Raw genomic sequence first — 72,089 nt, forward strand, 5'->3', positions numbered from 1 at the left:
TAGAATTGTTCAGGTAAGCATTGTTGTTGAAATTATTATTTTTAATGAAGTTTACATCAACATGTTCTTCTTGTGCAACCAATGAAGCTAATGGAACATTATTAGGATCAATATTAGTCCTATCATTCACAAGCATAGACATAATAGCATCAATCTTATCACTCAAGGAAGAGGTTTCTTCGACAGAATTTACCTTCTTACCTTGTGGAGCTCTCTCCGTGTGCCATTCAGAGTAGTTGATCATCATATTATCAAGAAGCTTTGTTGCTTCACCAAGAGTGATGGACATAAAGGTACCTCCAGCAGCTGAATCCAATAAATTCCGTGAAGAAAAATTTAGTCCTGCATAGAAGGTTTGGATGATCATCCAAGTAGTCAGTCCATGGGTTGGGCAATTTTTAACCAGAGATTTCATTCTTTCCCAAGCTTGAGCAACATGTTCAGTATCTAATTGTTTAAAATTCATTATGCTACTCCTCAAAGATATAATTTTAGCAGGGGGATAATATCTACCAATAAAAGCATCCTTGCATTTAGTCCATGAATCAATACTATTCTTAGGCAGAGATAGCAACCAATCTTTAGCTCTTCCTCTTAATGAGAAAGGGAACAATTTTAGTTTAATAATATCACCATCTACATCTTTATATTTTTGCATTTCACATAGTTCAACAAAATTATTAAGATGGGCAGCAGCATCATCGAACTAATTCCAGAAAATTGATCTTTCATGACAAGATTCAGTAAAGCAGGTTTAATTTCAAAGAATTCTGCTGTAGTAGCAGGTGGAGCAATAGGTGTGCATAAGAAATCATTATTATTTGTGGTTGTGAAGTCACACAACTTAGTATTTTCAGCGTTGGCCATTTTAGCAACAGTAAATAAAGCAAACTAGATAAAGTAAATGCAAGTAACTAATTTTTTTGTGTTTTCGATATAGCAAACAAGATAACAAATAAAGTAAAACTAGCAACTAATTTTTTTGTATTTTGATTTAGTGCAGCAAACAAAGTAGTAAATAAAACTAAGCAAGACAAAAACAAAGTAAAAAGATTGAGAAGTGGAGACTCCCCTTGCAGCGTGTCTTGATCTCCCGAGCAACGGCGCCGGGAAAAAGAGCTTGATGGCGTGTATTTCACACGTTCGTTGGGCAACCCCAAGAGGAAGGTATGATGCGCACAGCAGCAAGTTTTCCCTCAGAAAGAAACCAAGGTTTATCGAACCAGGAGGAGCCAAGAAGCACGTTGAAGGTTGATGGCGGCGAGATGTAGTGCGGCGCAACACCAGGGATTCCGGCGCCAACGTGGAACCTGCACAACACAACCAAAGTACTTTGCCCCAACGAAACAGTGAGGTTGTCAATCTCACCGGCTTGCTGTAACAAAGAGTTAACCGTATTGTGTGGAAAATGATTGTTTGCAGAAAACAGTAGAACAAGTATTGCAGAGATTGTATTTCAAGAAAGAGAATTGGACCGGGTCCACAGTTCACTAGAGGTGTCTCTCCCATAAGACGAACAGCATGTTGGGTGAACAAATTACAGTTGGGCAATTGACAAATAAAGAGAGCATGACAATGCACATACATATCATGATGAGTATAGTGAGATTTAATTGGGCATTACGACAAAGTACATAGACCGCCATCCAACTGCATCTATGCCTAAAAAGTCCACCTTCAGGTTATCATCCGAACCCCTCCAGGTATTAAGTTGCAAGCAACAGACAATTGCATTAAGTATGGTGCGTAATGTAATCAACAACTACATCCTTAGACATAGCATCAATGTTTTATCCCTAGTGGCAACAAGACAACACAACCTTAGAACTTTCACACATCGTCCCAGGTGTCAATGCAGGCATGAACCCACTATCGAGCATAAGTACTCCCTCTTGGAGTTACAAGCATCTACTTGGCCAGAGCATCTACTAGTAACGGAGAGCATGCAAGATCATAAACAACACATAAGCATAACTTTGATAATCAACATAACAAGTATTCTCTATTCATCGGATCCCAACAAACGCAACATATAGAATTACAGATAGATGATCTTGATCATGTTAGGCAGCTCACAAGATCCGACAATGATAGCACAATGGGGAGAAGACAACCATCTAGCTACTGCTATGGACCCATAGTCCAGGGGTAGACTACTCACACATCACACCGGAGGCGACCATGGCGGCGTAGAGTCCTCCGGGAGATGATTCCCCTCTCCGGCAGGGTGCCGGAGGCGATCTCCTGGATCCCCCGAGATGGGATCGGCGGCGGCGGCGTCTCTGGAAGGTTTTCCGTATCGTGGTTCTCGGTCCTGGGGTTTTCGTCACGGAGGCTATTTGTAGGCGGAAGGGCAGAGTCGGGGGCCAGACGAGGGGGCCACACCATAGGGCGGCGCAGGCCCCCCCTGGGCCGCGCCGCCACGTGGTGTCGCCACCTCGTGGCCCCACTTCGTGTGTTCTTCGGTCTTCTGGAAGCTCCGTGGAAAAATAGGCCCCTGGGCTTTGATTTCATCCAATTCCGAGAATATTTCCTTACTAGGATTTCTGAAACCAAAAACAGCAGAAAACAGCAACTGGCACTTCGGCATCTTGTTAATAGGTTAGTTCCAGAAAATGCACGAATATGACATAAAGTGTGCATAAAACATGTAGATAACATCAATAATGTGGCATGGAACATAAGAAATTATCGATACGTCGGAGACGTATCAATGTAACTAGTAACTACATCCTTGAACATAGCACTAATGTTTTATCCCTAGTGGCAACAGCACATCCACAACCTTAGAACTTTCTGTCACTGTCCCAGATATCAATGGAGGCATGAACCCACTATCGAGCATAAATACTCCCTCTTGGAGTTACAAGCATCTACTTGGCCAGAGCATCTACTAGTAACGGAGAGCATGCAAGATCATAAACAACACATAGACATAACTTTGATAATCAACATAACAAGTATTCTCTATTCATCGGATGCCAACAAACGCAACATATAGAATTACAGATAGATGATCTTGATCATGTTAGGCAGCTCACAAGATCCGACAATGATAGCACAATGGGGAGAAGACAACCATCTAGCTACTGCTATGGACCCATAGTCCAGGGGTAGACTACTCACACATCACTCCGGAGGCGACCATGGCGGTGAAGAGTCCTCCGGGAGATGAATCCCCTCTCCGGCAGGGTGCCGGAGGCGATCTCCTGGATCCCCCGAGATGAGATCGGCGCCGGCGGCGTCTCAGTAAGGTTTTCCGTATCGTGGCTCTCGGTACTGGGGGTTTCGCGACGGAGGCTTTAAGTAGGCGGAAGGGCAAGCCAGGAGGGGGCACGAGGGCCCCACACCCTAGGTCGGCGCGGCCAGGGCCTGGGCCGCGCCGCCCTATGGTGTGGCCCCCTCGTGGCCCCACTTCGTCTCCTCTTCGGTCTTCTGGAAGCTTCGTGGCAAAATAGGACCCTGGGCGTTGATTTCGTCCAATTCCAAGAATATTTCGTTACTAGGATTTCTGAAACCAAAAACAGCAGAAAACAAGAATCGGCACTTCGGCATCTTGTTAATAGGTTAGTTCCAGAAAATGCACGAATATGACATAAAGTGTGCATAAAACATGTAGATAACATCAATAATGTGGCATGGAACATAAGAAATTATCGATACGTCGGAGACGTATCAGCATCCCCAAGCTTAGTTCTGCTCGTCCCGAGCAGGTAAAACGATAACACGAGATAATTTACGGAGTGACATGCCATCATAACCTTGATCATACTATTTGTAAAGCATATGTAGCGAATGCAGCGATCAAAACAATGTATATGACATGAGTAAACAAGTGAATCATAAAGCAAAGACTTTTCATGAATAGCACTTCAAGACAAGCATCAATAAGTCTTGCATAAGAGTTAACTCATAAAGCAATAATTCAAAGTAAAGGTGTTGAAGCAACACAAAGGAAGATTAAGTTTTAGTGGTTGCTTTCAACTTGTAACATGTATATCTCATGGATATTGTCAACATAGAGTAATATAATAAGTGCAATAAGCAAATATGTAGGAATCAATGCACAGTTCACACAAGTGTTTGCTTCTTGAGGTGGAGAGAAATAGATGAACTGACTCAACATTGAAAGTAAAAGAATGGTCCTCCATAGAGGAAAAGCATCGATTGCTATATTTGTGCTAGAGCTTTGATTTTGAAAACATGAAACAATTTTGTCAACGGTAGTAATAAAGCATATGTATCATGTAAATTATATCTTACAAGTTGCAAGCCTCATGCATAGTGTACTAATAGTGCCCGCACCTTGTCCTAATTAGCTTGGACTACCGGACCATCACAATGCACATGTTTTAACCAAGTGTCACAAAGGGGTACCTCTATGCCGCCTGTACAAAGGTCTAAGGAGAAAGCTCGCATTGGATTTCTCGCTATTGATTATTCTCAACTTAGACATCCATACCGGGACAACATAGACAACAGATAATGGACTCCTCTTTTATGCATAAGCATGTAACAACAATTAATAATTTTCTCATATGAGATTGAGGATATATGTCCAAAACTGAAACTTCCACCATGGATCATGGCTTTAGTTAGCGGCCCAATGTTCTTCTCTAACAATATGCATGCTTAACCATAAGGTGATAGATCGCTCTTACTTCAAACAAGACGGACATGCATAGCAACTCACATGATATTCAACAAAGAATAGTTGATGGCGTCCCCAGAAACATGGTTATCGCACAACAAGCAACTTAATAAGAGATAAAGTGCATAAGTACATATTCAATACCACAATAGTTTTTAAGCTATTTGTCCCATGAGCTATATATTGCAAAGGTGAAGAATGGAATTTTAAAGGTAGCACTCAAGCAATTTACTTTGGAATGGCGGAGAAATACCATGTAGTAGGTAGGTATGGTGGACACAAATGGCATAGTGGTTGGCTCAAGTATTTTGGATGCATGAGAAGTATTCCCTCTCGATACAAGGTTTAGGCTAGCAAGGTTATTTGAAACAAACACAAGGATGAACCGGTGCAGCAAAACTCACATAAAAGACATATTGTAAACATTATAAGACTCTACACCGTCTTCCTTGTTGTTCAAACTCAATACTAGAAATTATCTAGACCTTAGAGAAACCAAATATGCAAACCAAATTTTAGCATGCTCTATGTATTTCTTCATTAATGGGTGCAAAGCATATGATGCAAGAGCTTAAACATGAGCACAACAATTGCCAAGTATCACATTACCCAAGACATTTATAGCAATTACTACATGTATCATTTTCCAATTCCAACCATATAACAATTTAACGAAGAAGAAACTTCGCCATGAATACTATGAGTAGAAACTAAGGACATACTTATCCATATGCTACAGCGGAGCGTGTCTCTCTCCCATAAAGTGAATGCTAGGATCCATTTTATTCAAACAAAACAAAAAACAAAAACAAAAACAAACCGACGCTCCAAGCAAAGCACATGAGATGTGATGGAATAAAAATATAGTTTCAGGGGAGGAACCTGATAATGTTGTCGATGAAGAAGGGGATGCCTTGGGCATCCCCAAGCTTAGACGCTTGAGTCTTCTTAGAATATGCAGGGGTGAACCACCGGGGCATCCCCAAGCTTAGAGCTTTCACTCTCCTTGATCATGTTGCATCATACTCCTCTCTTGATCCTTGAAAACTTCCTCCACACCAAACTTAGAACAACTCATTAGAGGGTTAGCGACAATAAAAATTAACATGTTCAGAGGTGACACAATCATTCTTAACATTTCTGGACATTGCATAAAGCTACTGGACATTAATGGATCAAAGAAATTCATCCAACATAGCAAAAGAGGCAATGCGGAATAAAAGGCAGAATCTGTCAAAACAGAACAGTTTGTATTGACGAATTTTATCGGGGCACCAGACTTTCTCAAATGAAAATGCTCAAATTGAATGAAAGTTGCGTACATATCTGAGGATCACGCACGTAAATTGGCATAATTTTCTGAGCTACCTACAGGGAGGCAGGTCGAAATTCGTGACAGCAAAGAAATCTGAAACTGCGCAGTAATCCAAATCTAGTATGAACTTTTCTATCAACGACTTTACTTGGCACAACAAAACACTAAACTAAGATAAGGAGATGTTGCTACAGTAGTAAACAACTTCCAAGACACAAAATAAAAACAAAATACTGTAGGTAAAAACATGGGTTGTCTCCCATAAGCGCTTTTCTTTAACGCCTTTCAGCTAGGCGCAGAAAGTGTGTATCAAGTATTATCAAGAGGTGAGGCATTGATATCATAAGCTCCCCCATCTGTAGTGGTACTAAGGGCTTTGTCAATTTTAGGCCTATAGTAATATTTCTTTGGTTTGGGCACTTTAGAGACATACATAAACTTTTGCTCCTTACCCACATAAGCTTTTTCTCTAAACTTTATAGATGAAAAGGTTGAACCCGAGGTCCCCATAGCTTTTTCAAGCTCACCAATCCTATTGATTTGATCATCATAGGCAGCACAAGTTCCTAGGACACTAATTCTTTCATCAATTTCTCCTAAGGATTTATCAAGTTCATCAGTTTTATCAAATAACATCTCCAATTTAGTTTCTACACTCGGAAATTTTTTCTCTATGGTTTCCAATTTTTTCATAACATCCTCAAGAGAGATTTCAATTTTAGTTTCATTAATAGGTGGTGTTCCAAATAAACTCTCAATAATGCAACTAGCTTCTAAGGCGGGAGCGCCTAGGAAGTTACCTCCCGCGAGACAATCAAGAACATATCTATTCCAACTAGAGATACCTACATAAAAATTCCTGAGCAGGATAGTGGTGGAGTGTTTCTTAGTGCACCTACTATGAGCATCACTAATTCTATACCAAGCATCTTTTAAACATTCTCCCCCTTGTTGCTTAAACGAACGAACTTCAACTTCAGGATTACTCATTTTAGCAGTAGTAAATAAAGCAAACTAGATAAAGTAAATGCAAGTAACTAATTTTTTTTTGTGTTTTTGATATAGCAAACAAGATAGAAAATAAAGTAAAACTAGCAACTAATTTTTTTGTATTTTGATTTAGTGCAGCAAACAAAGTAGTAAATAAAACTAAGCAAGACAAAAACAAAGTAAAGAGATTGAGAAGTGGAGACTCCCCTTGCAGCGTGTCTTGATCTCCCCGGCAACGGCGCCAGAAATTTGCTTGATGCGTGTGGTTGACACGTCCGTTGGGAATCCCAAGAGGAAGGTGTGATGCGCACAGCGGCAAGTTTCCTCGAAGAAACCAAGGTTTAATCGAACCAGTAGGGAGTCAAGAAGCACGTTGAAGGTTGATGGCGGCGGGATGTAGTGCGGCGCAACACCAGAGATTCCGGCGCCAACGTGGAACCTGCACAACACAACCAAAGTACTTTGCCCCAACGAAACAGTGAGGTTGTCAATCTCACCGGCTTGATGTAACAAAGGATTAACCGTATTGTGTGGAAGATGATTGTTTGCAGAAAACAGTAGAACAAGTATTGCAGTAGATTGTATTTCAGTATAGAAAATTGGACCGGGGTCCACAGTTCACTAGAGGTGCCTCTCCCATAAGATAAACAGCATGTTGGGTGAACAAATTACAGTTGGGCAATTGACAAATAAAGAGGGCATGACCATGCACATACATATTATGATGAGTATAGTGAGATTTAATTGGGCATTATGACAAAGTACATAGACCGCCATCCAACTGCATCTATGCCTAAAAAGTCCACCTTCAGGTTATCATCCGAACCCCCTCCAGTATTAAGTTGCTAACAACAGACAATTGCATTAAGTATTGCGCGTAATGTTAGTAACTACATCCTTGAACATAGCACTAATGTTTTATCCCTAGTGGCAACAGCACATCCACAACCTTAGAACTTTCTGTCACTGTCCCAGATATCAATGGAGGCATGAACCCACTATTGAGCATAAATACTCCCTCTTGGAGTTACAAGCATCTACTTGGCCAGAGCATCTACTAGTAACGAAGAGCATGCAAGATCATAAACAACACATAGACATAACTTTGATAATCAACATAACAAGTATTCTCTATTCATCGGATGCCAACAAATGCAACATATAGAATTACAGATAGATGATCTTGATCATGTTAGGCAGCTCACAAGATCCGACAATGATAGCACAATGGGGAGAAGACAACCATCTAGCTACTGCTATGGACCCATAGTCCAGGGGTAGACTACTCACACATCACTCCGGAGGCGACCATGGCGGTGAAGAGTCCTCCGGGAGATGAATCCCCTCTCCGGCAGGGTGCCGGAGGCGATCTCCTGGATCCCCCGAGATGGGATCGGCGGCGGCGGCGTCTCAGTAAGGTTTTCCGTATCGTGGCTCTCGGTACTGGGGGTTTCGCGACAGAGGCTTTAAGTAGGCGGAAGGGCAAGTCAGGAGGGGGCACGAGGGCCCCACACCCTAGGTCGGCGCGGCCAGGGCCTGGGCCGCGCCGCCCTATGGTGTGGCCCCCTCGTGGCCCCACTTCGTCTCCCCTTCGGTCTTCTGGAAGCTTCGTGGCAAAATAGGACCCTGGGCGTTGATTTCGTCCAATTCCGAGAATATTTCGTTACTAGGATTTCTGAAACCAAAAACAGCAGAAAATAGCAACTGGCACGTCGGCATCTTGTTAATAGGTTAGTTCCAGAAAATGCACGAATATGACATAAAGTGTGCATAAAACATGTAGATAACATCAATAATGTGGCATGGAACATAAGAAATTATCGATACGTCGGAGACGTATCAGGCCCCTCTGATGCCGCCCTTCCGCCTACTTAAGGCCTCCGTCGTGAAAACCCTACCTGGATTGACGAAACCCGAGAAAACCTTCCAGAGTCGCCGCCATCGCGAAACTCCAATTCGGGGGACAGAAGTCTCTGTTCCGGCACCCTGCCGGGACGGGGAATTGCCCCCGGAGTCATCTCCACCGCCATCTCCACCGCCATCTTCACCGCCATCGCTGTCTCCATGATGAGGAGGGAGTAATTCACCCCTGGGGCTGAGGGCTCCGCTGTAGCTATGTGGTTCATCTCTCTCTCTCTCTTAGTGATCTAGTTGAATATCATCTATGTGCTACTCTAGTGATGTTATTAAAGTAGCCTATTCCTCCTCCATGATGTAATTGTGACAGTGTGTATCATGAAGTACTTGGTATATGCTATGATTGTGATCACTTGTAGATTATGAAGTTAACTATTACTATGATGGTATTAATGTGATCTATTCCCCCTTTCATAGCTTGTCGGTGACAGTGTGCATGCTATGTTAGTACTCGGTATAATTGTGTTGATCTATCATGCACTCTAAGGTTATTTAAATATGAATATCGAATGTTGTGGAGCTTGTTAACTCCGGCATTGAGGTGCTCTTGTAGCCCTACACAAATAGCGGTGTTCATCATCCAACAAGAGAGTGTAGAGTGGTTTTATTATGTGATCAATATTGAGAGTGTCCACTAGTGAAAGTAGGATCCCTAGGCCTTGTTTCCAAACATCGAATCTCCGTTTGTTTACTGTTCCGTTGCATGTTTACTCGCTACCATATTTCATTCAGATTGCTATTGCTACTCATATTCATCCATATCATTTGCATCTCACTATCTCTTCGCCGAACTAGTGCACCTATACATCTGACAAGTGTATTGGGTGTGTTGGGGACACAAGAGACTTTTTGCATTGTGATCGCAGGGTTGCTTGAGAGGGATATCCTTGACCTCTTCCCCCCTGAGTTCGATAAACCTTGGGTGATCCACTTAAGGGAAAACTTGCTGCTGTTCTACAAACCTCTGCTCTTGGAGGCCCAACACTGTCTACAAGAATAGAAGCGAGCGTAGACATCAAGCGTGGCCGTGTCCGTGAGTCTCTTGAGATGACAATGCAGCGTTTTCTGAATGGTTTGAAGTATGATATTAAAGGCATTGTTCGTCACTACAACTACACCAATATGAATCAATTGTTACATCATGCAAGAGAAGCTGAATCACAGTTGGCTGACAAAGCAAAGGTTAAAGGTCGAGCTTCAGGAGCTGGGCGTTTCACACCCCGCGCGGCCCCATCTACGGCGCCGGTGCCTTCGACACGCTCTGCCCCTTACTCTACTCCGCCTAGTAAGTCGGTCTCCAATGTGTCTCACACAAAGAAGTCCGAATCTGCTGCAAGTACGAGTGGCTCTAATGTGTCTACTGCGCGTAACCGTGATATGGCTTGTCACACATGTGGTGGCAAAGGTCACTTCAAGCGAGATCGTCCTAACCGTAAAGTTATGATTATCAATGAGGACAATGAGTATGAGACTGGAGATGATGTTGATCCTAATGCTCCAGAAGATGATGACTATGACACTGATAGTGAAGATGCATATCCGTCTGATGCTCGCACCATTGTTGTGTCGCAGCGTGCTCTTAATGTGTTGCCTAGTGCATCTACTCAGCGCTGCAATTTGTTCCAAACAAAAGCTTTAGTTGGTTCTGACAAGGCTTGCAAGGTCATTATTGATGGCGGGAGTTGCCGCAATTTAGCAAGCAAGGAGTTGTGTACCAAGCTGAAGTTGAAGTATCTACCGCACCCGCATCCATACTATATTCAGTGGTTGAGCGACAATGGTGAGATGAAGATAAACCACATGGTGCGTGTTGAATTTGCTATTGGACCATATAAGGATTACATTGATTTTGATGTGGTTCCTATGACGGTGTGTCATTTACTATTGGGTCGGCCTTGGCTCTATGACCGTTCTGTGCAACACAATGGCCGTGCCAATACATATCACTTGGAGTTCAAGGGCAAGAAAATCAACTTACAGCCTATGACACCACAGCAAATTGTCAATGAATCTCATCAGAAAGTTGAAGTGAACTTGGAGGATGCTTCTTTAGATAGGCGAGAGAATTGTAATGTTGTGAGTAATATAACGAAAAGTGAGAGAGTGAATTCCTTAGTCTCATTAGCCACCAAAGAAGACATGAGAGAATTTAGTGAGGATCCTACAGCCATGCCTCTTGTGCTCTTGTACAGGGGTACGGTTTTGGTTTCTAACGACATGACCCCTCTTCCTCTTGGTGTTTCTAATGTTTTGCAGGAATTTGGCGACGTGTTTCCGGATGAGGTACCCGCAGGACTTCCACCATTGCGAGGTATTGAGCATCAAATCGACTTGATTCCCGGAGCTTCGCTACCCAATCGGGAACCATATAGAACGAACCCCGAAGAAACGAAGGAGATACAGAAGCAAGTACAAGCGCTACTCAACAAAGGTTATATCCGCATAAGCCTTAGTCCTTGTGTTGTTCCTGTTATTCTAGTTCCTAAGAAAGATGGTACATGGCGTATGTGCGTAGATTGTAGAGCTATAAACAATATCACTATTCGATATCGTCACCCTATTCCCCGTTTAGAGGATATGCTAGATGAATTGAGTGGTGCTGTTGTGTTCTCTAAAATTGATTTGCGTAGTGGTTATCATCAAATTAGGATGAAAGAAGGAAATGAGTCGAAAACTGCCTTTAAAACAAAATTTGGTTTATATGAGTGGTTAGTAATGCCTTTTGGTCTAACTAATGCACCTAGCACTTTCATGAGACTGATGAACCATGTTTTGCGTGAATTTATTGGCAAGTTTGTGGTTGTCTACTTTGATGACATATTAATCTACAGCCGCAATGAATCTGATCATACTATACATATTCGACATGTTTTGCAAGTGTTGCGTGATAATAAACTCTATGGTAATCTTGAGAAGTGCACATTTTGCAAAGATAAGGTCATATTTCTGGGTTATGTTGTCTCTCAGCATGGAGTAGAAGTAGATGTGTCTAAAATTGAAGCTATTCAAAATTGGCCTACTCCCATGAATGTGAGTCAAGTTAGAAGTTTTCATGGTCTTGCTGGGTTTTATAGAAGATTTGTGCCCAACTTCAGTACTATTGCTGCACCTTTGAATGACTTGACTAAAAAGGGTGTTGTTTTTGAGTGGGGCGCAGCCCAAGATCATGTTTTTGATGAACTTAAGAGATTGTTAACTTCTGCACCGTTGCTTGCACTTCCTGATTTCAATAAGCAATTTGAGATTGAATGTGATGCTAGTGGTATTGGAATTGGTGGTGTTTTGATGCAAGAGGGTCGCCCAATTGCATATTTTTCTGAGAAACTTTCTGGTGCTAAGTTGAACTATCCTATATATGATAAAGAATTGTATGCTTTAATTAGAGTTCTTGAGGTTTGGCAACATTATTTGTGGCCAAAAGAATTTATCATACATTCTGATCATGAAGCTTTAAAATACCTGAAAGCTCAGTCTACTTTGCATAAGCGTCTTGCTAAGTGGGTTGAGTTCATCGAGTCTTTTCCATACATTATTAACCATAAGAAGGGAAAAGATAATATTGTTGCTGATGCTCTATCTAGGAAGAATATGCTATTAACTCAACTTGATGTTAAAATTCCTGGATTAGAAATACTATGTGATTTATATGCTACTGATCATGATTTTGCTGAACCATATCGCTTATGTGTTCTTGGTAAAGCATGGGAAAAATATCACATACATGATGGATTCTTGTTTAGAGCTAACAAATTATGTGTTTCATAATCGTCTGTGCGTTTGCTCTTATTGCAGGAATCACATGCTGGAGGTTTGATGGGTCACTTTGGGCGTGAGAAGATGCTCCTCATGCTAGCTGACCACTTTTATTGGCCAAAGATGAGGCGGGACGTGGACAGGTATGTGAAGAGGTGCATTACTTGCAACAAGTCCAAGTCCAAGCTGAAGCCTCACGGTTTGTATACACCTTTACCGGCACCTACTACACCTTGGGAAGATATTAGTATGGATTTTGTGTTGGGTTTGCCGCGTACTAAAAGAGGCCATGATTCTATATTTGTGGTAGTGGACATATTTTCTGAAATGTCACACTTTATTGCCTACCACAAAAGCGACGATGCGTCGCATATTGCTAACCTGTTTTTCAGGGAGATTGTTCGATTACATGGAGTTCCGAAGACTATTGTTTCTGATCGTGATGTGAAGTTCATGAGCTACTTCTGGAAGACACTTTGGGGAAAGCTGGGGACAAAGCTACTGTTCAGTACTACTTGTCATCCCCAAACTGATGGTCAAACTGAGGTGGTGAATCGAACCTTGTCACAACTGTTGAGATCCATGATCAAGAAGAACCTGAAGGAGTGGGAAGAGTGTTTGCCGCATGAGGAGTTTGCTTACAACAGGGCGGTACACTCTACCACGGAGCTGTGTCCTTTTGAGGTGGTGTATGGTTTCAAACCCATTACTCCACTTGACTTGTTGCCTTTGCCCATACATGAGAGAGTTAATATGGAGGCATCCAAGAGGGCAGATTTTGTGCGAAAGATCCATGTGAAGACTAAAGAGTTGATAGAGAAGAAAGGCAAGAGCAATGCTGCAAGGATGAACAAGAAGCGTAAGGAGATGTTGTTCAAGCCTGGTGATTTGGTCTGGGTACATTTTCGCAAGGATAGGTTCCCGAAGCTGCGGAAGTCTAAGTTGAAGCCTCGTGGTGCTGGTCCTTACAAAGTGCTTGCCAAGATCAATGATAATGCATACTCGATAGATCTTCCAGTTGATGAGTTTGGTGTCAGTAATTCTTTCAATGTTGCTGATTTGACACCATATGATGGAGAAGACCTTGGAGCGTCGAGGTCGACGCCTTTTGAAGGGGGGGGGAGATGATGAGGACATCCCTACTACACCACTACCTCCGTCATTGATAGATGAAGATGAACCTGTTGTGAAGCTCAAGTCCAATGAAGTTCGGATTGGACCAATTACAAGGGCTCGTGCGAAGCTACTTAAACAACAGGTGAATTTGTTTCTAAACGATATTTTGATTGATGAGAACTTTATACTGCCTAAGTCCTATTACTTATGTATCATCAGGTATCAAGAGGAGACGAGCATCACACGAGGAGTAGAGGAGCAGCTGGACATGAAGACGGACGTCAAGATGGACGTGAAGCTGGACATGGAGCTGGACATGAAGACATCCCATGGACGCGCGAGGGAGGAGCGGGAGGCATGCGCGAGAAGGGAAGCTGAAGTTCAGGCCGGTCCCAGGCCCGGTCTGACCGGATTTTGCGCCGGCTCATCCGGTCATAGACCCGGTCCGACCGGATTCTGCGCCAGGTCAGCCCGGTTTCAACCGGACGCAGCGCTGGTGCCATCCGGGCACTATCCAGTATGCCCGAGAGCTTCGCCCGGTCACCACCCGGCGCCAGGCCCGGTTTGAACCGGACCGGCCGGTCCCAGACCCGGTCGACCGGCCTCCCGACCGGCCGACTCCGAGTCTGTCTCGACCAGATCTGTTCTGGGTCGGTTATTTTCGTACATTTTCGACCTGAGGTCGTCCTGAACTCCTATATAAGTGCCCAGGACGCCCCCCTAGCTGCTTTAGACCACGTTTAAGATAAACCCTAGTTCTTAGTTGTTTGCTCTGCAAAACTATTGAATTCACTACACCATATTGCTTGATATTGTGTAGATCCTGATAAAGTCTTGTGTGATCTGCTGTTCCATTGGGAATTAGACGGTTGCAACTTACCGCTTCGTGGTCGGCGGCTACGTGCGCAAGTGTGTGGAGTTACGAATATCTTGCAGGGTTGAGAGCTGTTGCATTGGCGACAGGGGCCAATCGAGAGATCTCCTTGCGTCATACAAGTTATCATCCACTACATCATCGTGTTCCTCCGCTGCCATCACCCCGTGATCATCATCACCACCGTTGCTTACTGAGAAGATCGGGCCACCCCTTATCACAATGATGCATGTAAAATGCATGCATTAACTTTGTAATTTGTTAAAACATATTCCCACATATTTGCAACATATATGGTGTTATATCAATGTTTTATATTTATTTTTGAGGTTTTAACCATGTTTTGTGTATTTTTATTTTCAGAGGCATATACAGAATTAAATTGAGCTAGGATTTCGGGAACGTCAATATTTCATCAAGAGAAGTATCTGTAGCGCTTGGACCTCACGAGAAGGGCCGGGAAGCCCAAAAGAGGGTAGGTGGCACGCCCTAGCTCTTTTGCCCCTCGGCCATCCGTTTGGCCTGATTTTTCACCCACCGACTTTGTTTGACCTAAAAACTCCTATATACACGACCCCCCATGGTTTCATTGGGAGAGCATCGTAGAAACAATAAAACACCAAAAGAGAGGCTGATCAGCGAAGATTGGAGAAGGGGAAACTCCGCCAGAGTCGGCGCTAGAGGAATCTCTACCTTCTCCAACGTCTTCTACATTATCACCATGATGAAGGGGGAGTAGTCCACCTCTGGACTATGGGTTTGTGGCAGTAGCTTGATCAATTTCTCTCTGGTTCTTCATAAATCCACATGAGCTGCCCAACATAATTATGGTCATATGTGTAATTCTTATGTGGCAAATCTTTATTCTATGATATTGATATAGGAGATTGCAATCTATTATGTGTAAGATGTATTGATAGATGCATATCATGCACCCGTTCTTAAACGCTTGTTCTGATCCAACTTGTATGCAAAAACATGTGTGGGGAGAAGTGTGTATTAGATGGAGTATCATGCATGGTTGTAGTGATTGAATAGTGACAACAAATTCATAAACTATTATGATTTTTACCTTTGCTGCCTCACTAGGGGTAAAGTGAATGCTTATCATGTGACAATTATGATAATCTTGTTTGCTCAAGGTTACATATTTGATATTCAAAAATCATGTCAAAATACTTAAGGTTGTGCTCTATTAATTCATAATACAAGATTGCTTGGAGTTTTCTCTTTCTTATGGAGTATAAAAGAGATATTTTACATCATTTCTATGTTAGGATGTGATACACATATGAATTCTTACCAAACACTATCTTTTTGCAAAAAACAAATTCTACTAGTTGGAGTGCAGCAGTAGGAGATCATCGATCGCCGGCCAATCATCTGCTCAGCCTGTGATTTATAGTTCCTAGATGGGCGAGCGCAGAACAAGCTCAAGTCATGGAGGGCTTTCGGCTAGTCCCAAATCTTGACACTCGTAGTATTATCCTGGTGAGAAACTGCGGTGATGTGGTTAAGGCCTTAAGAGTAAAGAGAGAAATATGTCTGCTGTCAGTTTCATCTTCCAACAGGCAGGACTTCTTCTCCCTAGCTTACCCAATCGAAAAGTTCAGAAGATAAATTCAGAGGATAGCTAATCACTACAGGAATGGACGAATACGCCGACAGCCAGCTGCCCTCGGCGTAGCCACGTCTGGCCCTTGGCGTAGGCTACGCCGACGGCAACCCTCGGCGTATGGCGTCGGCGTTTAGGTCCCTCGGCATAGACAATATTACCGTCGGCGTAGCCCGGCCCTCGGCGTAGCACGCTACGCCGACGGCAAAACCGTCGGCACACAAATTTTACAAATTTGAATTTTCTTTTTTCCAAAAAAAAGTTTTAAAAAAAATTCGAAAAAAATAAAAAAAATTATATGCCGACGAAGAGTTTTAAATTTTTTAAAATTTAATTTTTTTACACCATTTTTTTCTTTTTTTTCCTTTTTTTTACTTGTTTATCTTTCACCCATACACTTTTAACTCTAGTACACTTAATTTTAGGTCATATTACAATCATGGCTAAACTTCCCAGTCGGTCACCCATCCTCACACTACTCCAACCTCAGCACGCTTAACTTCTTGGTTCCATTCGGATGAGCTTTCCCTAAAGAATTGACACCTTACTGATAATAATAGCCTATCAACCCTATTAACCCTTGGACCGTGATGTCACAACTCATTATTTTTGAATTCCAAACAATTACTTAAGTAAACAATAATGAATATATAAGTAACAATGATTAATAATATTGAATTCAAATAACAATAAAATGATTTTATTTTTTGGTCTTTTTTCTATTTAATATGGAACAATTAATATCTTTAAATCGGAAAATCGAAATTCCACAAATAATATGTGTAAATCGATCAGAAAAATGAAAGGAATCTAAATATAACATCAATATCATCATTTGAACCTAAAAATTAGAGAAATCCAAATATGACGCCTAATTTGCCATGTGGCCAAAACGGCCCCCTCGGGAGATGCGAAATGGCCGTATCGGGCAGGCTGGTGCACCGTTCGCCAACACGCTAAACGGACAAAAATTAGCACATAAAGTGATGTGTTATAGACCTAAAAATATTTTTTGCGGAATTTATTGAGCGATGGAAAGTGTACCCCTAGTTCAAATTCGGTCAGTTTCCATCGGATTTGGCAGGACACCGCAGGAATCCGCAGGGATTCCCAGATAGCTAGCGCGTACATATAGCATGTGATATATGGTGCGGAGACGGTGTCCTACCACTACGCTGAGGTCTCGCGCAATACTAAAATGCGCACCATGTAGCTGCTTCAGAAAAAAAACCGTTTTAGCACCTCGAAAATGGAAAAACCATCGCCCATGGGTCGGATTGGAAATCCGCTCCCGGGGCCTTACTTCCCATCCTAGGTACCACGCACGTGCCAAATATGGTCTCGTTCGGACAAATTATGCTGTGTCACGGGCCGTTTCCTACTCATATGCCCTAAAAGCCATAGAACTCCGGACGTGATAGCCTTTTTTGTTAAGGGTTTTCCAAAATAATTATCGTATCCTAATTCTGACTTTTGGAGTGGTTACTAGGACACATAAAATGACGCCATGCGGCTCCGCGGGATTTTCTAACTTCGTTTAAATTTCGATTTGGCCAAAACGGCCCCCCACGGAGATGCGGTAAGGCCGTACCGGACGCGCTGGTGCACCTGTTTACCATCGCGCTAAACGTAAAAAAATTCGCATAGAAAGTGATATGTTATAGACCTAAAAACATTTTTCCCGGAATTTATTGAGCGATAGAAAGTGTAGCCCTAGTTCAAATCCGGTCACTTTCCAGCGGATTCGGCGGGACACCGCAGGAAGCCGTAGGGATTCCCAGATAGCTAGCGCGTACATATGGCATGTGATATATGGTGCGGAGGCGGTGTCCTACCACTACGCAGAGGTCTCACGTAATACTAAAATGCGTCCCATGTAGCTACTTCACAAACAAAACCAGTTTTGGCACCCCGAAAATGAAAAAACCCGTTTTGGCACCCCGAAAATGAAAAAACCACCCATATGTCGGATTGGAAATCCGCTCCCGGGGCCTTGCTTCCCATCCCAGGGACCACGCACGTGCCAAATATGACCTCGTTCCGACAAACTATGTGGTGTCACGGGCCGTTTCCTACTCATTTGCCCTAAAAGCCATAGAACTCTGGACGTGATAGCTCTGTTTGTGAAGGGTTTTCCAAAATAATTGCCGTATCCTAATTCCGACTTTTGGAGTGGTTACTAGGACACATAAAATGACGCCATGCGGCTCCGCGGGATTTTTTGACTTCGTTTAAATTGCCATTTGGCCAAAACGGGCCCCCACGGAGATGCGGTATGGCCGTACCGGGCGCGCTGGTGCCCCCGTTTACCATCGCACTAAACGGAAAAAATTCGCAAATAAAGTGATATGTCATAGACCTAAAAACATTTTTTCCGGAATTTATTGAGCGACGGAAAGTGTATCCCTAGTTCAAATCATGTCACTTTCCAGCGGATTCGGCGGGACACCGCAGGAAGCCGCATGGATTCCCAGATAGCTAGCGCGTACATATGGCACGTGATATATGGTGCGGAGGCGGTGTACTACCACTACGCGGAGGTCTCGCGTAATACTAAAATGCGTCATATGTAGATTCTTCACAAAAAAATCCGTCTTGGCACCTCGAAAATGAAAAAACCATCACCCGTGGGTCGGATTGGAAATCCGCTCCCGGGGCCTTGCTTCCCATCCCAGGGACCACGCACGTGCCAAATATGGCCTCGTTCCGACAAACTATGTGGTGTCACGGGCCGTTTCCTACTCATTTGCCCTAAAAGCCATAGAACTCCGGACGTGATAGCCCTGTTTGAGAAGGGTTTTTCAAAATAATTGGCGTATCCCAATTCCATCTTTTGGAGTGGTTACTAGGACACATAAAATGATGCCATGCGGCTCCGCGAGATTTTTTGGCTTCATTTAAATTGCTATCTGGCTAAAACGGGAACCTGAGGACATATAAGAAAGTGATTGAATTGTTTCTATATTAACATGGTACTGTACATGATTCAAATATGCATGATTTTGACATAAACGGATAGATGGTGTTTTTCTGAACATTTTGATACCTCATACGCATTTTTCTGACATCATATGAATTAGTTATAATTTTTACAAAATTAGACAAATTTGAAAAATGGCTACGCCGAGGGTGGCCGTCGGCGTAGCCCTGTCTACGCCTAGGGCCAAAGATATGCCGAGGGCTTCCCTCGGCGTAGACCTCGCTACGCCGACGGCCGCGCTACGTCGAGGGTCAGATGAGGAGGCTGGCCAGGCCAGGCCATACGCCGAGGGCCCCGACTTTTAGCCGTCGGCGTATAAAAGACCTTCGGCCTATCGCGCCATTCCTGTAGTGAATGGCGTTGCGCATGAGCTTGCTTAGTGTGGTACAAATGGGTTGTGCAGTGATGTGTTGATGTATCGGCCTGCATGTTGTGTCCAGTGCTGTATGATTGTATTCTGAACTTTTTGAGCTAATTAATACACTACACATTTTCGACTGAGATAAAGAGTGGTACAGTTGGATACCCCAAATACACAGTAGTTTAGAGGTGCAGTAGAAAAATTACTGACAATAGTGCAGAAGTGGAGTAGAGATTATTGGTGTCTCTACTCCACTTCTTCCGGCCGATGTCTGCAGGTCTTCATCAACCTCCGGGCTGCTATGCCAAATCGGAGGCCCTCTGGTGTTGATGCAGCGTGCTCCCGCCTCCTTGTCCCAAGTGGTTCCGTCCCCGGCGACTTTGAGGTCGGCTGCATCGAGCCTTGCCGCGGTGGAGTAAAAGCTGGACCGGATTGCTTTTCCTTCTTCCTGTTTGAGGTCCCTTGTGCAATTTGTAAGGGTATGTGTGTAATTCTGAGATTTCTTAGATCCCTTCATGTAAAATGTACTGCCACCGCTGAAAGTTAATAAAGCAACAGGTCCTTCGGGACCATTCCCCTGATAAAAAAAAAAGATTATTGGTGTCGAAGTGCAGTACACTAGGACAGACTAAAAGTTGAACACATCAGTGTAAAATGGTTTAAGAAAAATGCAGTACACAGTAGTGTAAAACCACAGTAGGCAGCAAACTAAAACCTCACACACAAAGTCCACGGTGATTCGGTGAAAACAAATCTCTTTCAGTTAACCACTTCGTTTGATAGAGGCATTTTCTAAGGTTCAAAAAGGATATTTGAAAAGCTGACACTATCGATCGTGGATTCTAGCTACTCCCTCCGATAAAGAAGTGAGCTTAGCTCAGCTCGCTAGGGGTGTAGAAGGATAGAGGGGATATGCGGAATATATTGGATGATGTATTAAGTCTCATGGACGAGTATATATATGAGTATAAGGGAACGATTTGGAGTAGAAGACAAGAAACAAATCTATCCCTACCTAATCTATCCCGAACCGTACGTATACCAAATATATCTCTAACACTCTCCCGCAGTCGTAGCGGTAGTGACGTGAACAACAGTAGCGTCGCGGACGGTCAGACTGGAGATAAACCGAAGTGGACCCCAGAAGGCTGACACTCCCCCGCAGTCACAGCGGGAGCGTCGTGGACGGAGTTGCGTCGCGGATGCTTGGACTGTAGAGGAAGCTGGTGAGGCGCAGGCGAGGTGGTAGCCCTGTATGCCGATGTCGAGGTAGCCGAGAGCGTGGGTGCTGCAACCTTGGTCGAGGGAGCCGCGCGAGGGATTCCCGTGGTCGATGTCGTGGGCGGGTGCCGGTGTCGATGTAGCCGCAAGCGCGTAGTGCGCGAGGAGAGTGACGGAGACACGTCGAGGCAGTCATGGAGGTTGTCGATGCCGAAGTCGATGCAGTCCGAGCCGTCGAGGACGAGGTGCGGTCCTAGTTTTGCCAGAACCAGGCGCACGTCGGGGACGAAGGCATACTTCGGTTTTGCCAGAACCGAGTACACATAGAAGAAGTCGGTGACGCGGTCGAGGCAGTCGTAGAGGCGATGCCGAAGAAGACGTTGTCGAAGCCCATGAAGACGAGACGTCCGGCGCGAGTTTGCCAGACTCGGGAACGTGTCGGGGACGAAGGCACTTCCGGTGTTGGCGGAGTCCCGGTGGGACTCCACCTCCCATGGCCGGCCAACCCTAAGGGGGAGGAGTCCCAAGTGGACTCCCCCAAGGGGGACCGGCCACCCCCTCCATGGAAGGTGGAACTCCCACCTCTAGTGGGAGTCCTAGCTTGGGTAGGTTTCCCTATCATATGGAAGGTTTTGGGTTCGGGTCTTATTCGGAGACTTGTAGTCCAACCCTTGGGGCTTCCACCTATATAATGAGGGACAAGGGGAGGAGCCGGCCACCTCAAGACCACCACCTGGCCGCACCCCCCTTAGTGGCCGGCCACCCCCTCCCAAACCCTAGCCGCCCCCCTCTCCTCCATAGCTCCCGCGTGCTTTAGCGAAGCTCCGCCGGAGTTCTCCACCACCACCGACACCACGCCGTCGTGCTGTCGGATTCAAGAGGAGCTACTACTTTCGCTGCCCGTTGGAACGGGAGGTGGACATCGTCTTCATCAACAACCGAACATGTGACCGAGTACGGAGGTGCTGCCCGTTTGTGGCGCCGGAGGGATCGTGATCAAGATCTTCTACGCGCTTTTGCAAGCGGCAAGTGAACGTCTACCGCAGCAACAAGAGCCTCCTCTTGTATGCTTTGGAATCTCTTCAAGGGTGAGACTCGATAAACCCCTCGTTGCTACCGTCTTCTAGATTGCATCTTGGCTTGGATTGCGTGTTCGCGGTAGGAAAATTTTTGTTTTCTATGCAACGTTATCCTACAGTGGTATCAGAGCCGTGTCTATGCATAGATGGTTGCACGAGTAGAACACAATGGTTTTGTGGGCGTTGATACTCTTGTTATCTTTAGTTTGAGTACTTTGCATCTTTGTGGCATAGTGGGATGAAGCGGCTCGGACTAACTTTACATGACCGCGTTCATGAGACTTGTTCCTCGTTCGACATGCAACTTGTATTGCATAAGAGGCTTTGCGGGTGTCTGTCTCTCCTACTATGGGCATGCGAGAGGCAGGGACCATCATGAACGTATCGCCGTGTCAGAGGGACTAGCAGAGGAGGCCTCCGGAAGCGTCGCGGTCGCAGATCGACGAAGATGCCGACGCTGCCCGCGGTTCACAGAGTAGAGTAGCAGGTGGTGTAAACGGGGACGAGGCGATGGCACGGGCGATGAAGTCGAGACGGTTGGAGACGTAGAAGGCGGCTAATCCAGCGGTGACCAGGGGTGGTCATGCTGGACGCCTAGACGGGCGTTGCGGTGGTCGGCGAGCCCAGCGCGACCTGAAGTGGTTGGCGAGCCCAGCGGCGACCTGGGGTGGGGGCGCGGCGGCGGTACACGAAGTAGGCGAGGAAGACCCAGCGGCGTGACGAAGACCATGCGCGGATGGAGGCGACCCGCGCCGAAGGGGCGGCGCTGTGGTGGCCTCGGACATCGACGCGCGGGGAACGGCGAAGGCGACCGCGTGCAGCAACGGCACGGCCCGAGGGGGCGGCGTAGCCGTAGCTGCAGCAGAGGGTGCGGCAGGGGTCGAGGACGAGGTCGTGGAGGGGCAGCCGGCCGAGCGACCGGGCAGCTGGCCGGACGGCAGTCTGCACCGCCGAGCGACCGGGCAGCCGGCGGCAACGCGGCCCGGCCTAGTGGCCCGGAAGCGGCGCGGCGCGGCAGCCAGCTGGTAACCGGCCGAGCGACCGGGGCAGCGGTGCAGGCCTGGCCTAGTGGTCGGGGCAGCCGGCGCGGCACGGTGCAGCCGGCCTAGTGGCCGGGCGGCCGGCGCGGCAGCCGGTGCAGCCGGCGCGGCAGCGGCTAGCGGCGTGGACCAAAGGTGGCGACGCTGCGGCCCGAAGGGGCGACGCTGCGGCATCCCTTTGCTCGATCGGTGGTAGGCACGTGCTCGGGGACTTGCTTGGCGTAGATGTGCGTGGGGTCGGTTGATCAGACCGACGGCGGCGCTACATGTGCCATGGCGTGGACGACGCGCTGATCGGAGTCGATGGCGGCGTTGTCGATGTAGTCCCGGGCGATGACGGCGAAGACGGACCAGCGATGGAGACCGCGCGGGCGAGACAGCCTGCAGCGTCGCACGTAGGGGCGCCCCGTGTGCGGCGCGTGCGACTGTGCCGTGCGGTTGATGACCGGTGCAGGTCGATGCCGTTGTCGGAGTAGAGGCGCAAGAGGACGACGGCAATGGGCGACTCAATCCGATCTATGATCGGTAAAACCAAAAAGAAAACGCCGGTCGACCGGCGGAGCAAAAAAGAAAACCAATCTACGGATTGAAAAAAAGGACTCGATGGCAGCGGATCAACAGATCGGCGAACGAACCCTCATACGGATTGCGCGGCCCCCGGAGTAGATCATGGAGATCGATCTCCCCGGGGGCGGCGCGGCGCGGAAACCTTGCGGCGGCTAGGTCAAGGAGCGTGCCGCTCTGATACCATGTAGAAGGATAGAGGGGGATATACGGAATATGTTGGATGATGTATTGAGCCTCATGGGCGAGTATATATAGGAGTACAAGGGACCGATTTGGAGTAGAAGACAAGAACAAATCTATCCCTACCTACTCTATCCCGAACCGTACGTATACCAAATATATCTCTAACAAGGGTAGAGGAGTGGATGTACAATCCAGTCACTTAAATTTAAGTCTTCGCACATGTGAATTTAGGTTTTTCTTATTTACAGGAAAAAAAATTGTTGTGGGGTTTACCTACAGCTTTTCTTTTAAAAAGAAAAGCTCCCGCAGATCCATAATACGTGTCGGAGTTTTAGTTCGAGAGCATTTCTAGCGAATGAAAACAGTTTAGAAGTGTGTTTTTTGTAGTAATAAAATTGATACAAACAAGTTGGAAGGAAAAAAATTTGAAAAAAGAAAAACTTTTTCTCCTGGATGAACCGGACAGCCTGAAACCTGGGCATAGGTAGCTCCGAGAGTACTACGTCGGATGAATCGATCGATCACGGGGACAGGAACGATGAGCTGTCCAGAACGCATCAAGTGGCACACGTGGTCCGCCGATGAGTTGTGCATTGCACGCAGCGTGCTCCTCGTGGTCCATTAGTAAAACCAAATACGGAGTACATTATTCACATATGTGTACCTGGCCTACTTAAGGGAATACAAAATGCAACAAACGCATAGCTAGTAGAGCTCCACGTCACCCCCATTGATTTTGTTTCCACCATTTTTCTCCTCTGAAAATACACTCCTGGTTGCTTTCAAAATCCTTAGGTGGGTCGTCTAGTGGTAGCCTCTGCCCCCAATGGGCCAAGCTCCCAAACCGTTGCATACAATAATCTGATATCATTTTTTGTACTATTTGACAAACTTAATTTGTCACCCGGCCCTAACCTTCTTGAGATCGTGCCGAGGACCGATGCATGCTAAGTTGTACTCCCTCTGTTTTTATACATAAGACCGCCAATAAAAAACATGTTTTTACACAGAAGACCGCCATTAAAAAACATATTGCGAATATGTAAGGCTACTAACACTGATCGAGTAAATCGATTATGTTTGTACATCATAGAATGATATTCATAAATATAAAAGTTGCATTAACCGTAAAGAAATATAGTCAGCATATGAAATATGTATAATAAGCCCAAAACAAGAGAGTATTTCCGTGCAAATAATTGTGCTATTAATTAGTTGCTTGTGTTCTCTTGGTATATAGAATGTGAGTTTGTGGCTTTATACATAAAACCAAAGATTTAAAATAGCGATATTTCTGCGCTAATAGGATGTTATAGAGTTAGCGCTCTATGGCACTATTTGCAAGATAGCATGCTATATCATGCTAAAAGGTCATAGAGTTAGCGCGCTATTTTTTAACCTATTGTCCCAAGTGTTCGAGTTTTCTTCCGTAAAAAAGAAGTTGCTTTGTTCGTGGTGAACCATTAAATTAGATGCTCGACTTATTCACTCATTGATCCATTTTCTGAAAACTATATCACAAATGAGGAATAATTTATGGGTCATCGGGTGACACCAGCTACTCACGGGATACCACTTTTTATACATCCTCCCCTTTTTCCAACGTTTAAACTCCCAAATCTTTTGTGATATGTCATTCCCTCCAAGTCGTAGACACAACACAAGCCACCGCCAATTGCCTAGGTTGTACGAAGATAGAACCATGTGGTCACCGTGCCACCTCCAAATGCATCCTAGGGTCATCGCCCAAGCGCTCAAGCTAAGTCGTTCAAGTGGGCCATCCTCGGCCGCCTCATCACATAACTAGAGGTACACACATGAGCGAGGAGACGAGCCCGCCACTATCGTAAGGAGGGACGAGACGGTAGAGGCTAGGGTTTTGCCTGAACAACCTCTCCACGGAAGAGCGGCACTGGGGACTTGCCTTGTGCCTCTAGTAAGCAGTTTGGATGAATTCACCTTGTTTCGTTTCCACCTTAAGTTAGTCAAACCAGAACAACAGATAAGGCGACTCAAGATAATACTAAAAGTGAAGAAATAAAGGAGGCCCAAATGAGGAAGGATTTTAAGGATAACCGGCTGCCACCGGCTACTTCCCGCGACCCCGCTTTCTATATATACGCGCCTCTTTTTCCACCCTCTCCACACACTCCGCCCCTTCGTCTCCGCCTCCGGCTGTTTCTCCAGCTACCCGCTTGCCGGAGCTCCCAAATCTCCCCTTATACAGCATATATCCTTCCCTCCAAAGCCTAGCTAGCTATATCCTCGGCCTCACGTGTAAAATACAGTAGTATTCTTCGTGACTCGTGAAGCTACCGGCCGGTGTTAGGAATAGGATCGTCGTCGTGTCCATCGACGGTGGAGTGGAGTGAAGGATGGTCGACAAGGATCGGTACTGAGGAGAAGACAGCGGCGATCGTGGACGCGGCTAAATGTACCGCAAGAACAATTCGGCACTCTCCTGCTTCTACCTTTACCTCCTCTGGTTCTTCTTCCTGAAAAAGTAGGAGACCAAGCGACCGATTCAGCGAGCTAGTGATCTTGGAGATTTATCGAGATTGCTCGAGCTTGATAGATATATAGATACTGATTGGTTCCGAGTGTGGAAGTAGTCATCTTGGAGATGGAACAGCTGGATCTGAACGTGGAGGAGAAGCCGGCGGCAGCGGCAGCGGCACGGAGCGACTCCGGGACGTCGGAGTCGTCGGTGCTGAACGCGGAGGCGTCCGGCGGCGGAGGGACGGCGCCGGCGGAGGAGGCCTCCAGCTCGACGCGCCAGCCGGCGCCGGCGCCGCGGGAGGTGCTCGAGTTCAGCATCTTGAAGAGCTCGACGCCGTCGGCCGAGGGCGAGAACGACGTGGGCGGCGCCGGCGACGAGGACGACGAGGAGGAGGCGACGCCATCGCCTCCGCCGCCGCGGCAATACTACCACCAGCAGCACATGCCGCAGCCGCAGCAACTGGTGACCCGCGAACTGTTCCCGGCCGGCGGTGCCGGCGCGCCGCTGCTCCCGGTGCAGCAGCATTGGGCCGAGCTCGGCTTCTTTCGCCCGGCGCCGCCGCCGCAGCTGCAACCGGACATCAGGTACCTGCAACAGGCGCACGCGCCCCCGCCCCCGCCTCCGGCAGCTGCGCCGCCGCCAGCCAAGAAGAGCCGGCGGGGGCCGCGGTCCAGGAGCTCGCAGTACCGCGGCGTCACCTTCTACCGCCGCACTGGCCGCTGGGAATCCCATATTTGGTCCGTACACAAATCCTCCTCCCCACCAAAAAAAAAACGTATTCAGTTGATTTTCCGTACCTATTAGTATCAGGCTATCAGCGATCAAAATTTTCAGTTCTAATAATTTTTCTCCTGTTCGTTGCTGATGCAGGGATTGCGGCAAGCAGGTGTACTTAGGTGGATTCGACACTGCTCATGCTGCTGCAAGGTAATTAATTTTTCAGATAGTACATAACGAGAACTGTGATCATCATCATCATCTGAATTACTCTGTGTACTGAAAATCTCAAGTCTTGTCCACTTTGTTCATTTCACCTGGCCCAAACTTACCTCGAGATGTGCGCAGGGCGTACGATCGGGCGGCGATCAAGTTCCGCGGCGTCGAAGCCGACATAAACTTCAACCTCAGCGACTACGAGGACGACATGAAGCAGGTGACCGATCATCCAACCAACCAACCAACCAACAGATTCAGATTCAGCCTGTTGCTGAAACTGAATAACTGATCAACACAAGGAATTCAGTCTGACCCATGTGATGTTTGGTCTGTATTCAGATGAAGGGCTTGTCCAAGGAGGAGTTCGTGCACGTGCTGCGGCGGCAGAGCACAGGCTTCTCGCGCGGCAGCTCCAAGTACAGGGGCGTCACCCTGCACAAGTGCGGCCGCTGGGAGGCGCGCATGGGACAGTTCCTTGGCAAGAAGTAAGAAAACTTCTCTTCCATTAATTTGTACTGAACTTTTTTTACTTCTTGACATGTTTAGCGATTGTGCTGCCCATGTGATCTGATCTGAATCTCGTACATGATTCGATCACCAAACAGAACTCCCATGATCATTACCAATGTATTTAAAGTTAGTAGCTAGGCCTAGGTAGGTAAATAGTAAGCTGCATAGATGATCAAGAAGAAAATAGTGGATAGGGAGTTCCTCAAACGCCATACTTGGGTGCAGGTACATATATCTTGGGCTATTCGACAACGAAGTAGAGGCTGCAAGGTTCCTGAGCTTGGATTCTGCCATTGATAAAAAAGTTCTTTCTTTTTTCTCCATCCACCAAAGTACCGACTCGAATCTCTTCTCTTGTTTCTCTTCTTCCTTTTCTTGTTCCGCAAAATCAGGGCTTACGACAAGGCGGCGATCAAATGCAACGGTCGAGAAGCCGTGACCAACTTCGAGCCGAGCACGTATGAGGGGGAGCTGCTCACTGAAGTTGCTTCTCAAGGTAACAACATGACCTCAATTTTGGTTGATTTCTCTTTTTTTTTTTGGTCTTTTCATGTTTGGCAAAATTCTGCCTTAGCGATACGCTGATGAACTTGAATTCGATAACGACGATTGGCAGGCGCAGACGTCGACCTCAACTTGAGCATATGTCAACCATCTACCCAGAGTCCCAAAAGGGATAAGGGCAGCCTTGGTCTGCAACTCCACCATGGATCGTCTGAAGGCTCTGAACTAAAGAGACCAAAGGCAAGTACATATTTTTTTCCTTAAAAGATTGCACAATCAGTCCAGCTTCACTGCTGGACTTGTATGGCTACCTGATCCACTATGTGATTAATAATTGGATTTCACTGTCACCATGCTAGTGACTGCAGTAAGATGCCCCTATTGTGGCCAAGTCTTTTTCCTAGTGTACTTACATTGGGAATACGTCTACACACATTATCTTGAATTAAATTTCACGTCATCGGACCCACCGTCCAAACTATATTCACCACACAGTACCATGTTTACTTCTGCCTGGTTGTGATTAATTATAGTACGTTAGTTTCTTACAGAAATTGAATTGCTTGAGAAATTTATTACGTAGTTGACATTTAACTGGAAAGTCGTTTGCGTGTTATGCAGGTCGATGCTCCCCCTGGGCTAGTCTCGCTCCCTCATCGATACCCCCTTCTGACCGAGCATCCACCAATCTGGCATGGCCAATCATATCCAGTATTTATAAATAATGAGGTGAGGTGATACTAAATCATAAACCTCCTTGCACCTAAATTTTGCAAGGTGTCATTTTTATTGAATAGCTGTCAGTGTAGCTCAAGTGTTGCATCAATGTGCCACATTTCCTTAGACTCCACACTTCACCCATTGCCTGTCAGTTTCGGAGACATCGATGCCTTAGCACAAGTTTCATATGTGGGATCTTGAGTTTTCAGAAGCTCTCTGATTGGGGTAGCACTACTAGTCATAGGATTATAAATATTCTTGATTTTTCCTCTGAAAGGAACACCCTAGAGAGTTGACGATTCAGAATTAGCCTATTCCAATATTGTTTGGTCAATATTCCTTCATGAGGCTAAGAACGGTTTGGTTTTACTATTTATTTATTCGCGAGGAAAATATATATATCTGAATCGTAGCCATATACTATTATAATAGGATTAGTAAGACACAGAGCTTTACTTGGAAACAAAAGAAAGCTAGCTAGTTCCCATCTTGTTTAGAGTGTTTGTCACCTAGTTTTGGTAAGATTAGTACGCAATTTTCCATTTTTGTTACATTGGTTTGCCATTCTAAAAAAAAATTCCAAAGTAAACTCCCAGACTCCTCAATCGGTAAACTTCAAGAATATCCTCACATGCATCATTTTCTTATTTTATTTTTCCTGGACAGAACGTTCAACTGGACATATCTTGGTCACTTCCATGTTTTCCGAAGAGAGAAAGAAACTAAGACCAATTTTATATAAAAAAAAAAAAGAACAAAGAAAAATCCATTTGCTGCCATTGTTGTTGAATTTATCCTACATGAGTATGCTAAATTGTTCTTCATTTATTCAGGATGCAGCCAGAGATCTTAGCAGAAGGCCAGAGGTGGGCACAGCGGGTGTTCCAAGCTGGGCATGGAGGGTGAGCCACCCTCCTCCTGCGCTACCCTTGCCACTCTTCTCGTCGTCATCGTCCTCTGCAGCATCATCAGGATTCTCCAAAACCGCCACCGCAACAGCTGCCCCAGCCACCCCATCGGGCTCATTCCGGTTCGACCCGATGGCACCATCATCATCGTCAAGCCACCAACAGCACAACCGTCGCTGAAAATAATCCAAACTGTAAATTTTCGGGAAGCCGGTATCTTTTTTCCCTTCCGGCATTTCAGCGTTTTCGGTCTTGTGCCGGTGTGGTTTCTTGTAGTGGTTCATGACTGTATTTTCCACGCTGCCCAAGTGAAATGTTGCTTCTCATCAGGCTCATTGCACCAGCCGATCCGATAATTCTCCTATGGGATACTAACCTCACCATCTGCGATTGATTTATACCACTATTATAGAAAATTGTCACTGAAATTCAACAGTAGAGGTACCATAAGATAAGAGGAACCTTTACTTAGGGAATTATTCCAGTTCCCTTTCCTAGCTGTCTGTGACCCTTGTTCTTGCTCAGGAGCCAACTAACCTTCTGAATTGTGCTGTTGTTTGTTCTTGCACTGTTATAAGATTTGGCTCTAAAGGATGGTAAAGCCTTTTGTGCAGGAAAATAATAATTCAAAGTAACCTTCGAAATCATATGGAACTTCATGATATCTAAAAAAACAAGAAACCATACATGAAATTTTAACTATGCAGCCATGCATACTTTAAGTATGAATAGAGTTATAGAGATGCCAATTCCTCAAAAAAAAAGGTGATTTTCAATGTTACAATACCATTGTGAAACGAATGGTTGCCAAAAAAGGGTGAAGGGCATAAAGGTGTACATCAACCAAAATTGCATGGAACAAAACAGAAACTTGAGAGGCACTAGAACAGTTCGATTCGAACAGTTTTCTGTGCAATTTCTTCCAGACAAATTCAGAATATTTTCCAGATTCTGTCACTGCTGGATCGAGACAGCAGCGTGGAGTGGACAGATGACCCCGTCTGCTGTTAAATCTGACGAGATGCACACTGCTGTGATTTTTTCAGGTAAAAAACCTTTTCTGTAGGGGATGGTGATATATAACCCGGCGGCAGCTGTTGGCATCGATCAAGTCACCGGACAACAAAAAGTTTAGCTAGGGATTCCATCACATGAAATGGAACATTTTTTCGACAGCTTCCATGCATCAGCAGTATCAAGAGCACTTGTAGTAGACAAGAGAAAAGGATATTTTTTCGCGAAAGAGATGTATATACATGTAGATAGATAGATTCCCTCCCAAAATGCAACTGCATTGGGAATCATGCACACTCTGGTGTGTTTGTCCAAATTGTCCTACCAGAGGGGCATGTGAGAAACAGATGAACTCAACATGAATTTAGCAGGAAGTAATTTAGTTCGGTAGAAATTATAGGGAAAATCTACCTAATAGGTGTTCCCTTCGAGAAGAAAGGGCTCGCTGTTTCAGTTGTTGAGATGCATGCATGGTACTAGATCTACTGGCATGCCTCCTCCAATCCCATTGTTGTCTTTGCCTTTGTTTACATGCTTCTATATGCCTCTAAAGGTTTCAGTTCAGCAAGCAAAAACCTAGACACACAACTTGGCAATAGATTTGTGTTGGTTTCGATGAGGGAGGAGGATCCACATCAACTTTGCTCTGGAAGCACCATGAGATCTAATGGAAAGAAATCTCTACCGAGGGAATCACTTGAAAGACCAGCGATTCACATATGCTGCTTTTGTTAGCAAGATGTGGGAAAAAGATTCTCCACAGAAGAATCCGCTTCACTTTTTTTAAAATCAGTTATTCTTGTTATCAACCAATTTTACGTTATAGTCAGATTTGGGAAAAACTATTACGATTTGTAATATAAAGAAACAGTCCTACTAAGACTCACAACCACATAATTTTGATGTAAAAATATCCCAGAAACTAATATTGCAAAATCCACACAAATAAACATCTCCAATATGTGTTTTTAGAGTGTCAAACTGGTCATCAGCAGTGGAGAATCAAAATATCTGCTAAGGTTGATTTGGTACCTGCAATAATGCAACTTAGAAAAATCAAGCAAGCATACAATTTCTAAATGGCTATGATAACTGTCGTACAGGTGTCGACGTGTAACATTATAGTATTTTGATGCCTTCGTCAGTTGTGTCATTTCATTATTCATTCCAAGAAAGGATGCCTGAAAATAATAATCAAAGGAACAACTCCATTAGATCACCGACAAAAAACCATCTCAGTACATGGAAAAGCTTGCTCAAAACATAAAGTACAACCACCCGTCTTCAACATCAAGATAAATACAACCACCCATCTTCATCCCACAAAAATACTTTATTTTCTAAAAAATATCAAGTTTGACCAAGTGAATTTGGCTTTTAGGGAATAAAATACACGATCAAAATGTAAAAAAAAAATTGGAAAAAGCAAGTTGCCTTGAGGAACAGCATGTACAACTCAGAAAATTGTACTTGTTATTACGGCTTTAGTGCTAGTGACAGTTTGTAACGGTCTTGAAAGAAGGACCACTCTTATGCGTTGCGTTGGCAAAAGTAAAATAAATAAATAAAGTCCATTTTGGGTTTTTTAAGGATTGGGGATGTCCTTATTTTTTGAGTCCATGTGGTGGGTCTCTCTCTCCTTTTGGCATGATTCCTCGAGGGGGAGCATATTATATTTTCTGCGTCTCAGAATTACGTCACTGCTTACGTTAATTCGCAACCTGGTTGTAATAATCTATCGCATGACATGGATCGGACGGAGATTAAAATATTAATGGTGGGTCGTACCAGTACTATATTAGGCCTAATAACATTGATTATGTTGCATGTTGTTGATGATTCCTTGTATTAGTTGTACTCGAAAGTGTTCTTTTTAAAAGGTGGTCTTGTTGTTTGTACCATGCTTTGTTTAATGGAGATAATCTTGTATACCCTGCAGATGTGTGTAATATACTATCGACACAACACATGTACTACTTTTGGCATACTCTCCTTATAGAAAAAAGGTATCCATTCTTAATTAAACTGGTCACCTTTGATCTGGATTTTGTTAACCCACTCTTAAACATTTGCATTATTCGGTTGTACTACTGTGGTATCCATGAACATTGGAGTTGCTACATAAATAATATTATTTTGTTTCCAATCTTTTCTGAGAGTTGAAACATATCCCACGAAATTCATCTCATATCCTGAATATGTTTTTAGGGAGAAAGCATAGTGGGCAACCAAGAGGCAGCGTATATGCATATAGCCAAATGGCATAAGTTGAATGAAATAAATTGCATATCATTATTTGTTCAGATTGGCCAGATCCAGCCTTTTTTTTCTTCTAGTGATGTTACTTGTTAGTGCAGAGAGTTGATCAACACAATGCATTATATACCATATACTCTTAGAATCTTATATTGTTGGACTTTGATGCTGACAAAGAAAGAGATCATGTGAAATGCTGCTCCAATGAGTAGATATGTCCAGAGAAGCCTACAGTCGACATATATATCCCGTTAAAATTTCATTTTGATGGGGACGCAACACCAATGCTGATTTTGCACGATACATCGCCATCGCTCACATCACTCCTCAAAACAGTCTTTTCGCCTCGCTATATTAATATAGCAACCTACCAATACTCGCTCACGTCCTTGCAATATCATATAATCCTCGAGATAGATCCTTCCAACACAAATTATGGAAAATGAGGAAAAATACTGATAATCCTGAAGAAAATCCATGTGTCGTCTCTGCAATTAAGGGGAAATTTTATAGAATGGCACGAACATTTGCAGTACATTCGGTGTCCCAAGAAGACCAAAGTTTATATGGTTTTCTTAAATTTGGACGTGTTAACATGGGATTCTGTAGACGTGCATCGGAAATGTACTTTCTGGAAGAACTTTGGTATTTCAAGCGGACCAAGAATTGAAAACTCTATCATGCTATGGCTCTCCTCCCGTCGGCAAGGAAGCTAGGGCGGCGGACCCGGATAGGTGGTCTTGGTGCGGGAGGGGCAACTCTCGCCTCCCGCCAGCATGGCGTTGCCGTCATGGCGTGAGGTGACGCGACACCAGCGGCATGTGGTTTGGATCGGTGGTCAGCGAAGGTGCCACGCCGCTTGGCTCGCTACTCCTTAGCTCAGGCTCTCCAGCCTAGAGGTTGAGGTCGCACTCCAGGTGAAAGCCTCGCACTCCAGGTTGAGGTCGTTCTCCTTCTTGAATGTGTCGTTCGGGAGCTGCGATGTTCTACCGACACGAGTGCTTAAGTCTCTCCGGGTGAAAACCTAAGCTCCTTTGGAGCGGGCGGCAGCGACACTTATGCCGTTACCTTCTTGAAGGCGTCGTCTTGGAGTCTCTTAGCTCTCGTTGTGCAGAAGGTTTGTGGCAGCCATGTGGGGTGGCCTTGTTGTTGGGGCGGCGGATGCCGGGACAGCGGCCCCGGATGATGGAAAGACGCCGAGGCGGCGGCCTCGGGTAGCGGCGCAGTCATGGCTCTACGAGGCAGAGTTGTGGTTTAGCTTCGCATGTGTGTTGAACTAGTGCCACAAGGGTGGCTGGTTCGCCACAGGGATCGTTCTTTTACATTTCTTTTCTTTTTCATCCTTTTCGCCTCATGCGATGTTGTAAATATGCTCTACGTGCTAATTAATATACGAGAGAGCCCGCAACTGCTGGACCTTTCGAAAAAAGAAAAAAACTGTATGATGCCAAATTCGTATCGTATTTTTTTTTCTAACAGGCCGTCTTTTCTGGAGGGGTCAAACGGGCCATAAATAGGGCTGACCACTATTTGCCTGTCTTCAGCCCATATAGCAGAGCAGTATCAAGGTAAGGAATAATCCATCTGGGCTTTTATTGGGCCACCACAACTGGAGCTTTATTTTTTACATTGATACATTGAAGCTCAGCAAAGCCCATTACTTGCACATTGCATTACAAGCCTCTCGACCAATCTGACGACTCCAACGTCACACACACAGCCCGCACCACCCCAGCAGAACCCTCGCCGCCGCCGCCGCCGCCGCCGACGATGACCTCCATCCGGAGCGCGGGGGGCGCGCTGCCGCCGATCCGGCTGGCGGTAGAGCGTGCGCGTCAGGAGGTGCTGCGTCGCGAGCTGGACGGGTGCCAGCTGCTGGCGGGCATCTGGTGCCACGGCTTCACGGTGGCTGAGCTGCGGAGCATCCGCGCGTCGCTGCCGCCCACGGCGCGGCTGGTGGTGGCCAAGAACTCCGACCTCGCGGCGGCGGTGGAGGGCACGCGCTGGGCGTCGCTCCGCCCCGTCGCGCGCGGCATGAACGCCTGGCTCTTCGTGCGCTCCGACGAGATCCCGCCCGCGCTCCGCCCGTACCGCGACTTCCAGAAGGAGTGGAAGCTCCAGCTCAACGACTTCACCGGCGCCGTCTACGAGGGCCGCCTCTACGGCCCCGACGACTTCGCCAAGCTCGAGGCCATGCCCACCAGGGTGCAGTCCTACCAGTACCTCCTCGGCTGCCTCCAGATGCCCGCCGTCTCCGTCCTCGCCGCGCTCCGGGCGCGCCAGGAGGCCATGGCGAACCCGCCTGCCGACGACGCCGCTCCCGCCTCGGAGCTGCCGGAGAAGTGATCAAAGGTTTCTATGTTACAACACTTGCAGCTTATAAAAGCAGCTCCCTTCTTTCTTTTTTTGCAGATTTTGAATTCAGTGTAGTAGACAACACCTAGAAATTCATCATAAAGGATGCATTGCTCCGATGTATCATCTGTTCATGACCTGACATTGGAATGTGAAGAAATGTCATGCTCAATTGCCAATGATGACGATTCAGACCTTAGTTTGTACCAGCATTGTATTGCTAAATTGTTCATCTTCTTCACTTGTGTGATTATGAACTAGAGCGATTTTGTGAGGACGTGTTGTGGTGTGTACTGATCTGTTGACATGTCAGGTTTCTTTGTGGTTCAGTTGCAATTTCAGTCAGAAATAAGCTCTTTGTTTCGTAGGCAGTTTGTTGCACTGATCTATCATGACCAACTGACTGATTTTGGCTGATGAACTCATGCACTCTGAAGGCATTTGGTTTCAGGTGCAAATGGGAGACCCTAAATTCTTGAAATTCTTCCAGAATCCGGATTCAGTGTCATCTGCAGTTGTTTGCTCCATCACTGACACTAGCGCTGGTCGATGTGCTAGTCATTTTGCTTGATTTTTGTACTAGTATTGGATCGTTCATAAACTGGAGACAGATTAGCTAGGACTGTTGTTGATGCTGTGTTCATTCATTGCGGGTCGGAGCTATAGGCGTTTACAAGAATCTCAAATGATATCCAGATACTTGAAAGGTGACTTGAGAACAGCAGTGTGTTTTGCAGCTCTGGTTATGAGTATATGTGCATACTATTTGCCTCTTAGAATTATCTCTCTTTTAGCTTCTCTTGTACACTACTCTCGGACATGGTGTTTTGGCTCATATGTCTAAATGCACCTATTAAGAAAATTGTATTTTAAGTTTATTCTAAAATGTCGAAAAATTCTGAAAAAAAAATCATGGATGTACATCTGGACATTCTATGTTCACTCACAAAAGTTGTGTAAAAGAAACATTTTGTGTGGCCTACATAAAAAAAAATGTCACATGAAAAGCTATTTTGGATCATCGAAAATTGGCATTTTTACACAGCCCATAAAATTATCATTTCTTTGCGAAACTTAGTGTGTAAACACAGATGTCAAGATGTACACCTAGAAAAAAAATCAGATTTTTTGAAAATTTTAAAATATATTTTTTACACAACGGTGCATCTACATCTATGAGCCAAAGCCAAAGAGGATTTCCCCACTACTCTGCCCCTACTCACTTACCGAAATAAGCAATGTTGTCTTTTTGTAAAAAGAAAGATGTTGTGTTTCACAGATCAGTCATCACCGTTCTCTTATGTGTTGGATGTTCTTATTGCTGGTTGGTTGAGCTGTCCAATATCGTAAGCATCATTAATTCTACGCATCTTGTAACAGCTATCACATCGCTTCAGTTTAATGAATAGATGATGGTTTGGGTGCGTCTTGAAGTTTCTTTTCCCCCCTTGATAATCTTAAACCCAGGTGAGCATAGACACAGAATATCATACGTTCAGAACCTTCCTGGACCAAAGACGCCACAGGTCTCCACTCCTCTTCCAACATTGTAGAATACCTCTCAAGTTCAGAAATGCCTGGCTTCAGTACAAATTTAGCCTTAAATCTTACCTCATAAAAAGCTTATAATATAGCTGGGAACTGATTTTGTCGTCTGATATTTGGTGACCGCTTTATTTTCAGTTTCAAAAGATTGGAGCATGGATTACCACATCATTTTTCCCTTTTTTGTGCCGCTAAGTACTAGTACACCATATTGGCCTAAATGATAGTGAATGATGAAAGACAGCTCATCGATGTCAAGAACCCACGACATGGATTCAAGTATTCGACCATACGGGCTCAGCTAAGAACTGATAGAATCTTGGTTTTGGTACAGCACCAACTAAAGCAACAACTTGGCAAATTAAATTTCAGAGAGCTATGAACTAATGGAATCTTGGCTCAGCTATCATGCCTAATACCCTCACCATACCCTGTTCGTCGCTCTCGCATTGCCTGTTAGAGGTTTTATTTACCTCTGTGTAGGTCCAGTCGTCCAGGTGTAAAGAAAAACCCACAAAAACAAAGCCGAGGAGTAATGTTAATTCAAATACGCTCTTATGTTTACAACTTCATGTGATAAAAAATCACAATCATAAGAAAATATGTCTGAAAACTAACCTAGTGTCATCAATTTCATGTCACATAAACCCACATTAACGAAGCAATTGTTCTTAACAAAATAAACTACGCCTTGTAATTTAAAGGTAGGGAGTGACAATATATGTTCTATCTTACATCCACAATCAGTAAACAAGTACTTACAAAAAGCCACCAGACATAACGTGTAATCTTGTAATAAGCTTATAACATGGAGTACTAGCAAACTGGCAACATTGTATGTTAGGACAGGATCATGGGATCACAACAAAATATAAAGGCAAGCTGGTCACACAGACAACACGAACTAACATAATACACAAGGTTACATCGACTAACATAATACTATATACAAGGTGGTTCAGAATCTAAAACAGAGGGAACAGTCACAGAAAGGAAGATGGTATTCACTACACTGAAGATTCTTGATCTGGAAGCTTTGAGTAGCACGGTACATAGGCATAGTATTGACACCGCTCAAAGCCGTCTCGTATCTGCTCGAGTATACCAGTGCTGATGTTGTAAGAAAGAAGCTTATCCGTCCTCTGGTCGGAGAGGAAAACAAGGTCTTTCTCCAAGTCGAGAGCAACAATAGAATAATCACAGTTCCAAAACCAGAGACGGTCGCCACCATCGCCACCATTATCATAGTGAACAAAGTCATCCCTTCCAAATGCATCAGTCATACTAAGACGGCCCTTCAAAATCCAAGCCCGTAAACCATGAGCATATTCATCCAGAGTCCAAACTACAATCGAGTGACCATCCGCATCTGGCAATGCATACTGCAAGTTCCCTGAAGATTTGCCAAAGCAACCATGGGTGAAAGTACCCACATAAAAAGAGTCAGATGGCATATCAATAATCCAATGATAGGGCAGTGTGCCATCACTCATTTCCTCCAAGCCTTCAAACACCACAACTTCTTGTCCAGTAGTCTCCGCATACAACATCCCATGAAGAAACAAGTGAGGCCTATGGGAAACAACTATATCAGAATCCCATTTATCATCCACAAGCCATGAGGAGCTTCCAGACCAGAATATCTCAAGTTTGCTGGTACCAAGTATCAAACCCTGGTGATGCTTCAGATGAAAATTGAAGATGTAGAACTGCGGTGACCATGATGGATCAAACGCCAAAACAGTTACATAACGAGGGTCATCTGTCTCAGGATGAGTATCAGGAATCATCCTCCATTGTCGAGTTGCTGGGTTGCACACAACGAAGCAGCAAATGCCTGGAGTAGTATAGCTGTTCCTATACTTACAAAGGACTAAACCATTGCAGCAGTCGACGATTTCTAGATGCTCATAGTGTGGTGCGTCAGCAAGAATGTCATCGATTTCTTCATCATCTTGGGACAGGCTAACAAGTGGGATAGCAGACTTATTGCGACCTTGGTACAAAAGGCCAGTGGTTACTTTTGTGGGCAGCTTCTTCTGGTAGTGTGGATCAGAGGACAAGGCAGACCATGCCTTATATGCACATTTGCATCGGCAATAGTCCTTGTACGTCAGGCGGGAGAGGATATCGACAACTAGATCATCTGTTAGCTTAGCGGCAGTAACTTCCTTGCCAAGGCCCATGTCTTTATGTTAGCTAGCTGTCACTGAAAGGAAAATCTAACACTTGTCAGAATAAATAATAATTTTGAATGCTTACATTACAAAAGACAAACACAATAGTTGTGATGGATAGAATTCGTTCCATTTGAAACAATGCTTGATAGTAATAAATCAACTTATTACCCCCCGCACACAGAGACAAACATCACTTTCTATCATTCATATTCCTTGGATTTACATATCTCTTTTGACATTTGCCGGTTTTTTAGGGGAACAAAGTGCGGCTGACTAACTTTTACCAACACATATCAGGGGAACAAAGCATTTCTGATTTTAAGATAATGAATCCGTCTGCAGTTTCATTATAGTAGTAAACTATTGGGATACAATACTCATAAGATACTAAATTATTTCATTAAGAGGTAGAGGTCTAGAGGATATTGACAAACATGCCCAATAAGCTCTTTACCCCATGAAAATTAAGCTCGGACAAAAGGCAGGGCACTCGCCACAGATCAGACCTACGAGTACAAGCGGGGACGCGGCGAGAGAAATGGAGGAATCGGCGTCAGGAAAGGTAAGAGTGGGGGAGGAAGTAAGCTCAGATCTGGAAAATGAAATGGCAAGGGCAGTTGAAGAACATGAGGGAGAACAATACGGGCTGAGGGGAGTAGGACGAGGACCAAGGACTCACAGTGCAGCTTGCTTCCGGTCGCCAGCGAAGGTGATGTTTCAAAGCCTGCCCGCCGGCGAAGCACCAGGGGTCTGAGAGAGAGAAATAGACAGGTGTGTGTGAGGCGCTAGGGTTTCCGTTATGAGCGACCGTGTCTTCTTGCCTACTAGAAAGATCTGTTCATCCTCAAATTTTGCTTTTCATTCAATTTTTTTATTTGATCGGAAATTAGAAAAATTGTCCATGCGTTTCTATGGCTTACAGGCTATTATTTATCTAATATTTCTGTCAACTTTATTACAGGCTATTATTTATTTAATATTTCTGTCAACTTTATTTACATTGACGTAGCTACGAAAATATTAATAACAAACTATCATCATGTAGCATCATGGACCACCTCAAATAGTTCCCTTTTTAGCGCCAAGCGTCGAATTTGCGGTAAAGAGCTTTTGAATAAGAAAACTTAAGCACAACCCAATTCTTTTCCAAAAATCGATCAGCCCGCGTATCCTTAATCTGGCTTAGCCCTTTTTTCCATTCTCTCGTCCAACGGCCTAAGTGGTGGCTTACTCTCCTTGGAGCATTCCAACCGAAATGGTAGATTTAACTCTGTAAGCAGTATGCCAACTTGGAAGCTGTGGGTAAAATTTGCCTCTTTCGATTTGTATTTTGTAGTGACATTCCGATGTACTTTCTAACTCCCACTCTCCAAATTTCAGATCGAGTTTATACACTTGAATAAAGTTTGTTTTTAACCGAAATATTTAGTTCAATTGATAAGAAATGGGGCCATATCGTACTTTCACAAAGCACTGAAAAAGGGGATCAGGGGAATATTTTATAAGTTGTGACACTTTTCTCGTAACCTCTATTATTTCCCACATGACCGCCATATTTTATAAACATGTAATGAAATGTGTGGCAAATTATAAAATCCCCTAGGATCAGGAGGTAAACCAATCTATAGTGTGTAGGGAGGAAATAACGACCATGGCTCTGGTGTGTACTCGCTTGCTGGCAGACCTCAAGAAGAAGAAGACAAATTTGGAGGAGGCTCGTCGGATGTGACATGGTTAACTTATATTTAGCGTGGTTGATTCGGGAAAGGAGGTGGAGAGAGGTATGTGAGGGAGAGAGAGAAGTCCACCTCTGCCCAGGCTCCAGCAAATCGATGTGTTTGCCACCAGAGCCGCACCTGAAGACGAATCCGTCCATCTCACAAGAGCGAAGGATCAGCTCCACTCGGATCGGGACCTGCACCTCTGGCTAAAAGTAGATGAATCCGACCTCGCGACCGCGCATGGTCAGCTCCACCTCCATCTAGATCAGGAGTGTCACAGGTGGCCAGGGGCACCAGGGCACCCGGTAGGACAACGGGAGGCGGAACGTCGGGTGCCGCTGATGGTTCTCCGGTGATGGCGCCAGACAATCTTGGTGGCGGTTGTTGTGAAAGCGGTTGGTAAACCCCAGGAGGAAGGTGTGATGAGCACAGCAGCAAGTTTTCCCTCAGTATGAAACCAAGGTTTAATCGACCAGTAGGAGAAAAACGTGACTTCTGAAGGTGTTGCTAGCTGACTAGTGGCAGGACGCACTACCGGCGTCAGCAACAACGTGGAACCTGCACACAACACAACCAAAGTATTTTGCCCCAACTTGCAGTGAGGTTGTCAATCTCACCGGTTTGCTGAACACAAAGGATTAGACGTATCGAGTGGAAAAAAATGTTTGCAGTAATTAAAGAGGACAGAGCTTTGCAGTAATTAAAAGAACAGGATTGCAGTAGATGAATTCATCAGTGTAAAGGAAAGGGCCGGGGTCCACAGTTCACTAGAGGTGTCTCTCCATAAAGATAAATAACATGCTGGGTGAACAAATTACAGCTGGGCAATTGACAGAATATCGACCATACTTGACAAGATGATTACTACGAGATTCGTTTGGGCATTACAACATAATACATAGACCGTAATCCAACTGCGTCTATGACTAATAATCCACCTTCCGGTTATAGTCCGAACCCCTTTCAGTATTAAGTTGCAAGCAACAGATTATCGCATTAAGCAATGTGTGTAAAGTAAACAATAGAATTACCCTTGGATAAAACATTGTTGTTTTCTCCCTAGTAGCAACAGCACATCTACAATCTTAGAAGTTATTATCACTCTTCCAGAAAACTAGAGGCATGAACCTACTATCGAGCATAAATACTCCCTCTTGAAGTCACAAGCATCTACTTGGCCAGAGTATCTACTAGCAACGGAGAGCATGTAAGATCACAAATAACATATGACATGAATATATAATCGACCTCAACATAGTATACAATATTCATCGGATCCCAGCAAACACAACATGTAGGATTACATAAGGATAATCTTGATCATGTAGGGCAGCTCACAAGATCTAAACATGAGGCACAAATTGGAGAAGACAACCATCTAGCTACTGCTATAGACCCATAGTCCAGGGATGAACTACTCACGCATCACTTCGGAGGCGGGCATGGCGATGTAGATGCCTCCGGCGATGATTTCCCCCTCCGGCAGGGTGCCGGGAAGAGCTTCAGAACCCTCCCGAGATGGGTTCTGCAATGGCGGCCGCGACGGAACTTTTCGTGGATGGAGGCTCGGGTATTCAGGATTTTCCCGAGATCGTGAATAAATAGGCGGAGGGGCGATGTCAGTGGAGGCCAGGGTGGCCCACACCACCCCTAGGCGCGGGCCAGGGCCAGGCCGCGCCTAGGGTAGGTGTGGCCGCACTGCTGCCCCCCTTCGACTCCCCTCTGGACTCTGTCTTCGTTACGGTAAAATATTGACTTCGGCTTTTGTTTCGTCCAATTCCGAGAATATTTCCTGTACAACTTTTATGAAATATAAAACAGCAGAAAACAGGGAACTGGCACTGTGGCATCTTGTTAATAAGTTAGTGCCGGAAAATGTATAAAAGTGCAACGAAGTATGAGCAAAACATATATGAATTGGTGTAGAATAAGCATGGAGCATCCAAAATTATAGATACGTTTGAGACGTATCAACCGCCACCACTGTCATTGTGATGCGAGGCGGGGTGTGGATGGACCGATGGAGGCATCAAGCTCGAGTTTTGGCATGGAGGAATTCATGCGTTTTTGCAGCTGCAGCTTGACCTTGACGCAGTTTTTTTATTTCCATCCAACCGAACAGTTATTTGATGTAGGCGGTAGCACAGGCTGTAATATTAATTAAAAACAAGGGATAACTCAAAGTTTGACGAAGAAAAAGGCAGAAATCTGAACTCCTTTCTTATCATGGTGGATGTTGGTGTTGCGGTGTGAAAGGACGTGGACAATTCCCGTAGTTATGGTGAATGTGGAAGAAGAAGGTGGCTAAACCCATGACGGCCTAGAGGAACGATGCATGTTGGACGCCATGAAAAAGTGCGGCAGAGGCGTATGTTAAGTAGTGCGAGGTAGCCTGCCGAGGGGGCGCGGTAGCCACAAGCTGCAGTAGAGATGAGTTCACCTGGGCCGCAACAGCCTAGGGAGCTACGAAAAGTGCACGATAGCTTGTCATGGGTCTGCGGCAGGCAACATGCATGCACACTTAGATGAGCAAACCTGACAGCGAGGTAGGTGGCGTGCCCGACAGAGAAGCTAGAGTTGTTCATGGTGGTGATGACCACATGCAACGCAAGGGCGCCCTATGTTGACGACGAGTAGTATACTAGGGGACGTGCTTATAGTCACATGCACGACAGCAAAGTTGTACGCGCCATGGTGTGGACGATGATGCGCAGATCGGAACTGATGGTGTTGTGGGTATACTTTATGGGTGTATCAATAGCGTGGCCTAGATCCGGCAAGCCCGGGTGGCCCATAGACGGTGATGGTGGCATGTGGCCCATCGGATGGCCCAGTTGCTGTAGATCAAGATGGATGATGTCCAGCCCAGGAACAAGGAGCCGGATCCCAACCGGCCTACTGAGGTAGCCGAATCCTTGGAGGTCTATGCCAGGAGTCAGATCCGTGAAGGCCCATGAAGGAAGCCGGATCCATGACGACAAGTTAGGCATAGGTGGATCCTTGACGTACACGGCAATGTAATATTCCGTAGTTAGGCAACTTGTATTCCGGGTAGGACTCTCCATAGAAACCCTAGATCCGGGCGCCTATATAAGCCGGATCCTGGGAGCCCTTAGGGGAAGATCTCGAGTTAGACACGAGACAACCACAACTCATTGTAACAACGCGAAAGCGCCCAGATAATTCCAAACAAGCAGCAGTAGGCCCTGTCTCCGAACAGGTGTTCCGAAGCTGGGTAACTCGCGTACCACCGTCCCGAGGACTCTCCGCCCAATGGCCCCTACTTCATCTTCCCTCCATGAGGATCCCTCCTCTGGAGTACCGTCGAATAGGCAACGACAGTTGGCGCCCACCGTGGAGCCAGCGGCGTCTGGAGGCCGGAACCGGGAGGGTTCTGCCATGGGAAGCTACGACGAATCCATCGCTGTGGGGCGTGTCCTTTACGCCGGGAACTTTCCGATCGTCCCTCAGGACGAGTGCAGGATTCCGGCTAAAACCGACCCCATCAAGCTCTCCATCGTCCCAATCGGCGGCATTCACATCTTCATCGGTGAAACCGTCGATTCCGACGGAAACGCCCTAGTAAGTCACGCTGACGCGACCGCCACTGAGCAGGACGCAGTCGCAAAGATCCAATCTGAGATGCAGGAACTTCCTAAGCAAGATTCCGCCTTAGATCTGGAAATTTCAAAACCCACCCAATCCGCCCCTGAGCAGGAAATTACGGTGGAAGACCAATACAGATCCGTCTGGGTCTCCCAGGTGTTAGAAAAGCAAAGGTGCCACTTCGTGCATTACCACGCACATACCGCAGGAATCGCCCCTCCTCCGGACGGAGCCGGACCCATGCAGGTCGAAGCTTCCGGAGACAGCGACGCCCCGGATCAGCAGGAGGCTGCCGGAGACAGTGTTGCCCCGGATCAGCGAGAGGATGCCGGAGATAAAGAAGAGTCAATCTTTGGCAACTTAAGTCCAACTTCCGATGACGCGTCATCCATGAACACAGAGGAATACAACCGTGTTACGAAGGAGTTGGAGGATGCGGAAAAAGCTGAGGCAGAATCCGCCCCGCCAAAGGAGGTCCTTGCGACCATAACCGGACTGGAGCAGGAAGCTGACAACGAAGCTACTCCGACTGACGCCAGGCTCCCAGGTCCGTCCAATTCGGAGACTCCGCCTTCGCGGCCACGTCGCCGCGCTGCGCTGGATTCCGGAGAAGAACCTGTCCTCGAACACTGGGAGTATCTGTCCCCAGAAGAGCTCGTCGAGCAAGCAGGCATAGGTGCCATCGCGCACTCGGAAATCCTCAACAAGCCAATAACTCCGGACGATGCCGCAGATCCGGAGGCCTTAGAAGCCAAGAGGAAGGAAATGTTGGCTACCGCCAAGAGATTTGCCAACACCGCTATGGCAATGCTGGAGGAAAGGCAAGAGGCAGAAGACGTGATGAATAACTTCCTCAAAAGAGAGCGCGAAGCCGTTGACTCCTTGCAGAAGGCCAAACAACTCCGGGAACAGTGGGAGTCCATGATGGGTGATGCCCAGAAGGAGGCAGATAGGATCCGACGGGAAGCTGTCACCCCCCCGCAAGATCAACTTTGCAACCCCCACCGCTCACCAGCCGCTCACAACTCCAAAGGACAACATGAAGAAGGCTGCGGAGATTCTGACCAAGAAAGATGAGGAAATTGACATCAACCACCTCCGTACACTCGTAGCTTCAACAGTGAAGCAACAGAGTAAGGCAGACACTTCGCGCAGGTTGGAATCCAATCCGGAACTATGTGTCTCCACCGCGCAGAAGGACGCCTCCGGAAGGCATCATCGTGACGATGAATCGCGCACCGGATCCATGGAGCGCAGAAGGAGAACCAGAGAACATCCAAATCCGATCCCGGTTCCATCGAAAACACCTCTGACGGACCCAAGGAAGGGACAGGATCCGATGTACGCTGTCAAGGATAAGTACCAAAAACCATCACCTCCACCCCGGATCCCGCGTGAAAGTGCATGGAGCCCCCATGTGTGGTTTTGGTAATTAATGACAATCCCTATGGACTAATGTTTGCATTGAGTTATATTTGTAGGAGTTGTCCATAGGCAATTCTTGAACCATATGTTGGCTTCAAGGTTGCAATAAGAAGAATTTGATGAAGGATATCAAGTGTCAAGTATGTCTTGAAGATGAAGATGAAGTGAGCCCTCAAGTTACTTCAAGACATCAACATGTTTGTATTAGGTTGCAATAAGAAGAAATTGATGAAGGATATCAAGTGTCAAGTATGTCTTGAAGATGAAGATGAAGTGAGCCCTCAAGTTACTTCAAGACATCAACATGATGAAGAATGAAGATATGAAGTGCAAGTTCAAGATGAGCCATCTCGAAGAGATCCTTTGCTTGAGTCTTGCCATCCAAATGAAGAAGATCAAGTCTCAAGTATGTCTTGAAGATGAAGATGAAGTGAGCTCTCAAGGTTAACTTCAAGACATCAATGAAATGAAGTGCAAGTTCAAGATGAGCCAACTCGAAGAGATCCTTTGCTTGAGTCTTGCCATCCTTATGGTGATCATGGATATGTGAAGATGCGCCGAAGAAGAAGCTCTCCCATGGTGGATTATGGGGGAGCAATCCACAAGACTTCGTCAAGCAAGCACAATCAAGAAAGGCGTTCCATCTTGTTGAGGTCAAGATCGTCGTCATCGAGCTCAAGTGGAATGCACAAGTATAAGGTTTGCTCTTGATAGGGTTTCTTTCTCACCGGTCTCATAGTGTAGTTGGAGACCGGTTTATAGTTTAGTTGCCGTACTATCAAGAGGGCTCTCGAGTGAGTAATTCGATCATATCGTTCGGAGAGAGCTCAAACCTTTGCATCCTTGCATCATCTTTCTTGGTTGTTATTTGGACCTTATCCATGTGATGTTTTAGAGCTTGTGCTTATTCTCATGACAAGCTCTAGTTCATCGAAAACGGATTTCGCATAGATCACTTGTTGCGTTTTCGAGTTTGGTTCATCATCTTTCTTGGTTTTATTTGGATCTTATCCATGTGATGTTTTAGAGCTTGTGCTTATTCTCATGACAAGCTCTAGTTCATTGAGAACCCCCTTCTTCCTTCTTGGGCTGGTTGGTTCACTCTCTCTCTCTCCCCTCCATTGTTGTCCTTCAAAACTTGCCCTAGTTCTTGATTCCTCCCATGATTCTTGCATATTCTTGAGGAAAAAGAGAGAGGAGATCTAGATCTACATCTTCACCAATCAAATCCCTCTCTTTGTGAGGGGAACCCACTAGATCTTGATCTTGGAGGATTTTTTGTTCTCCTCTTTGTTCTTCCTCTCTTATTCCCCCAATAGCTTTTGTAGCTTTGTTGGAATTTGAGAGAGAAGGATTTGAGCATCTTTGTGGTGTTCTTGCCATTGCATTATTTGGTGCATCGGTTTGAGTTCTCCACGGTGATTCGTGGAAGTGAAAGCAAGAAGGTTGTTACTCTTGGGTCTTTGGACCCTAGACGGCTTAGTGGCCTTTGTGGCATCTTTGTGGTGTTCTTGGGGACTCCAATTAAGTTGTGGAGATTCTTCAAGGGCAAGGCCTTAGTGGCATCTTAGTGGTGTTCTTGGGGACTCCAATTTAGTTGTGGAGATTCTTCAAGGGCAAGGCCTTTGTGGCAATATTGTTGGGAGCCTCCAATTAAGTTGTGGAGATAGCCCCAAGCTTTGTAAGAGTTCGGTAACCTCCCTAAGGTTACATAGTGGATCGAGGACATCCCTCTTGGTGGGAATTCTCGAGGAGAATACGGTGGCCCTTGTGCATTTGGAGTGACTTGTCCTCCACACCGCTCCAACGGAGAGTAGCACTCGCAAGAGTGTGAACTTCGGGCTACATCGTCGTCTCTCGCGTGCCTCGGTTATCTCTATACACGAGCTCTTTACTTATGCACTTTACCTTGTGATAGCCATCGTGCTTGAAGTTATATATATCTTGCTATCACATAAGTTGCTTGTATTGCTTAGCATAAGTTGTTGGTGCACATAGGTGAACCTTTGCTTAGAATAAGTTGTTGGTGCACATAGGTGAACCATAGTATATAGGCTTTGGGCTTGACAAAGTAAACGCTAGTTTTATTCCGCATTTGTTAAGCCCATCTTGTAAAAGTTTAAATCGCCTATTCACCCCCACCCCCCCCCCCCTCTAGGCGACATCCGTGTCCTTTCAATTGGTATCAGAGCAAGGTCTCTCATTCTTAGGCTTCACCACCTTGAGAGTAAAGATGTCGGTTAGGGGATTAGTACACAATAACTTGTTTATATTTGATGGCACAAATTATGATCTATGGAAAATTTATGTGCTTAATATTTTACGGGGTATGTCCCTGGACATGGAGCGATTTCTTGGCATGGGTTTTTCTTCTCCTAAGGATCCTTAAAATTTATCTCTTGGGGAGGAGAAAAACTCTTGCCTCGATGCTCTTGCTTCTCATGTGTTTTCCATTGTTGTGAGCAATGAAGTTACTTCATCAATCATGCCTTTTGGGAGCTCTCATGAATTATGGACAAAGCTTCAAGATAAATATGATGTGTCCAATATTTTTGAGGATGATTGTATTGCTTCCACTTCCGGCCGTGATGAGTTCTCATCTTCATCCACTTCACCAAAGTGTGTCAAGACACAAGGTAATGATATGGTGAGTGGTGATGAAAATTGCAATGTTGATATTGAGCTTACTATTGATGATTCTTCATATCTATCTCATTGCAATGCTTCATCTACGGACTCAAACACATCTAGCACTAGAAATGATTTACATGCTTGTGTTGATAGTCCTTGCATATCATGTGTAAGTTGCTTGAATAAATCTAATGATGATATGCTTGCATTGTCTTGTGGCCATGATAAAAATGCTTCTATTTCCTCTAGTTGTTGTGTGTCTAACAATGTAGAGGAAACCAAAGATTCTATTGGTCAAGACAAGATCTTGAAAGGAGCCTCAAGTAACTCCTCATCTTTATCTCACGGTCCTCATATATGCCTTATGGCCAAGGGTTCCACGGTACCTCCTACCATGGAACCTAATATGTCTCGTGGTGATAAGGATGAGGATGAATATGAAGAAGAGGATTGGGTTGTCTCTCTACGCGATAAGGGTAAGAGTGTATTCAAGGTTCTTTGCAAAGATAAAATTGCTAGCACTCACTTCTTTGAAATCTTGACTACCGCTATTGAGAGCCAAAAACTTATTTGGATGCATGAGAACACCATTGATAAAAAGGGTGCTCTTGAACGTGAGTATGCCAATGATGTGGCATCCCTAAAGGATGAACTTGAAGAAGAACAAACCACCAAGGAAGCTCTTGAGGAAACCTTTGCTCTAGAATTGTCTAGAGAAAAGGAAAACCATGATAGAGCTCTTGAGGTGGCAAATGAACTAAAGCTAAAAAATGATAAGCTTATGTTTGTTAATGCTAAACTCCTTGAGGATTTTGAGCAACTCAAAAAGGGCTCAAGGGTCATTGAGAGTGCGCTCACCAAACTCACCGAGTCGCATGAGCAACTTAAAGCTTCTTATCTAAAAGAGCATGCCAACTTGCCTTCTCCCATTGCTACTAATAATGATGCTTGTGCTACTAACTCTACTTCTTGTGAAGCATCTATCTTGAAGGAGAATGTTGAGCTAAGGGCTCAACTTGAATTGCTAACTAGCAATTATGGAAAATTGGAAGAAAATCATGGAAAGCTTTCTAGCTCCCATGAGGATCTTCTAGCCTCTCATGATAGGCTAAAGTTAGCTCATGAGGCTATCATATCTAAGGCAACACCTTGTGAGCCTCATGTGGGTACTAGCACTACTACTCAAAATGTTATATTGCCATGTGCTAGTCCTAGTAATTCATCCACTCACAATATTGCTAAATCTTGTGATGAATTTTCTTCCTTGCCTTGTTGCTTTAACAATGAAGGTTCTACTTTCTCTAGTACTTGTGTTGTTACTAACCATGTAGAGGAAATCAAAGAGCTCAAGGCCCAAGTCACTTCTTTGAAGAACGACTTGGTAAAGAGTCATGAAGGGAAATGCAAACTTGACAAGATGTTGAGTGTGCAACAATCCCCCAATGACAAGAGTGGACTTGGATTCAACTCCAACAACAAGAACAAGTCCAAGAAAAACAAGATTAAGAAGGGCCAACTACAAGTCAAAGACCCGGCCAAGATTGTTTGCTTCAAGTGCAAAATTGAAGGGCATCATGTTAGATCTTGCCCTTTGAAGAAGAAGCAAAAAGGGAAGCGGCCTCAAGCTCAAACTCATATTCAACCTCAAGTTGAAGAAATGCCACTTCCCAAGAAGAATCAAGTCAATGCTCCCATTGTGGAGAAATCTAGTGAGAAGAAGGAGAATAAAAGAACTTGCTACATATGCCGTGAGAAGGGCCACATCTCCTCCTTTTGCACTATTGGTACCTCATCCAACTCTATCACCATTGATGATGTTTATTCTCTTCGTAAGGATGAGGGTGGCAATGTGTTTGCCAAATATGTTGGTGCTCAAAGTGGTGTCAAGAAAAGAACCATTTGGGTTGCCAAGCCTATTGTGACTAACCTCTTAGGACCCAACTTAGTTGGGGACCAACAATCCAAAACTTGATCAATAGGTGCTTGTTGGAGGGAATTGGAGACTTGGCTACATCATGAAGAATTAAGGGATCTTCATCATTTATATTATCTCAAGCCAAGTCTTTTGGTTATCTTGCTTCTATCATATATTCAATGTTCCTCCTTGCGGTAACATGTTCTCAACTCATTTATATTGAAAGTTACTCGCCCCTTTGCATGTGTTAGTTTTGTTACTAACATGTGTTTGTATATGTTGTGCTTCCTACTTGTTTTGCTTGAGAAATCAAGTCTATGCATGTTGGGTTGCACACCATGTATTTGTGTTTGTGTTGGAGCCTCTTTGCATCTTGTTGTATCTTATATGGCTCTTATGAGCGATTAATGGACTATCCCATTTTGGGGGAGTGATATTCCTTTGGGAATTTCATGATCCTAAACAATGTGTGTACATGAGGAATATCACTTAGAATTGATATTGCGAGATTATCTAGTCGCTATGTGGTATGTCATCTTCATGAGAAATTCAAATTCTAATGTCCATTAATATCTCTAGTTGGATCTTATTTGCCTCTTGTGAAAATAAATTCCTTATCACATTATGGGGGAGTAATAAGCTTTGTGCATATTACAAGCCTAGAAAATGTGAACATTTGAGGTTGTGTCACATAGAATTGATACCGTAATTTATCTCTCTCCTATGTGGCATGTTTGCTCAAACAAGCTCGAATTTGCTTAAATGGCTTCATTGCTAATATCTTTGTGGATCTTATTTGTGAAAGTTTTTCTTGGCATGGTTTTTCACAACGTGTCCCTCAATACATTTTTGGAAAACCATGTGCTTCAAGTCATACTATTAATTGCTTTGCATGTTGGTATGAATACTATTAATTGCTTTGCATGTTGGTATGAATATTACTAATTGCCTTGCATGTTGGTATGACTAAATGAAGCTATCAAGAAACTATCTTTGCATGATGGTTAACTCTTATCTTTTACCATATGCTTTATTCGTTGTAAATATGATCTTATGTATACTTACAAACTACCACCGGGAAATATTTCCTAATACCTCTTGTCCTAGGACAATTGGTAATCAATTATGAGGTAGATATTTATTGATCATATCTACATTGGCTCTTGTGTTTAAATTGCCTTATTTATTGCCATGAATTTGTTGTGCTTTGACTCCCATGTGTCTTCCTTGCATCTTATGGATCTAATTTGTCTATTCAAACTTTCTTAGCATTTTTAGTAGATATAGGTAGCGTGATGATCCTAGTTTTGTGCATTTTGTATCCATATTCTAAATCCTAGATAATGCACTAATCTTGGGGGAGCTCTCCTATATTTGTTATAATGCTTAAACTTCTCTTGATCATTATCAAAAATTTGGTTTTGGGAGACATAAATTTTCTTTTTGGTACTTTGTGCCATCATAAAAAGTTTCGAGGGTTTGGTTTATTTGTTGGAACCTTGCTCTCTTGGGAGTTGGTTATCTCATTCCTTTGTGTTTAGGTTTAATTAGCTTCTTATAATGAGATAATTCTTTGGAGTCAATCTTGTGTTGATTTGATTCTTTGATATAATTTGGGCAACCATTGTCTCTTGATTTATTTGGTGTTTTGTCCAAATTGTATCTTCCTTTGGTTCTTGAAAGTATTGTGCATGCATATTTAATATATGTATATCTTATGGCATGTGTTACTTTCTTTGATCCAATATATAGGGTAAACTTCATCAAATCCTAATTTGGCTAAGATGTGCATGAAATTCATTTTCATATCTATATGCACATAGAATTGTGGAGTTTGTCCTATATGTTGTAGTGTGTCTAACTACTTCGGACCCAATTAGTTTGGGGACCATTTTGTACTTACCTTTGTGTTAGGTACAATGGATATGCATTGGATGCTTGTCTCACTCTTGGAAAGAAGTGGTGACTCAATGGTAACTTGAGGCAAGCTAGGATGGTCAACGAAAACATATCTACTACATCCACACCAATGCTATCTTGGTAACAAAGTATCTTCTCATGCATACTTTTCTTGTATCCAACCTTATGGTTGCATCTTGGCATGAATCTCTTGATTTGCAAATAGTGTGCTTCTTGCAAAAGTCTTAATGAAACCTCTTTATTGTGAATGTGAGTAATTTGAGATGAGTGCATTTGTTGGGAAGTATATTAAATCGTGCTCATGATTCATCCATCCCAACTATGCCTATCTAGCAATTTTATTGCATATCAATTCCTCAAGGCTCTCACATGTGCAATATAGATGAAAGTGCAAATTTAGTTATTTCTTTTGGTATCCTTGTTTGTGATACTTGTTGACTTTCTCAATGCATCCCAACTATCTTCTTTCCCTTGTTGATATTTGTGATGTATTTTAGATGTTTGTGGTTGAAGTTCATGAATGTACAATAAGATAAAATTGAGCCTTTGGCCATGCTATTAAGCAAAAATTCTTATTGGTATATTGCATGACTTCGTCTTGGATATCATGCTATATTTGTTGCGTATCTATTTTGTGTGTGCATGTTTCTTTGTGGATAAATATCTTTGTGATATTGCCCACTTAGAGAAACTTATACACATAAGAGATGATACATCTCCTTTTGATATCTTATTTATTTATTGCGTGTTGATTGGTCATGCTAAGCAATATAATTCATTGAAGACTATGATGATGCTTTTTGCTCATCCTTGTAATAGTCTTATAATATGCTTTATCATGCCTTTCACATATCCTCTTGGTTGAGCCTTTTTTTATTATGGTGCGTCTTACTTGTTGCTCAACTATTTGTTTGTTGCAAGTGTTAAGCTTATTTTTCTATCTATGATGTATTGCAAATGTTTGTGTTTTAAATGGTAATGAGGGAGTGAGGATTCCATTTTATGCATATTGTATTCAAATGCAACATTTTAATTTATGCATGTACCTTGGGGAGCTTCCTCATTTGATTTAGAGCACTATCTTTTGGTGATCATTAGAGTTTGATTCACTTGGTATCTTTTGTTTTTTTTTAATGATATTATGGGAGTGATGATTCCATGTTTGTGCACTTTATACTCCAATGCAAATTGTCTAGTTTTGTGCACAAACCTTGGGGAGCTTCCTCATATTATTTAGAGCAATCTTCTTGATCTTATCATAATATCTATCTTTCTTTTGGTATCTTCTTTGTGGTTCATTTGGTTGCTTGCTTCATTTGTTGAAGCTTCTAGACTTTGTTATCTTTTTGCAATGTTTGATCCTATCTATAGTGTGATTCCTTCCGAATATTCGTCATTGGATACGTGCATTTGATTCCACTCAAATTATGAGAAATGCACACGCTATGGAGGAACTCTCACTATATTGGCCATCTAATTTTTTCACCCATTTCGGCAATTGGTGCCAATGGGGGAGAAGTTTGGAGGGTTTAAGGGAATTTGGTTATGTCTTTGCTTTGTGCTTAAGCATGTGCCTTTATTGCATTGCATCTTGTTGCTTTGCATAGTTGAATAGTTAGAGGAAACTCAACTAGGCTTTGAATGCCAATATATGCAATGAAAGTCAAGATCATTCACACACGCATATATTATGGGGGAGTTTGCTCTATATATTCAACTTGTTTGTTACTTCAATTCCTTATATAAACCCTCTCAAAGAGATTGTCATCAATTACCAAAATGGGGGAGATTGAAAGTGCATGGAGCCCCCATGTGTGGTTTTGGTAATTAATGACAATCCCTATGGACTAATGTTTGCATTGAGTTATATTTGTAGGAGTTGTCCATAGGCAATTCTTGAACCATATGTTGGCTTCAAGGTTGTAATAAGAAGAATTTGATGAAGGATATCAAGTGTCAAGTATGTCTTGAAGATGAAGATGAAGTGAGCCCTCAAGTTACTTCAAGACATCAACATGTTTGTATTAGGTTGCAATAAGAAGAAATTGATGAAGGATATCAAGTGTCAAGTATGTCTTGAAGATGAAGATGAAGTGAGCCCTCAAGTTACTTCAAGACATCAACATGATGAAGAATGAAGATATGAAGTGCAAGTTCAAGATGAGCCATCTCGAAGAGATCCTTTGCTTGAGTCTTGCCATCCAAATGAAGAAGATCAAGTCTCAAGTATGTCTTGAAGATGAAGATGAAGTGAGCTCTCAAGGTTAACTTCAAGACATCAACGAAATGAAGTGCAAGTTCAAGATGAGCCATCTCGAAGAGATCCTTTGCTTGAGTCTTGCCATCCTTATGGTGATCATGGATATGTGAATATGCGCTGAAGAAGAAGCTCTCCCATGGTGGATTATGGGGGAGCAATCCACAAGACTTCGTCAAGCAAGCACAATCAAGAAAGGCGTTCCATCTTGTTGAGGTCAAGATCGTCGTCATCGAGCTCAAGTGGAATGCACAAGTATAAGGTTTGCTCTTGATAGGGTTTCTTTCTCACCGGTCTCATAGTGTAGTTGGAGATCGGTTTATAGTTTAGTTGCCGTACTATCAAGAGGGCTCTCGAGTGAGTAACTCGATCGTATCGTTCGGAGAGAGCTCAAACCTTTGCATCCTTGCATCATCTTTCTTGGTTGTTATTTGGACCTTATCCATGTGATGTTTTAGAGCTTGTGCTTATTCTCATGACAAGCTCTAGTTCATCGAAAACGGATTTCGCATAGATCACTTGTTGCGTTTTCGAGTTTGGTTCATCATCTTTCTTGGTTTTATTTGGATCTTATCCATGTGATGTTTTAGAGCTTGTGCTTATTCTCATGACAAGCTCTAGTTCATTGAGAATGGTTTTTGCATGGGCAACTTGTTGCATTTTCGAGATTGGAGGTTTTACCGGTATGTCTTTTTTAGATAGGTCAAACCTTTCATCATTTGTTTCTATCCTCCCTTGTTGGACTATGATGGTTTCCTGCATGATCTTGTAGAGCTTGTTCCTAGCTTCAAAATGAGCCCAAGATCATCAAAATCGGAGTCCGGATGCTAAAGTTATGCCCGTTTTAGTTTTGGTGTTTCTGCAGTTTTCTGGGGGGCGGATAATCCGGCCCGAATGCCAATTCCGGGCAAATATCCGACCAAATATCCGGCCCGGGTCCAGGGGCGATTTTCGGGGGGCGGATAATCCGGCCCGGGGGCGGATTTTCCGGCCTGGGAGGTCCCAAACGGTCATATTTCGTTGGGAGGGGGTATATAAGACCCCCTTCTTCCTTCTTGGGCTGGTTGGTTCACTCTCTCTCTCTCCCCTCCATTGTTGTCCTTCAAAGCTTGCCCTAGTTCTTGATTCCTCCCATGATTCTTGCATATTCTTGAGGAAAAAGAGAGAGGAGATCTAGATCTACATCTTCACCAATCAAATCCCTCTCTTTGTGAGGGGAACCCACTCGATCTTGATCTTGGAGGATTTTGTGTTCTCCTCTTTGTTCTTCCTCTCTTATTCCCCCAATAGCTTTTGTAGCTCTGTTGGAATTTGAGAGAGAAGGATTTGAGCATCTTTGTGGTGTTCTTGCCATTGCATTATTTGGTGCATCGGTTTGAGTTCTCCACGGTGATTCGTGGAAGTGAAAGCAAGAAGGTTGTTACTCTTGGGTCTTTGGACCCTAGACGGCTTAGTGGCCTTTGTGGCATCTTTGTGGTGTTCTTGGGGACTCCAATTAAGTTGTGGAGATTCTTCAAGGGCAAGGCCTTAGTGGCATCTTAGTGGTGTTCTTGGGGACTCCAATTTAGTTGTGGAGATTCTTCAAGGGCAAGGCCTTTGTGGCAATATTGTTGGGAGCCTCCAATTAAGTTGTGGAGATAGCCCCAAGCTTTGTAAGAGTTCGGTAACCTCCCTAAGGTTACATAGTGGATCGAGGACATCCCTCTTGGTGGGAATTCTCGAGGAGAATACGGTGGCCCTTGTGCATTTGGAGTGACTTGTCCTCCACACCGCTCCAACGGAGAGTAGCACTCGCAAGAGTGTGAACTTCGGGCTACATCGTCGTCTCTCGCGTGCCTCGGTTATCTCTATACCCGAGCTCTTTACTTATGCACTTTACCTTGTGATAGCCATCGTGCTTGAAGTTATATATATCTTGCTATCACATAAGTTGCTTGTATTGCTTAGCATAAGTTGTTGGTGCACATAGGTGAACCTTTGCTTAGAATAAGTTGTTGGTGCACATAGGTGAACCATAGTATATAGGCTTTGGGCTTGACAAAGTAAACGCTAGTTTTATTCCGCATTTGTTAAGCCCATCTCGTAAAAGTTTAAATCGCCTATTCACCCCCCCCCCCCCTCTAGGAGACATCCGTGTCCTTTCACCGCGTCCTCCTCCGCCTCCTCGCCGCTGTAGTCCCGCCGGAAACACCAGACCCCATGGGCCTGGTGGAATTAATATCCGCGACAACGTGGCACCTCAGAGGAACCGGAACGCGGAGCGCACGCCGGACCCTCGCCGGAGCCGAAATGAAGAACGCGAGCCTGAGCCCCGCAGAAGCCAGAACGAAGGAGACGACCGCCATCACGGAGAAGGTAGTCACCGAAGCCGGAGTTAGCAGCAAGAAGGGCGCGGCGAATCTGAGGGCGGAAGCAAAAAGTCCCACAGGCCCCCTCGCAGATCTCCCTCCCCACCACCCAGTGGAGGAGGTGGAGGCGGAGGCGGAGGCCGGAGATCCCGCTCCCGCTCAAAATCCCCTCGCAGTGGCTCCCACGACGCACGGGAACATCTCAACGAATACAGATCAATATACATTGGCCCAAAATGCTTTGGCAGGATGATCCGAGAGGAACCAACACCAAAAGGCCTAAACCTTAAGCTACCCGGAAATCTGAAGCACTATGATGGCAGTGAAAGGCCCGATACCTGGATCGAGGACTACTTCAACGCAGTCAGCTTTGCCGGAGGAAACCAGAGAATAGCCTGCCGCATGCTTCAGTTGTACCTTATTGGTCCAGCCCGTACCTGGCTCAGCGACCTCGAAGAGAACTCCATCTTTTGCTGGTTTGACCTGAAGATAGCCTTCGAGAAACACTTCAGGGGCACCTACAAAAGGCCTGCCACAACAAGCGACTTGCAGGCATGTATCCAGAAGAAGGGTGAAACTTCACGGAATTTTCTCACCCGATGGTTAGCAACAAGAAACGAGTGCGAGAACGTGGATAACCGCACAGCTATGCATGCCTTCATAGGTGGTTTGCAGAGGGGAGGACTGCTCCGGCATAAGCTTACTTGCTTGGTCAATGAAAACAAATTGACTTTGGATGACATGATCACCATTGCCAGCAATCACACCGCCGCTGATGATGACGCAGGTGGAGATCTCGCAGCCACAGCCATACCCCTGCACCTGCAAAAGAAGAACCGTGACAACGGCGGCACCAGCAACAGCAACAAGCGGAAGAACCCCTCCGACGACCAGAAGGGCGGCGGATCCGACATGGTTGCCATGACGTTCCAACGCGGAAGTCAAGGAGGCGGAAGAGGTCGCGGCCGTGGTGGCGGAGCTGGCAGGGGCCAGCAGCGAGCTGACGAGGTCACTGTTGCCGGAACCCGCGCTCCCCAGACGTACGAAGAATACAGGGATATGCCATGTTTAGCCCATATCGATCCGGCTACTGGCAAGTCCTCCCACACCAACCGCAACTGCAAGTGGGTTAATGATCTCAAAACTGACCCGGAAGCAGGATACAAGCGTGCCCGAAAACACCGCCCACGAGGCAAAGGAGGCAAGGGCAAGAACAAGGAAAAAAGTGAGGATAGTTCCGAGGCGATGGACGAAGATGACGCTTCGCCGGATCCGAAGGAGGCTTCTGCAGCTAACAAATCCAACCCCTTTGTCAAAAAGAGTGCTGGCGCATACCACACCTTCCTCGGAACCCCAACGGTCCGGGCCAAGAAATCGGCCCTCCGGATCCTGAACGCCACGCTTCCAGCTGTGCCTCAGTACATCAAGTGGTCGGAAAATCCGTGCACCTTCGACAGGTCGGATCATCCCACTGTCATCCCCAAAGAGTGCTACGCTTTGGTTGTGAGTCCCCGCATCGACGGGTATGACTTCTCCAAGTGCCTCATGGACGGCGGAGCCAGCCTGAACATCATGTACCTAGAGACTATGGAGAAGATGAACCTCACCAAGGAACAGCTCAAGCACAGCACCACGAAATTCCATGGTGTGGTTCCGGGTAAGAAGGCAAATTCTCTGGGCAGCATCAAACTTCCCGTGGCCTTCGGCGATGTTAATAATTTCCGCGAAGAGATGATCACGTTCGAAGTTGTGACCTTCAAGATCTCCTACCACGTCATTTTCGGCAGGCCCACCTACCACAAGTTTCACGCAAGGGCGTGTTACATCTACAACAAGCTCAAGATTCCGGGTCCTAACGGTATGATCACCGTATCCGGAGACTACAAGAAAGCTCGAGACTGCGAGGAGGGCGAAGCCGCCTTTGCAGAATCGGTGATATCTGGAGAGGAGCTGCAAGGCTACAGGGCCGCGGTGGATCCGAAAGAGATGCATACCACCAAGAAGCAGATCTCCGAACAGAAAAACTCGTTCAAGGCCGCGATAGACACCAAGAAAATTGACCTCGTAGAAGGCGATAGCTCTAAGCAGGTGTCTGTCGGAGCTGGCCTGGACCCCAAATAGGAAGGCGCGCTCGTCGAGTTCCTCCGAGCTAACATGGATATCTTCGCATGGCAACCTTCTGACATGTCTGGAGTACCAAGGGAACTCGCCGAGCACTACCTCAACATAAATCCGGGTGCAAAACCGGTGAAGTAAGCTATGCGATGCTTTGGAGACAAGAAGCGCCGCGCCATAGGGATGGAATTAGCGAAGTTACTAGAGGCAGGTTTTGTAGTAGAAGTTATCCATACTGATTGGGTCGCAAACCCCGTCCTTGTACCAAAAAAGAATTCTGAAATACTAAGAATGTGCATCGATTACTCCGGCTTGAATAAGCATTGTCCGAAGGATCCGTTTCCCTTGCCGCGCATTGACCAAGTCATTGACTCGACGGCGGGGGCGAAACTTCTGTGTTTTCTTGACGCATATTCCGGGTATCATCAGATCCGGATGAAGAAGTCCGACCAAAAGGCGACCTCGTTCATCACACCCTTCGGCACTTACTTCTATATCACCATGCCTTTTGGTTTGAAAAATGCAGGTGCCACCTATTAACGTACGATGCAGCGATGCCTGAAGGACAAAATTGGCCGGAACGTGCACGCCTACGTCGACGACATCGCGGTCATGACCCAGAAAGGATCCGACTTGATCAGCGATCTCCAGGAAACCTTCGATAATCTCCGACAGTACAAGATGATGTTGAATCCGCTGAAGTGCGTCTTTGGCGTGCCAGCCGGAAAACTCCTTGGCTTCATTGTGTCTCATAGAGGCATTGAAGTTAACCCGGATAAAATCAAGGCTATCCTAAACATTAAGAGGCCAACTTGTCTCAAAGATGTGCAATGATGTCGTCGTGGTGAACAGACAGATGCCATGGGATGGCTTAAGTTGGGGCCGAATGTGCGCTAGAGGATTCGGGGGAGGGTTCGGGATCTGGAAAAGATACCGGATAGTATGGAAAAGCTTGGCCGATGGCCTAAGGTAGAAGAAAGTACGGACTACCAAACCTTCCCTTCTCTATTATCTCAGAATCTCCACCTGCGTACAGGGGTGTGCCCCCTCTCCTTATATAGGGGAGAGGGTGGCTTACAGGGGAAGAAACCCTAGGAAACCCTAATGGCATCTTTGACTAGACAAACTACTTTACAAAGCCACTTTGGCTACCGGTGACGCCGGTATGTCTTTAATCGGGAGCGGTGACATCCTCCGGTACCTTTTACGTCATCATCTGCTTTAGACGTCAGGGCTTCGTTTAAAGCCGAAGTGCTTCGCTCATCCTTGTCCTCTAGCTCTCGAGAGAATCTTTGACCAGTCTTGCCGACGTGCTACAGTGTAGCCTGTACCGGTACTCCGGTACCTTTTTAGCTGGTTCCGGTATACCCCTCCTAGGATACCGGCATGATTCACTTTGCATAGAACCAATTCTTGTTATCCGGAATAACTTTTAAACCGGTACCTTGATGGCTCAAACCATCCGGTTCGGCATGCCTTTGGCATACCGGGGGTCACCCCCCCAACATTAGTCCCCGAAGCTGGTATAGTCCGGTGGATCCTATCCAACGGACCATGCCAGGTTCCCATACATTCAAGGTGTCGGTTTAATCTTTCCGGTAACCAGTTCAAAGCTTCTGGCATCCTTGCCGAACTTATGTTAACACCAAGCCTTTCCGGTATGTTTGTCATTAAGACCTTCCTCGACGAAGCCGAGAATATGCTCTGCACAAGTGCTCGCCGCTGACATGCGCATCGTGCTCGGCACGACAAATGTCGTGGGTCATTTCCCTTCGACTTCTGCGCCAGCAATTATGGCGCCACACCGGATCCTCGCTGCCGTTCCGGATCCGTGTGGCCTCCCTGTGGCTTTCTGTTTTCCGCGCGCGTACCATCGCGCCACGTGGCGGCCCACGAGGTGAACCGTCGTGGCCCAGCGGTTGCCGGCCCACGACCTCTTCTCTCTATTTAAGGGGGGAGCGGTTCCTTCCCCTCTTCTTCTCCGCATTCACCACTTCTCACGCGCCCCGAGCTCTTGCCCGTTGCGCTCTCGCCGCCGTCGTTCGCCGCTTGAGTTCCTCTCTTCCGACGAACCTCCGCAGCGACTCCTCCGTGTTCGGCTGCGCAGAGGCTCTCTGCAGCGCCTTCGCTGTTGCCGCGCCGCGCGTCCTTCGGCGACCTCTGCTCTTCTCCATCGCCGTTCATCTCCACCGCCGGTAACCTCGCCGCATCTCCGGCGACCATCGTCCTCAACGTCCTCCGCCGCCTTAGGTTAGCCTCAATGCCTCTACGCTCACTTCCCTTTGCCTTCCAGTTCTTGGGCCGGTGGGGGATTTACTTTCTCTTTTCTTTTGGTTTTTCTCTTACTCGTAGATCTTCGCGCAAGGCTAGATCTCAGGAAAACTGTTTTTAGATAGACTTGGGCATCTTTTGACCAGTATGTCTTCCGAAGCATATCTTTCCGACTCTGCCGGCAGCAGCCACCACAGCGGGGCCTCCGACGGGATCGAAGCAGAGCTAGACCGGATGAATACCTCTTCATCTGCTCCCGAGGCCGGAACCGGAAGGGGTCAGGAGGCCAGCAGCTCCAGCCAAGCTTCCGGTGCGAACTTGGCGGCGATCACCCGCGGAGCCTGGAAAGGCTCCGACGTAAAGCAGCCGGAAATTGACTGGTTGTACCGCTCCCGGAGGATACCGGCACAAGTATCTTGCCGGATTCCGCGCGGCGAGGTGGAACCCGCGCCTGAACCCGGAGAGTATGTAGTTTTCTCTGCCCATTTTGAGCGCGGTTTCGGCCTTCCGGCCTCTGATTTTTTCCGCGAGTTCCTCGACTTCTACAAACTCCAACCTCATCACCTTCCTGGCAATGCCATTTTTTATCTTTCTTGTTTTGTTTCTTTCATGGAGGCCTACATAGGTCTCCGTCCTACAAAAGAAGCTTTCGCTCGCTTCTTCGGCCTTCGGATCAACTCGGTCCAAGGCAAGAACATCCCCAATCCTAAACCTCCGGTTCAGTGCGGCTCTTGCATCATCAGCGCGCGCCAGGGGAGCCCCTTTTTTAAATTCTCCGGTCTGGAGTCATGCCGGGCATGGCAATAGACCTTCTTTTACGTGAAGAACAAGGGCGCCGCTGATTTCATCAATCTGCCGGCTTACCTCCCCCGGGACGCCATCGAAGGCCAACTGGAAGTTCAATCCGGGGACTAACCATATCGAAACCAACCGGATTGTTCTATTCCTGGAGAAGCTCAAGAAGGACACGGATATCTGTTCCGATGATATCATCCGCGCGTTCATCTCACGTCGGGTGCTCCCTCTCCAGCGTCGGGCTCACAAGATGAGCCAGATGTGCGGCCCCCATGATCCGACCAAGATCACCAGCTGCCGGTTAAGCAAAAAGGACGTAGTCCTCAAGGCTAGGCAAATTTGCCAAACCGACATGCCGATGGACTGGGAGTGGGGCTTCCTTCCCCTCTGCTCCCTGAATCCCCCAACTGCTGAAGTAAGAACTGAACAATCCGGATTGTTGTTCCGGTAGCTTTTAACGTGTTGCTAACCATCTTTCTTCTCTTTTTTCAGGCCTGCGAGCGCTTTCCTCGCATTGCTGCGGAGGCACTACAAGGCCCTATCCGCAAGCGTGCCTTGGACGAGGAGGATCCGGATCCTTACGTGGTTGGGAATAAGCACAAGATGGGCAGGACCCATACTTCACGCCCCGGTAACTTTTCAACCGCAGCTTCCGGTTCCGATGATGAGATCACTGTTCTCGAGGTATTTTATTCTTTCGCTTCCTTATACCCTGTCTTTCTGTAGATCTTCCCTCAGCCAGCGCCAACCCACAGGTTGTGGAGCACGCCACCCCGCTGGAGGCAGAGGTTGGCCAGGAGTTCCTGGAGAAACTCTCCTCCCGGGGCCAGAAGAAAAAAGCGCCGGCACCCGAAGCCGGTACGAGCGATGCTCCTCCTGCCAAGCGCTCCCGGAAGGAAGTTGTTGGCGGGAAACAGGTCACCGCCAAGCATTACCGGAAGCAGGAAATGCCGGTTGCTTCCGGGTAAGTTTCCGTTTCCACTTTCCTTTTGTTTCATGATTTTCTTTTTCCGGAAGTTTTTTCTGAACCTCCTTTTTTCTTTATCTTTTCAGCCCTGCGCTCAAGATTTCCAAGAGCGCCACCGGCATGAGGCCGGAAGGCTCTGAGGATGCCACCAGGGCCTCACTTCCTCCTCAACCAAGTCCGGTACCATCTGGTGCCGGCAAATCTCCTGCCTCCTCTCGGGGAGGCAACACAAGTGCGGGGCGCGCGGCCCCCGAAACTTCCCATCACCGCGCGGAGGAGGATTTCTTTTCCCCTCCAGAAGCCGAAGACACCGGCGCCAGCAACATTGGCGCCGGTAGCGAAGATACCGGGCGGGCGGAACCTCTGGTTCCTCCCGTTCCCAAGAAAAAGAAGAAGGCATCTGCTTCCTCCCCCTCCAAGTCCGTGCCGGCAAGCTCTTCTCCGGCAAAGGATGCACCGGAAGCTTCTGCGCCCACCAAGGACGCACCATCATCTCCTCCGGCAGCCCCTGCCGGCAAACCAGCTGCCGCCAAGGTTACCGCTCAGCAACTTGCTGCAGTGGTCACTGCGGCGAGCGCTCCCTCTTCCGGCTCGCAGTCACTAGTACTGCACGCCGGCCGCGCCGCCCTTGTGGCCGGAGAAACGGCTCCAGCTCAGCTGGGCCGGATCACCGAGCTCACCCGCGGAGGAGCCAACCTGGGCCACCTCGCTGATTACGCTGAAAAGTGGAATCAAGCGGATCTGTCCCCAGCGACGCGCGGCCTGGGGAAGGACAAGCTGCCGGTGATTGATCCTGCCGGCCCCCGGAGCACTGGGCAACATTTTGGCCGGCTGCGGCGCGCGGTCAAGGAGTTCGACACCGCTTGGCACGATGCCAGCGACAACGTGGTGGTAAGCCGCACACTTTAAACTTTCATCTTTCAAACCTATGCCGGTTGTCAATCTTCCAGTTGACATGTACATCCTCCCAGTCCCCGAGTTTTGGGTTGAGAGCGCAGCTCTTAGCGCGAAACTTTGTTAGAAAGACAAGAAACCGGCATAGCCAGTCCCCGAGTTTCGGGTTGAGATCGCAGTTCTTAGCGCGAAACTTTGTTAGAAACACAAAAAACCGGCATAGCCAGTCCCCGAGTTTCGGGTTGAGATCGCAGTTCTTAGCACGAAACTTTGTTAGAAACACAAAAAACCGGCATAGCCAGTCCCCGAGTTTCGGGTTGAGATCGCAGTTCTTAGCGCGAAACTTTGTTAGAAACACAAAAAACCGGCATAGCCAGTCCCCGAGTTTCGGGTTGAGATCGCAGTTCTTAGCGCGAAACTTTGTTAGAAAGACAAGAAACCGGCATAGCCAGTCCCCGAGTTTCGGGTTGAGATCGTGATTCTTAGCGCGAAACTTTGTTAGAAAGGCAAGAAACCGGCATAGCCAGTCCCCGAGTTTCGGGTTGAGATCGCAGTTCTTAGCGCGAAACTTTGTTAGAAACACAAAAAACCGGCATAGCCAGTCCCCGAGTTTCGGGTTGAGATCGCAGTTCTTAGCGCGAAACTTTGTTAGAAAGACAAGAAACCGGCATAGCCAGTCCCCGAGTTTCGGGTTGAGATCGCAGTTCTTAGCGCGAAACTTTGTTAGAAAGGCAAGAAACCGGCATAGCCAGTCCCCGAGTTTCGGGTTGAGATCGCAGTTCTTAGCGCGAAACTTTGTTAGAAACACAAAAAACCGGCATAGCCAGTCCCCGAGTTTCGGGTTGAGATCGCAGTTCTTAGCGCGAAACTTTGTTAGAAACACAAAAAACCGGCATAGCCAGTCCCCGAGTTTCGGGTTGAGATCGCAGTTCTTAGCGCGAAACTTTCTTAGAAACACAAAAAACCGGCATAGCCAGTCCCCGAGTTTCGGGTTGAGATCGCAGTTCTTAGCGCGAAACTTTCTGTCAATACCGGCATCTTCTTACCGGAACCTTTTTATCTTGAACAGAGCATGCTGGATACCCGGAAGCACCTCTTCGAGGAGCTTCTCTGGGAGCACCGGGAGCTTTCTGAGGCCCATAGCAAGTGCCAAGGTTAGTTTTTTGCGCCTCCGGCTTCTTTTTACCGGTTGCTTCTTCCTTTAAGTACTTATAACTCTTTGCACGCCAGCTGTTCCGGAAGCCACCGTCGAGGCCCTTACTGCTCAGCTCGCCACGCTCAAAGGTATCATTTCCTTTCCGGTTGGTTTCCGTCTTTCCAACATACCGGTTATCTTTCTGTTAACACTTTGCTCCCGGATTGCAGCTGAAAAGGAGCAGCTTGCCAAGGAGCACCAACAAGCTCTGGATGCTCAGAGGACTCGCTTCTCCGAGCTGAAGGAACAGCTCAAGGAGGCTGAACTCCGCCACTCGCGAGAGCTCAAGGAGGCCCAGGCTGCTGCTGAGGCTAAGTTGGATGAATCCTTGAAGGAGTTCACCAACAATAGCGCGGTGTTGCGGGCGGAGCTGGAGGAGGAGAGCCGGGCGCGGAAAGAGGCGCAAGACCGGATCGCCACCCTCACCACGGATCAGGCCGAATATGACCGGTTGGTCATTCAGGCCGATACACTGGCCCTCCGTAAGTCTCTTTTCTTCTTTTTGCTTAAAAGCTTGCACTTTCTGGCAGTATGTCCTTATACCGGTTCCTTTTTTCTTCTTTTTCTTTCCTTGCAGAGCTCTTCCCGGATTCCCAGCCCTTTGCGCAAAAGCGGGTAACGGAGCGCAGGGTTGAGCAATCTCTCAGCAATCCGGATGCGCCCTGGGACCCCTATGATCATCTTGTGGCGCTGGCCGCCCGGATCTCTCATATGAGAGCTGTGGACCGGCATCTAGTTGAGATGCCGGAGAGGGCCATGCAAATTTTCAAGGTGTTGTGGCCTGGGGAAGCCGTTCCGGCAAACCTGACGCTCCTCTCCGATCGCTTGAGGGATGCCGGAAGAAGGTTCCGGGAATGGAAGTGCTCAGCGGCCCGTGCCGGAGCGGATGCGGCGCTACGCATCGCCTGCTCTTGGTACGAAGACTTGGATCTGGACGTTTTCCACAGCCTCCGCGGCGATGCGCCCACAGATAAGGATCCGGTCTTGACCGCCAAGCGCCAGGACCGCGCCTACCGGATTGCAGAGTTCGTCCACACGCGCACCTTCATCCCTCCTCCTCCCGGCGTCAGAGACGAAATCTCCGACGATGAGGAAGAAGACGTTGAGGACGAGGAGGAAGCCGCAGAAGGCGATGCTCCTCCGGAAGCTCCTGAAGCCGGCGCGCAGCCTCCAATTGCTTGAATATCTTGCTATGTGTTTGCCACACCTGCTGTCTTAAAACAATGCTCATTAAATTCTACCCCGGTATGCCGGGGTTTATGATGTAAGATAATACTCTGCCGCTCTTTTGGCTGTGCTACAACATTTTATGCCGGTAAGCTATACCGGTAATCTATCAAGTTTAAGTTTGTATGCTATCTTAGCATTTTACTCATCGTTTGCTTTTATCTTGCACTGTGAAGATTCCGGAATTGTTTCGGCATTCAATCCGATGCACACTTGGTTCTTTTACTTTAGCTCTGCCTACCTCTTTTGGGTGTTTTGGCGTATGAGTCACAAAGTTCTTTTGCCAAGCAAGCACTTTCTTGAACTTAGAAATAACTCGAAATTGTCACAAAAAACCGGTATAACCGGGGTTAGTCAAGCTTTCTTCGGATTGTTTGTTCTGACCCTCTCTATGCGTGTTTCACGTGCTTGGATCCTTCCGGTTTATCTTGCTTGCCATGAAGCCGGGTTTCGGACAGCAGCAAAGTCGAAGACTCCGGTAGGTTTAGCACACTACTATACCGGAAAAAGAAGATGTCCAACAAGCAAACCGGTATACTGAGAAAACGTGTTGCATTGGCTGAGTGATAAAGACTCCGGATTCATTCCCGCATCCAATCTGATGCACGCTTGATTCTTTTGCCAAGCAAGCACCTTCTTGAACTTAGAGAAAAAACTCAAATTCTTTTACCAAAAAATCGGTATAACCGGGGTTAGTTAAACTTTCTTCTGGACTGTTTGCTTTCGGTTTCTTTTCCGTTTTTCACGTGCGTAGAACCTTCCGGTTTATCTTGCTTGCCATGAAGCCGGGTTTCGGACAGCAGCAAAGTCGAAGACTCCGGTAAGTTTGACACACTACTAATCCGGAAGAGCGAACCTTAAGCAAACAAACCAGTATATGGAAAAAATAAACATATTGCATGCAATTTCGGTAGAGGCAGTCCCCGAGATTCATTCGAGGTGCCGACATTTTTTATTCATAGCAAATAAGGTACAAAAAAGAACTCCTTACAGCACATCTTCAGGAATAGAAAGGACGCAGCAAAGCTATGTTCCATGGACGCTTGGTCTCCTCTCCTGACCTGTCCGCCTTTCCCTCCTTTGATTCCTGTGCATCGATCAAGTAATAGGCATCATTGTGTAGAGCCTTGCTCACAATGAAAGGTCCTTCCCACGGAGGTGAGAGTTTGTGGCGCCCCTCAGTGCGCTGCACTAAGCGTAGCACCAGGTCCCCTTCCCGGAACACTCTCGGATTAACCTTCCGGCTATGATATCGTCTGAGGTTCTGTTGGTATATGGCTGTTCTTGCCAAAGCCAGTTCCCTTGCTTCTTCTAGCAAGTCCACATCATTTTCTCGGGCCTCTTTTACCTCTTCTTCGGTATAGAGCTGAACCCTTGGTGAATCATGTATGATATCGGTTGGTATCACGGCTTCCGCCCCATAAACCATGAAGAATGGAGTGTATCCGGTAGACCGGTTCGGAGTCGTTCTTATGCTCCACAGCACTGATGGTTCCTCATCGAGCCAACACCCCGGTGTTTTTTCAAGCGGTTCAATGAGCCTTGGTTTGATACCGGAAAGCACCAACGCATTGGTTCTTTCCACTTGGCCAATGCCTTGCGGGTGTGCGACTGAGCACAGGTCCAGCTGGATGTTGTTATCCTCACAAAATCTTTTGAACTCACCTTAAGCAAAGTTTGTGCCATTATCAGTGATAATGCTATGCGGGTAGCCATACCGCAGAATAACATCTTTCAAGAACTTCACCGCTGTATGCCCATCACATTTTGCGATAGGTTTCACCTCAAGCCACTTAGTGAACTTATCCACCATCACTAGGATGTGGGTCATGCTTCCCCTTGCAGTTTTGAATGGGCCAACCATGTCAAGGCACCAAACAGCGAATGGCCAAGTTAACGGTATAGTTTTCAAACCGGATGCTGGGTTATGGTTTTGCTTGTCGTACCTCTGGCACCCGTTGCATTTTCGTACCAGATCCTCAGCATTTTCCAGCGTAGTAGGCCAGTAGAATCCGTGCCGGAACACTTTTGCCACCAGCGCCCTTGATGAGGCATGATGCCCACATTCTCCTTGGTGAATTTCCACCAGCATCTCTTTTCCCTCTTCCGGTTCCACACATCTTTGAAGGACACCGGTAACACTTCTTTTGTATACCTCTCCGTTGATGATGGTATAGGCCTTGGACCTCCTCTGGATCCTTCTTGACTCATTTTCGTCAACCGGCAGGGTGCAGTTGATCAGGAATTCCTTAATAGGTTCAACCCAGGTTGGTGCTTCTCGAACCAGAAACACCGGCACGTCCACCTCCATACTATCCACCAGCATAGCTTGTTCCGGCTTGGATCCAGCAGTCCCCGGGTTTACCGGAACATTCCCCGGGTTTCCTTCGTCAATGTCCATTGGCACAACGTGTGACTCCGGTACAAAGATCGATTCAGACTCCGGACTTGGTTTGATCGATGGCGCCCTTAGGTGAGCCAAAGCTACTCCGGGAGGGATTTCTTGCCTGGAGGAGCCCAACTTAGAGAGTGTATCCGCGGCTTCATTTTCCGCCCGGGGCACATGGTGAAACTCACATCCCTCGAAGAATCCGGCAATCCTCTGCACATGAAACCGGTACGAGGCCATGTTGGCATCTTTTGCGTCCCAATCTCCGGAACATTGTTGCACCACAAGATTTGAATCGCCGTAGCAAATGATCTGGTGTGCACCGATTTCTTTTGCGACCTTGAGCCCATGAATTAGATCCTCATACTCAGCGACATTGTTTGATGCCCTGAAATGCACTTGTAGAACATACCGGAGGTGATCTCCCTTAGGTGAAGTAAGAACTACACCGGCACCTAGACCCTCTTTGAGCTTGGACCCGTCAAAGTGCATCTTCCAGTATTCTACTTTGTGTTCCGGCAGTTTGTATTCCATTTCCGCCCAATCGACCAGGAAATCAGCCGAAGCTTGCGACTTAATGGCATCTCTTCTTTCGTATACGGTACATATGGCGATAGCTGAATTGCCCATTTGGCAATCCTGCCGCTAGCATCCTTGTTGCACATGATATCTGAAATGGGTGCCTCGCTCACCACCTTCATGGGGTGCTCTTCAAAGTAGTGCTTGAGCTTTGTGGCGGCCATGAACACGCCGTAGGTCATTTTTTGGAAGTGGGGGTAGTTTTGTTTTGAGAGGGAGAGCACCTCGCTCAGGTAGTATACCGGCCTTTGCACGGTTTTTCCTTCCTCTTCTCTTTCTACCACAACCACAACACTCACGACCCGGTTCGTTGCTGCTATGTACAACAGCATGGGTTCCCTTTCCAAAGGTGAAGCCAATACCGGTGCAGTTGCTTGCATTTTCTTTAGTTCTTTGAACGCAGCGTCTGCCTGCGGGGTCCAAACGAAGGTATCAGATTTTTTCATCAAAGCATAGAGCGGCAAAGCCTTTTCGCCCAACCGGCTTATAAACCGGCTCAGCGATGCCAAGCTTCCGGTAAACTTTTGCACATCTTTGAGATCTTGCGGTATAGTCATTCTTTCGATGGCTCGGATTTTTACCGGATTAACCTCTATTCCACGGCTTGAGACGAGAAAACCAAGCAGCTTGCCGGCAGGAACGCCGAAAGTGCATTTTGCCGGATTGAGTTTCATCCGGAACCTTCTCAGGTTGTCAAACGTTTGCCCCAGATCGCTGATCAGGGTTTCTTTTACCTTAGTTTTTATCACGACATCGTCCACATAGACTTGCACATTTTTTCCAATTTGATCAAACAAACACTTTTGCATACAGTGCTGGTACGTTGCACCAGCGTTGCGCAAACCGAATGGCATAGTAACATAGCAATAAGCCCCGTGCGGGGTAATGAACGCAGTTTTTATTTGATCTTCCTTTTTCAGGGGAATTTGATGGAAACCGGAATAAGCATCCAGGAAAGACAACAGCTCACAGCCAGCAGTAGAATCGATCACTTGATCAATCCGGGGTAAAGGGAAAGGATCTTTCGGGCAAGCCTTGTTCAGGTTGGTGTAGTCGATGCACATGCGCCACACCTTAGGAGCTTTTGAGTCTTCCTCTTTTTTCTTCTCGACCAGCACCGGATTGGCTAGCCACTCGGTATGCAGTACCTCCACGATGAAACCGGCAACCAGTAACTTTGTTACCTCTTCCCCAATGATTTTCCTCCTGTCTTCAGCGAACCGGCGCAAAGGTTGCCGTACCGGCTTTGCATCCTTCCGGACATTCAGAGAGTGCTCAGCCAACTCCCTCGGAACACCTACCAAGTCATCAGTAGACCAGGCGAAGATATTCCGATTCTCACGGAGGAAGTTGATGAGCGCGCTTTCCTATGCCTCATTCATGCCAGCACCGATACGAACGGTACGCTCAGGGTATGCCGGGTCCAGCACGATATCTTTTGTCTCCTTGGTTGGCTTAAATACCGGTGTGCCCAAGTTGCCACTCATTGCCGCTAAGCTCAACTGTGAGGACTGAGCCAGCGCAACTGCAGTTTGCATCCTTCTTTTTTCCTCTGCAATCACCAGCGATTCTGCCAGATTTGATCCGGCGGAAGCGGTTTCCAGCGAGATCTTGTAGTTTCCCACCACAGTCAAGGGTCCACAAGGTGCCGGCATCTTCATCGAGATACGCCGTATGAGTGGAGGCCATGAACGCTGCCAATGCCGGTCTCCCCAGCAGAGCATGGTAAGGACTGTCTAGGTCCACCACCTCAAACAGAAGGTTTTCGACCCGGCAATTATCTCGTCCTCCAAACGATACATCCACCCGGACTTTTCCCATGGGCGAACAGGATAATCCCGGAACGATTCCGTGGAATGTTGTATGAGTTGGTTGAAGCATGTTTTCTGTTATCCCAAGCGTATGCATGGTGTGCCGGTACATGATATTTATATTGCTCCCATTGTCTATCAGCACTTTGCTGAACTTGACACGAGTCGTTGGCCCATGCATGATTGGGCCCACAACAAGAGCGTAGCCACCCGGATTTGGCATTATCCTGGGGTGATCCTTGAATGACCAGGTAATTTCCTGATCTGACCACAGCATGTATTTTGGAACTGCCGGCATCACTGCGTTCACTTCCATGGAACGGCGATGCATGCTTTGCTTGTCTGTTGGCTCAGTAACGAACACAACGCAGCACATATCCGGGTCCTGGTAAACATTCCGGCCTAAAGGTGCCGGTGGTGGAGCTTGGTTAAAACCTTGTGCCACCTGGTGAACTTGTTGCGGCTGCTGCCGATTCGGCTGAGGCTGTACCGGTAGAGCATTTGCTCCGATAAGCGGGGGTGGTGGTGGTAGTCTTCCGGTACCCTGGTCCTTTGCATCTTTCATCATGCCTTTTTCCATCAATCTTTTGGTCCAAGTGCAATCTTTTGTCAAATGGTTCGCAGGCCTTGCGGGATTCGGTGTGTGCCACCGGCACGGCTGATCCATAGCGGATTCCATGGTATACCTTTCATCATTTTGCCACGGTTTCTTTTCAACCCATTGTTTTTTAGGACCCGCCCATGGCTGCGATCCGGTTTTTTGCCTCTGGCTTCCGCTGGCGCCGGAATTATCCTGCACCGCGGCTACTTGCTGCGGTCCATACCTCCGATCCGGAAAATCTTCCCTTCTTTTGTTGTGCCGGTTGTCCCGGTATTGATCTTGGCGCGGTTGGCTCGTTTGTGCCGGTTCAGCTTGAACCGCCGGTTGCATTG

The 72,089-nt window shown here is 46.2% G+C and overlaps 3 protein-coding genes across 4 annotated transcripts; 2 read left to right on the plus strand and 1 right to left on the minus strand.

Moving 5' to 3' along the window:
* Positions 1 to 26,154: 26,154 nt before the first annotated feature.
* LOC127344230 (APETALA2-like protein 1) lies at positions 26,155 to 30,069 on the plus strand. 2 transcript variants are annotated; one of them, XM_051370453.2, is made up of 9 exons: positions 26,155 to 26,899; positions 27,033 to 27,089; positions 27,228 to 27,315; positions 27,438 to 27,583; positions 27,834 to 27,878; positions 28,001 to 28,104; positions 28,225 to 28,352; positions 28,734 to 28,841; positions 29,666 to 30,069. In XM_051370453.2, exons 1-9 carry the CDS (start codon positions 26,286 to 26,288, stop codon positions 29,918 to 29,920), a joined length of 1,545 nt encoding a protein of 514 aa, XP_051226413.1. In that variant the 5' UTR covers positions 26,155 to 26,285; the 3' UTR covers positions 29,921 to 30,069. The 2 variants fall into 2 exon arrangements, with proteins under 2 accessions (XP_051226413.1, XP_051226421.1); XM_051370461.2 differs by lacking the exon at positions 27,834 to 27,878.
* Positions 30,070 to 34,703: 4,634 nt separating this feature from the next.
* On the plus strand, positions 34,704 to 35,642 carry LOC127344243 (large ribosomal subunit protein uL10c). The gene has a single exon (XM_051370472.1). The coding sequence runs from the start codon at positions 34,781 to 34,783 to the stop codon at positions 35,354 to 35,356; it is 576 nt and encodes a 191-aa protein (XP_051226432.1). The 5' UTR covers positions 34,704 to 34,780; the 3' UTR covers positions 35,357 to 35,642.
* A 2,046-nt stretch (positions 35,643 to 37,688) lies between these two features.
* LOC127344252 (uncharacterized) lies at positions 37,689 to 39,901 on the minus strand. The gene is made up of 2 exons (XM_051370484.1): positions 39,770 to 39,901; positions 37,689 to 39,119 (listed from the first exon to the last, which is right to left on the minus strand). The coding sequence occupies exon 2, from the start codon at positions 39,094 to 39,096 to the stop codon at positions 37,918 to 37,920; it is 1,179 nt and encodes a 392-aa protein (XP_051226444.1). The 5' UTR covers positions 39,097 to 39,119; positions 39,770 to 39,901; the 3' UTR covers positions 37,689 to 37,917.
* Positions 39,902 to 72,089: the final 32,188 nt, after the last annotated feature.

Source organism: Lolium perenne, chromosome 1 (assembly GCF_019359855.2).
Source record: "Lolium perenne isolate Kyuss_39 chromosome 1, Kyuss_2.0, whole genome shotgun sequence".
Lineage (NCBI taxonomy): Eukaryota > Viridiplantae > Streptophyta > Magnoliopsida > Poales > Poaceae > Lolium > Lolium perenne.

Bases quoted from the DNA above. Each gene is read 5' to 3' on its own strand.
- LOC127344230 (XM_051370453.2), top strand. From the start codon at position 26,286: ATGGAACAGCTGGATCTGAACGTGGAGGAGAAGCCGGCGGCAGCGGCA. The intron at 26,900-27,032 runs GTCCGTACACAA...TTGCTGATGCAG, and splicing joins CGCTGGGAATCCCATATTTG to GGATTGCGGCAAGCAGGTGT. The intron at 27,090-27,227 runs GTAATTAATTTT...AGATGTGCGCAG, and splicing joins ACTGCTCATGCTGCTGCAAG to GGCGTACGATCGGGCGGCGA.
- LOC127344243 (XM_051370472.1), top strand. From the start codon at position 34,781: ATGACCTCCATCCGGAGCGCGGGGGGCGCGCTGCCGCCGATCCGGCTG.
- LOC127344252 (XM_051370484.1), bottom strand. From the start codon at position 39,096: ATGGGCCTTGGCAAGGAAGTTACTGCCGCTAAGCTAACAGATGATCTA.